Source organism: Somniosus microcephalus, unplaced genomic scaffold (assembly GCF_052327205.1).
Source record: "Somniosus microcephalus isolate GS21.2 unplaced genomic scaffold, FLI_Smic_1.0 unresolved_chr3, whole genome shotgun sequence".
Classification (NCBI taxonomy): domain Eukaryota; kingdom Metazoa; phylum Chordata; class Chondrichthyes; order Squaliformes; family Somniosidae; genus Somniosus; species Somniosus microcephalus.
The window spans coordinates 21,134,617-21,205,372 of record NW_028225181.1 but is presented as its reverse complement, the minus strand read 5'-3'; the positions used below and the strand labels follow the sequence as shown (position 1 = coordinate 21,205,372).

At 53.2% G+C, this 70,756-nt stretch overlaps 6 non-coding genes across 6 annotated transcripts; all 6 read right to left on the bottom strand.

Moving 5' to 3' along the window:
* Positions 1-19,921: 19,921 nt before the first annotated feature.
* Positions 19,922-19,983, bottom strand: LOC147091294 (U7 small nuclear RNA). The gene has a single exon (XR_015075264.1). It is a non-coding gene; the product is annotated as a U7 small nuclear RNA (small nuclear RNA).
* Positions 19,984-31,905: 11,922 nt separating this feature from the next.
* LOC147091293 (U7 small nuclear RNA) lies at positions 31,906-31,967 on the bottom strand. The gene has a single exon (XR_015075262.1). It is a non-coding gene; the product is annotated as a U7 small nuclear RNA (small nuclear RNA).
* A 5,400-nt stretch (positions 31,968-37,367) lies between these two features.
* On the bottom strand, positions 37,368-37,429 carry LOC147091292 (U7 small nuclear RNA). Its single transcript, XR_015075260.1, has one exon. It is a non-coding gene; the product is annotated as a U7 small nuclear RNA (small nuclear RNA).
* Positions 37,430-41,492: 4,063 nt separating this feature from the next.
* On the bottom strand, positions 41,493-41,554 carry LOC147091291 (U7 small nuclear RNA). Its single transcript, XR_015075261.1, has one exon. It is a non-coding gene; the product is annotated as a U7 small nuclear RNA (small nuclear RNA).
* A 3,312-nt stretch (positions 41,555-44,866) lies between these two features.
* On the bottom strand, positions 44,867-44,928 carry LOC147091290 (U7 small nuclear RNA). The gene has a single exon (XR_015075259.1). It is a non-coding gene; the product is annotated as a U7 small nuclear RNA (small nuclear RNA).
* Positions 44,929-48,908: 3,980 nt separating this feature from the next.
* Positions 48,909-48,970, bottom strand: LOC147091289 (U7 small nuclear RNA). The gene has a single exon (XR_015075258.1). It is a non-coding gene; the product is annotated as a U7 small nuclear RNA (small nuclear RNA).
* Between the last annotated feature and the right edge of the window lie 21,786 nt (positions 48,971-70,756).

Sequence of the window (70,756 nt, the reverse complement as noted above, 5' to 3'; positions counted from 1 at the left end):
ATTGAAACATATAAGATTGTGAAGGGGTTGGATCGGGTGGATGCGGGGAAGATGTTCCCGATGATGGGTGAAACTAGAACTAGGGGGCATAGTCTTAGAATAAGGGGCTGCTCTTTCAAAACTGAGATGAGGAGGAACTACTTCACTCAGAGGGTGGTAGGTCCATGGAATATGCTGCCCCAAAAAGCTGTAGAAGCTACATCATTACATAAATTTAAAACAGAAATAGACAGTTTCCTAGAAGTAAAGGGAATTAAGGGAGTGGGCAGGAATTTGGACATGAGTCTAGGTTCGGATTGGTCATGGCCCTGTGGGTAGCGGAGTGGGCCCAGGGGCCGTGTAGCCTGATCCTGCTCCTATTTCGTGTGTCTAATTCTGTTAGATTCAGGAGATGGTTCTGTGATAGTGGATTGGCGGTTAGGATCAGATCAGCCATGATCTTATTGAATGGCGGAGCAGGCTCGAGGGGCCGATTGGCCTACTCCTGCTCCTATTTCTTATGTTCTTATGTTCTTATAGAGCAGTCCACCGCTGTGTCAATATACATATCATTATATTGCTCGTTGATCAAAAGTTTTGGACAGAAGTCTTTCTCACGACTGCTAGCATTGCCTCTAGTGGCATAGATACTGTAGATGCCTAGTTCTTCAACATCAGGTGTGTTCACTTCAATATTGTAAACTCCTCCCTTTTGTTGTCGTTGCTTTGCATTGCCACTAGAATGGTTCTTACTTCCTGCTTTCGATCTAGCTCTGCAAGCTGTTGAAATATGGCAGTGAAAACACTCTGCATTTCTGTATTGGCAGGACTGTGGTGAGTGATTTCCATTGCAGCGATAACAATTCACTGAACTGCTCTCACCGACATGCTTTTGACTCGGTCTCACAGCTTTAGGTTTGGTGGTGGCTTTGTGACTGTAGGCCTCAGCTGCACTAGTCACTTGAGTTGGACGGAGCTCCCTAGCATTCTTAGACGCCATCTCCATAGATAGGGCAATTTTGAATGTTATGTCAAACGTTCAGTTCGAAGTGTTGTAAGATCCGGATCACAGGCCACACACAGATTACCCAAAAGGGTTTTAGAAGTTGCAAGGCTTTTATTAAAGAGCTCGCGTTTCAAAGCATAATCAAATATTACATATGGTTTAAGCTGAGTATAATAGACATGGGGGAAAAATTCAGTTGTTTGCGCCTCTCGTTAGCGCCTTAAGAGGGCGTTAATAGGGCGCAAAGCAACTAGCGCCCGGGCGCGGCGATGTTTGTGCCGCTCGCGAAATTAACTAGACATTTTGCGGCAGCGCTAAACACTACCGCCACGATCTCCTGCGCTGGCAGATCGTGACGTCAGTCGAGTGCGCAACGCCCCGGTAGCGCCCCGGACCGGATATTGAGTGGCGCCCCCTGCCTTACCGCCTGCCGCTAGCAACGACAGGTTGAGGGGAGCGTTATGCTGTCAGGAAGGGACTGGGGGGGCGCTATTTAAAGGCGACCGCTTCCTGCCTTTTTTTGTCCGTGACATTTTTGCACCACGCATTCTGAGAGAGAGAGAGAGAGACTTCTGGAGAGATTCAACGCTGTGTGAAGGAGTTTTGAGTACTGAGCAGCACTTTGCAGGTTTATTTTGATTTGCCCTTCCTTGCTTCGCCAGTGCTCTGAGGTAGCGCCTCGCTCCTCGGCCTTTGTGCCTTAAGACAGGTGTGAAGCGCCTGATTTAGCGCTCCAATCACCTCCAGGTGCGATAAAAGCCAAGTTTGCTGTCGGAGGCGATAATTAGCGCCAGGCGCTAAAGTTTGCGCACGGCCGATAATGGCGCCCCAAGCGGGGCGATACTGAATTTTTCCCCCATACAACCCATGACAGTAGAGAGCGATCTACGACTCCCGAATCGGAATGCCACGACCGGACGGACGGGGAGGCAGTACGGTGGTCTCGGATTGGGTGGATTCCTGCAGTCTGCTGCAGCGGTCACTTCCGTTGGGTCATCTCTCGAGCTGTCGGAGGTGTTAGGCCGTCAGCCACCTCAGGGGCTAAACTTGACCAAGGTGTTAGGCCGTAGCCACCTCGGGGAAGCCTTCGCCCTAACTGCCTGATTTCCTCTCTTGGTCGTCTATATTTATAGTTATTTCGGTGGGTGGGTAATCACCTGGTGTCAATCATTTGATCCCCATCCTATTGTCCAATTGTGAAGCGGGAAGGCATCCCTCGCCGCCTCTTTCTGCATGACTGACGAGGCCTCCCTCTTATCTTTCTGAGGAATGTTTTGTTTTGTTTCTTTAAGGACATTTTATGACTTTTCGGCTCCATTTTTGTCTATTATCCCACCACCCTGTGTTGTTTTGCATTTTACGATTCCCTTATCACTTCTATTTGTCTTTTGACGCTTGATATTTGACCTTGCTGGCATTTCTGCTATCTGTTCCCGGCTGCATGTTGTCGGTCTCTGTTCTAAGAATTAAAACCTATCTTTGAATCTAACAGCTATTTCTTACAGTGTTCAGTAACATGGACTGTGTGCGCTCATCCACCAGTCCACACACAAACTTATCTCGCAACGCACGATCCAAAAATATGCCAAAGACAGGTTCTAAAGAGCTACAATGTACTCACTGCTGGTTTCACTTTGTTTTTGGTTTCTGGTACCAAACTTATAGCTCTCTGCTATTTCTAATGGCTTTGGGTCACAATCGTCCTCGAGTTTCTCGACAATGTCTTTAACAACACATCCTTCGCTTTCCCTGACGCGAGTAGGTTTGTCAACATTCCGTAGCCATCTGGCCCGATCTCTGTTCGAAAAATTGCTTTTTTCCGTTCACTAATTACTTTATTTGGAGCTTGAAGATTCTCATCTGTACCTTTGGTCTCAATAATGTTATTGGCTTTAAAAAACATCTCCATCCGCTCAATGTAAGAAGTGAATGGTTCACGAGCTCGGTCATACAGGCCGAGGCTTCCAATGAATCCCGTAGGTGCGGCCATGATTGTCCCGATCCCGTCAAACAACGACTCAGTACGCTACCCGTGTACCTGTGAGAATCACCGTGGCTGTTGCTGTGTATACATACATGCGAAGGCGAATCACAGACAATTCTGCATCAGAATTAACAGTAAAACATCGCAAAAAATTCAGTTCAGGTGTCATAAATTTACCTTAAACATTTCCACTCGAAGGTTGAACACTGTGTCCTTCGATGATTCCTAAAAGTGGCTTTCCCATCCCATCCTCGCCACCAAACATGTAATATATGTGGGTAGAACAAATGAAGGACAGAGACACGATGAGCGGCCCTGGGTGGAGCCTGAGCGAGGACAGCGAGGAGGATAAGGAGCGGGAGAGAGAACGAGGCCCAGACTCACCGGCAGCAGTGAGAGCGGCCCTGGGTGGAGCCTGAGTGAGGGCAGCGAGGAGGATAAGGAGCGGGAGAGAGAGAGAGCAAGGTCCAGACTCACCGGCAGCAGTGAGAGCGGCCCTGGGTGGAGCCTGAGCGAGGACAGTGAGGAGTATAAGGAGCGGGAGAGAGAGAGCGAGGCCCAGACTCACCGGCAGCAGTGAGAGCGGCCCTGGGTGGAGCCTGAGCGAGGACAGCGAGGAGGATAAGGAGCGGGAGGGAGAGCGAGGTCCAGACTCACCGGCAGCAGTGAGAGCGGCCCTGGGTGGAGCCTGAGCGAGGACAGTGAGGAGTATAAGGAGCAGGAGAGAGAGCGAGGCCCAGACTCACCAGCAGCAGTGAGAGCGGCCCTGGGTGGAGCCTGAGCGAGGACAGTGAGGAGTATAAGGAGCGGGAGAGAGAGCGAGGCCCAGACTCACCGGCAGCAGTGAGAGCGGCCCTGGATGGAGCCTGAGTGAGGACAGCGAGGAGGATAAGCAGCGGGAGAGAGAGAGCGAGGCCCAGACTCACCGGCAGCAGCGAGAGCGGCCCTGGGTGGAGCCTGAGCGAGGACAGTGAGGAGTATAAGGAGCGGGAGAGAGAGCGAGGCCCAGACTCACCGGCAGCAGTGAGAGCGGCCCTGGGTGGAGCCTGAGCGAGGACAGTGAGGAGTATAAGGAGCGGGAGGGAGTGCGAGGCCCAGACTCACCGGCAGCAGTGAGAGCGGCCCTGGGTGGAGCCTGAGCGAGGACAGCGAGGAGTATAAGAAGCGGGAGAGAGAGAGCGAGGCCCAGACTCACCGGCAGCAGTGAGAGCGGCCCTGGGTGGAGCCTGAGCGAGGACAGTGAGGAGTATAAGGAGCGGGAGAGAGAGAGCGAGGCCCAGACTCACCGGCAGCAGTGAGAGCGGCCCTGGGTGGAGCCTGAGAGAGGACAGTGAGGAGTATAAGGAGCGGGAGAGAGAGAGCGAGGCCCAGACTCACCGGCAGCAGTGAGAGCAGCCCTGGGTGGAGCCTGAGCGAGGACAGTGAGGAGTATAAGGAGCGGGAGAGAGAGAGAGCGAGGCCCAGACTCACCAGCAGCAGCGAGAGCGGCCCTGGGTGGAGCCTGAGCGAGGACAGTGAGGAGTATAAGGAGCGGGAGAGAGAGAGCGAGGGCCAGACTCACCGGCAGCAGTGAGAGCGGCCCTGGGTGGAGCCTGAGCGAGGACAGCGAGGAGGATAAGGAGCGGGAGGGAGAGCGAGGTCCAGACTCACCGGCAGCAGTGAGAGCGGCCCTGGGTGGAGCCTGAGCGAGGACAGTGAGGAGTATAAGGAGCAGGAGAGAGAGCGAGGCCCAGACTCACCAGCAGCAGTGAGAGCGGCCCTGGGTGGAGCCTGAGCGAGGACAGTGAGGAGTATAAGGAGCGGGAGAGAGAGCGAGGCCCAGACTCACCGGCAGCAGCGAGAGCAGCCCTGGGTGGAGCCTGAGCGAGGACAGTGAGGAGTATAAGGAGCGGGAGAGAGAGCGAGGCCCAGACTCACCGGCAGCAGCGAGAGCGGCCCTGGGTGGAGCCTGAGCGAGGACAGTGAGGAGTATAAGGAGCGGGAGAGAGAGCGAGGCCCAGACTCACCGGCAGCAGTGAGAGCGGCCCTGGGTGGAGCCTGAGCGAGGACAGTGAGGAGTATAAGGAGCGGGAGGGAGTGCGAGGCCCAGACTCACCGGCAGCAGTGAGAGCGGCCCTGGGTGGAGCCTGAGCGAGGACAGCGAGGAGTATAAGAAGCGGGAGAGAGAGAGCGAGGCCCAGACTCACCGGCAGCAGTGAGAGCGGCCCTGGGTGGAGCCTGAGCGAGGACAGTGAGGAGTATAAGGAGCGGGAGAGAGAGAGCGAGGCCCAGACTCACCGGCAGCAGTGAGAGCGGCCCTGGGTGGAGCCTGAGAGAGGACAGTGAGGAGTATAAGGAGCGGGAGAGAGAGAGCGAGGCCCAGACTCACCGGCAGCAGTGAGAGCGGCCCTGGGTGGAGCCTGAGGAAGGACAGTGAGGAGTATAAGGAGCGGGAGAGAGAGAGAGCGAGGCCCAGACTCACCGGCAGCAGCGAGAGCGGCCCTGGGTGGAGCCTGAGCAAGGACAGTGAGGAGTATAAGGAGCGGGAGAGAGCGAGCGAGGGCCAGACTCACCGGCAGCAGCGAGAGCGGCCCTGGGTGGAGCCTGAGCGAGGACAGTGAGGAGTATAAGGAGCGGGAGAGAGAGCGAGGCCCAGACTCACCGGCAGCAGTGAGAGCGGCCCTGGGGGGAGCCTGAGCGAGGACAGCGAGGAGTATAAGGAGCGGGAGAGAGAGCGAGGCCCAGACTCACCGGCAGTGGCGAGAGCGGCCCTGGGTGGAGCCTGAGCAAGGACAGTGAGGAGTATAAGGAGCGGGAGAGAGAGAGCGAGGCCCAGACTCACCGGCAGCAGTGAGAGCGGCCCTGGGTGGAGCCTGAGCGAGGACAGTGAGGAGGATAAGGATCGGGAGAGAGCGAGGCCCAGACTCACCGGCAGCAGTGAGAGCGGCCCTGGGTGGAGCCTGAGCGAGGACAGTGAGGAGTATAAGGAGCGGGAGAGAGAGCGAGGCCCAGACTCACCGGCAGCAGTGAGAGCGACCCTGGGTGGAGCCTGAGCGAGGACAGTGAGCAGTATAAGGAGCGGGAGAGAGCGCGAGGCCCAGACTCACCGGCAGCAGTGAGAGCGGCCCTGGGTGGAGCCTGAGCGAGGACAGTGAGGAGTATAAGGAGCAGGAGAGAGAGCGAGGCCCAGACTCACCGGCAGCAGTGAGAGCGGCCCTGGGTGGAGCCTGAGCGAGGACAGCGAGGAGTATAAGGAGCGGGAGAGAGAGCGAGGCCCAGACTCACCGGCAGCAGCGAGAGCGGCCCTGGGTGGAGCCTGAGCGAGGACAGTGAGGAGGATAAGGAGCGGGACAGTGAGAGCGAGGCCCAGTCTCACCGGCAGCAGTGAGAGCGACCCTGGGTGGAGCCTGAGCGAGGAGAGCGAGGAGGATAAGGAGCGGGAGAGCGAGCGAGGCCCAGACTCACCGGCAGCAGCGAGAGCGGCCCTGGGTGGAGCCTGAGCGAGGAGAGCGAGGAGGATAAGGAGCAGGAGAGAGAGCGAGGCCCAGACTCACCGGCAGCAGTGAGAGCGGCCCTGGGTGGAGCCTGAGCGAGGAGAGCGAGGAGGATAAGGAGCGGGAGAGAGAGCGAGGCCCAGACTCACCGGCAGCAGTGAGAGCGGCCCTGGGTGGAGCCTGAGCGAGGACAGCGAGGAGGATAAGGAGCGGGAGAGAGAGCGAGGCCCAGACTCACCGGCAGCAGCGAGAGCGGCCCTGGGTGGAGCTTGAGCGAGGACAGCGAGGAGGATAAGGAGCGGGAGAGAGAGCGAGGCCCAGACTCACCGGCAGCAGTGAGAGCGGCCCTGGGTGGAGCCTGAGCGAGGACAGCGAGGAGGATAAGGAGCGGGAGAGAGAGAGCGAGGCCCAGACTCACCGGCAGCAGTGAGAGCGGCCCTGGGTGGAGCCGGAGCGAGGACAGTGAGGAGTATAAGGAGCGGGACAGAGAGAGAGAGCGAGGGCCAGACTCACCGGCGGCAGCGAGAGCGGCCCTGGGTGGAGCCTGAGTGAGTACAGTGAGGAGTATAAGGAGCGGGACAGAGAGAGAGAGCGAGGCCCAGACTCACCGGCAGCAGCGAGAGCGGCCCTGGGTGGAGCCTGAGCGAGGACAGTGAGGAGTATAAGGAGCGGGACAGAGAGAGAGAGCGAGGGCCAGACTCACCGGCAGCAGCGAGAGCGGCCCTGGGTGGAGCCTGAGTGAGGACAGTGAGGAGGATAAGGAGCGGGCGGGAGAGCGAAGCCCAGTCTCACCGGCAGCAGCGAGAGCGGCCCTGGGTGGAGCCTGAGTGAGGACAGCGAGGGGGATAAGGAGCGGGAGAGAGAGCGAGGCCCAGACTCACCGGCAGCAGTGAGAGCGGCCCTGGGTGGAGCCTGAGTGAGGACAGCGAGGAGGGTAAGGAGCGGGAGAGAGAGAGCGAGGCCCAGACTCACCGGCAGTGGCGAGAGCGGCCCTGGGTGGAGCCTGAGTGAGTACAGTGAGGAGTATAAGGAGCGGGAGAGAGAGAGAGAGCGAGGCCCAGACTCACCGGCAGCAGCGAGAGCGGCCCTGGGTGGAGCCTGAGTGAGTACAGTGAGGAGTATAAGGAGCGGGACAGAGAGAGAGAGCGAGGCCCAGACTCACCGGCAGCAGCGAGAGCGGCCCTGGGTGGAGCCTGAGTGAGGACAGCGAGGAGTATAAGGAGCGGGAGAGAGAGCGAGGCCCAGACTCACCGGCAGCAGTGAGAGCGGCCCTGGGTGGAGCCTGAGTGAGGACAGCGAGGAGGGTAAGGAGCGGGAGAGAGAGAGCGAGGCCCAGACTCACCGGCAGTGGCGAGAGCGGCCCTGGGTGGAGCCTGAGTGAGTACAGTGAGGAGTATAAGGAGCGGGAGAGAGAGAGAGAGCGAGGCCCAGACTCACCGGCAGCAGCGAGAGCGGCCCTGGGTGGAGCCTGAGTGAGTACAGTGAGGAGTATAAGGAGCGGGACAGAGAGAGAGAGCGAGGCCCAGACTCACCGGCAGCAGCGAGAGCGGCCCTGGGTGGAGCCTGAGTGAGGACAGCGAGGGGGATAAGGAGCGGGAGGGAGAGCGAGGCCCAGAAACACCGGCAGCAGCGAGAGCGGCCCTGGGTGGAGCCTGAGTGAGGACAGTGAGGAGGGTAAGGAGCGGGAGGGAGAGCGAGACCCAGAAACACCGGCAGCAGCGAGAGGGGGGAAAAACACAAGGAGTGACGTCACAGGATAGCTGGCAACATTGTTTTTCTTTGCTATTCAGATTCGGGGCCGGTGAATATCACTGGTCCTTTTTGGTCTGTTGTCTTTTAGTCTTTAACTAAGGGCAGAGGGGTATACTAAAAACTTTAGTTCATTCATCTAATAACAAAGGCATGGCAGGGCAGCTCAGTCGCGCGATTTGCACATCCTGTGCCATGTGGGAGGCCCTGGACGACCACGTGTGCAGGAAGTGTCACCAGCTACAGCAACTCGAGCTTGGGTTTCGGTTTAACAGTTTTAAAGAGTGTGCAGAGACAGAGGGACCTGGGAGTTAATGTGCATAGGTCCCTGAAGGTGGCAGAACATATTGAGAGAGTGGTTAGCAAAGCAAATGGTATCTTGGGCTTCGTAAAGAGACGGACTGGGTATTATGCAACGAGAAAGGATTAATTAACAATCTTGTTGTACAAGGCCCCTTGGGTCGGAGCGATCATAATATGATAGAATTCTTCATTAAGATGGAGAATGAAGTTGTTGACTCAGAGACTAGGGTCCTGAATTTAAACAAAGGAAACTACGATGGTCTGAGGCGCGAGTTGGGTAGGATTGATTGGGGAATGTCACTCAAAGGCTTATGTAAGAAATCACACAACACCAGGTTATAGTCCAACAGCTTTATTTGAAATCACAAGCTTTCGGAGCGCTGCTCCTTCTTCAGGTGAAGTGGAGAAATGCATAAAGACACAGCTTATATAGTCAGAGAATCATGTCAGATGTTTACAGGTAACCTTTCCAACTGCCATTTATCACACCTCGGCAGAGAGATAATCACAGCAGTCAAAGGTGTGAATGGTGTCCAAACAGGTCAGTCAGGGAAACATTACATCAAAGAACAATGAGGTGGGGTCACAAGGGGTCAAATATTGCAGATGCTGGGGTCTGTATGAAAAACAAAAAAACAGACAAAAAATATTTTTTTTGCCTGGAAATCACAGCAGGTCCGGCCGCATCTGTGTAGAGAGAACAAGCCAATGTCGACTCGAGTCTGGATGACCCTACGTCAGGTGGGGTTACATGTAGCGTGACATGAACCCAAGATCTCAGTTGAGGCCGTCCTCATGAGTGCGGAACTTGGCTATCAGTTTCTGCCCGACGATTTTGCGTTGTCGGAGCATGGTACATCGGCGAGACCATGCAAACACTGCGACAACGGATGAACGGACACCGCGCAACAATCACCAGGCAGGAGTGTTCCCTCCCAGTCGGGGAACACTTCAGCAGTCAAGGACATTCAGCCTCCGATCTTCGGGTAAGCATTCTCCAAGGTGGCCTTCGAGACACACGACAACGCAAAATCGTCGAGCAGAAACTGATAGCCAAGTTCCGCACTCATGAGGACGGCCTCAACCGAGATCTTGGGTTCATGTCACGCTACATGTAACCCCACCTGATGCAGGGTCATCCAGACTCGAGTCGACATTGGCTTGTTCTCTCTGCACAGATGCGGCCGGACCTGCTGTGATTTCCAGCCAAAAAAAATATTTTTTGTCTGTTTTTTTGTTTTTCATACAGACCCCAGCATCTGCAATATTTGACCCCTTGTGACCCCACCGCATTGTTCTTTGATGTAATGTTTCCCTGACTGACCTGTTTGGACACCATTCACACCTTTGACTGCTGTGATTATCTCTCTGCCGAGGTGTGATAAATGGCAGTTGGAAAGGTTACCTGTAAACATCTGACATTATTCTCTGACTATATAAGCTGTGTCTTTATGCATTTCTCCACTTCACCTGACGAAGGAGCAGCGCTCCGAAAGCTTGTGATTTCAAATAAAGCTGTTGGACTATAACCTGGTGTTGTGTGACTTCTTACAGTTGTCCACCCCAGTCCAATTCCGGCATCTCCACACCGTGGCTACTCAAAGGCTTGACGGTGGATAGGAAATGGCAAACATTCAAAGACTGCATGGATGAACTACAGAATTTGTTCATCCCAGTTTTGCATCAAAATAAAACAAAAAAGGTGACTCAACCGTGGCTAACAAGGGAAATTAGGGATAGCATAAGATCCAAGGAGAGGACATATAAATTGGCCAGAAAAAGCAGTAAACCGGAGGATTGGGAGCAGTTTAGGATTCAACAAAGGAGGACAAAGGGATTAATTAAGAAAGGGGAAAATAGAGTATGAGAGTAAGCTTTCAGGGAACATAAAAACTGACTGTAAAAGCTTTTATAGATATGTGAAGAGAAAAAGATTGGTGAAGTCAAGCGTAGGTCCCTTGCAGTCAGAATCAGGGGAATTTATAATGGGGAACAAAGAAATGGCAGACCAATTAAATACATATTTTGGTTCTGTCTTCACAAAGGAGGACACAAATAACCTCCCAGAGATGCCGGGGAACATAGGGTCTGATGAAAGGGAGGAACTGAAAGAAATCAGTATTTGTAGGGAAATGGTGTTAAGGAAATTGATGGGATTGAAGGCCGATAAATCCCCAGGGCCTGATAATCTACATCCTAGGATGCTTAAGGAAGTGGCCCTAGAAATAGTAGATGCATTGCTGATCATCTTCCAACATTCGATGGAATCTGGAACAGTACCCATGGATTGGAGGGTAGCTAATGTTACCCCACTATTCAAAAAAGGTGGTAGAGAGAAAACGGGGAATTACAGACCGGTAAGCCTGACATCGGTAGTGGGGAAAATGCTAGAGTCCATTATAAAAGATGTATAGCAGAGCACTTGGAAAACAGTGACAGGATCGGACAAAGTCAACATGGATTTACAAAAGGTAAATCATGCTTGACTAATCTACTGGAATTTTTTGAGGATGTAACTGGTAGAATAGATAAGGGAGAACCAGTGGATGTGGTGTATTTGGGCTTTCAGAAGGCTTTCAATAAGGTCCCGCATAAGAGATTAGCGTGTAAAGTTAAGGCACATGGGATTGGGGGTAAGGTACTGACTTGGATAGTAAACTGGTTGGCAGACAGGAAGCAAAGAGTTGGAATAAACAGCTCTTTTTCCAAGTGGCAGGCAGTGACTAGTGGGGTACCGCAGGGGTCGGTGCTAGGACCCCAACTTTTCACAATATATATTAATGATCTAGACGAGGGAACTAGATGTAATATCTCCAAATTTGCAGATGACACAAAGCTGGGTGGGCGTGTGTGCTGTGAGGAGGATGCAGAGAAACTCCAGTATGATTTGGACAGGTTGGGTGATTGGGCAGAAGCATGGCAGATGCAATATAATGTGGAAAAATGCGAGGTTATCCACTTTGGTGGCAAAAACAGAAAGATAGATTATTATCTGAACGGCAATAGATTGGGAGAAGGGGAAGTGCAACAAGACCTGGGTGTCCTTCTGCACCAGTCGCTGAAGGTAAGCATGCAGATGCAGCAGGCGGTTAAGAAGGCAAATGGTATGTTGGCCTTCATAGCGAGAGGATTCGAGTACAGGAGCAAGGATGTCTTGCTGCAGTTGTACAGGGCCTTGGTGAGACCACACCTTGAGTATTGTGTGCAGTTTTGGTCGCCTTATCTGAGGAAAGATGTTCTTGCCACGGAGGGAGTGCAGCGAAGATTCACCAGACTGATACCTGGGATGGCAGGAATGACGTATGAAGAGAGATTGGTTCGATTAGGTTTATATTCGCTAGAGTTTAGAAGAATGAGAGGGGGTCTCATTGAAACTTATAAAATTCTAACAGGACTAGACAGACTAGATGCAGGAAGGATGTTCCCGATGGCGGGGGAGTCCAGAACCAGGGATCACAGTCTAAGGATAAGGGGTAGGCCATTTAGGACTGAGATGAGGAGGAATTTCTTCACCCAGAGAGTGGTGAACCTGTGGAATTCTCTACCACAGAAGGCAGTTGAGGCCAATTCATTAAATATATTCAAGAAGAAGTTAGATATATTTCTTAAGGCTAAAGGGATCAAGGGATATGGGGAGAAGGCAGGGACAGGGTACTGAATTTGGATGATCAGCCATTATCTCATTGAATGGCGGAGCAGGCTCGAGGGGCCAAATGGCCTACTCCTGCTCCTATCTTCTATGTTTCTTCTATGTATTGCGTCCAGTTCTGGTCACCACACTTTAGGAAGGATGTGAAGGCCCTTGAGAGGGTGCAGAGGAGATTTACCAGAATGGTTCCGGGGATGGGGGATCTTAGCTACAAACAGGTTGGAGAAGCTGGATTTGTTTTCATTTGCGCAAAGGAGGTTGAGGGGTGATTTGATCGAGGTGTACAAGATTATGATGGGTTTGGATAGGCTAGCCGGGGAAAGGCTGTGCCCATTAGTTGATGGTACAAGGACCAGGGGACACAGATTTAAGGTTTTGGGCAAGAGATACGGGGGGGACGTGAGGAAAAACTTTTTTTACACAGCGAGTGGTGAGGACCTGGAGCTCGCTGCCGACGGAAGTGGTGGAAGCGGAGACACTCAATGTTTTCAAGGGGAGGCTGGATAGGCATTTGAGGGAAATAAACTTGCAGGGCTACGGGGATAGAGCGGGGGAATGGGACTGACTGGATAGCCCTACAGAGAGCCGGCACGGACTCGATGGGCCGAATAGCCTCCTTCTGTGCCATTATGACACAAAACTTGGAAGTATAGTGAACAGTGAGGAGGAGACTGATAGACTTCAGGAAGACATAGACAGGCTGGTGAAATGGGCGGACACGTGGCGGATGGAATTCAATGCAGAAAATTGTGAAGTGATGCATTTTGGTAGAAAGAATGAAGAGAGGACAAATAAACTAAAGGGTACAATCCTAAAGGGGGTGCACGAACAGAGAGACCTGGGGATATGTGTGTAAAAATCGTTGAAGGTGGCAGGGCAGGTTGAGAAAGCAGTTAAAAAGACTTACGGGATCTTGGGCTTCATAAATAGAGGTATAGAGTACAAGTGTGGAAATTATGATGAACTGGTTCGGCCCATGAGGGGGCTGCACATAGTAGATAGAAACATAGAAACATAGAAGATAGGAGCAGGAGTAGGCCATTCGGCCCCTCGAGCCTGCTCCGCCATTCAATGAGATCATGGCTGATCATCCAAATTCAGTACCCTGTCCCTGCCTTCTCCCCAAACCCCTTGATCCCTTTAGTCTTAAGAAATATATCCAACTCCTTCCTGAATATATTTAATGAATTGGCCTCTACTGCCTTCTGTGGTAGAGAATTCCACAGGTTCACCACTCTCTGGGTGAAGAAATTCCTCCTCATTTCTATCCTAAATGGCCTACCCCTTATCCTTAGACTGTGACCCCTGGTTCTGGACTCCCCGACTAGAGAGAAACTGTTCCCGTTGGCGGAAGGGTTGAGAACCAGAGGACACAGATTTAAGGTGATGGGCAAAAGAACCATAGGCGATGTAAGAAATTTTTTATTTACTCAGCGAGTGGCTAGGATCTGGAATGCAGTGGTTGACACGGCCCTTAACCGTGTCCGTTCTATCTCCCGCACTTCTGCCCTCACCCCTGCCCCTCCCTCCCGGAACCAGGACAGAGTTCCCCTTGTCCTCACCTTTCACCCCACCAGCCTCCACATTCAACGGATCATCCTCCGCCATTTCCGCCACCTCCAACGTGATTCCACCACCAAACGCATCTTCCCCTCACCTCCCCTTTCAGCATTCCGCAGGGACTGCTCCCTCTGCGACACCCTAGTCCACTCCTCTATCACCCCCAGCACCCCTTCCCCCGGCACCTTCCCGTGCAAGCGCAGGAGATGTAACACCTGCCCCTATACCTCCCCCCTTCCCACTGTCCAGGGCCCCAAACACCCCTTCCAGGTGAAACAGCGATTTACTTATACTTCTCACAATCTAGTATACTGTATTCGCTGCTCACGATGCGGTCTCCTCTACATTGGGGAGACCAAACGCAGATTGGGTGACCGCTTTGCGGAACACCTCCGTTCAGTCCGTAAGGGGGACCCCGAGCTTCCGGTCGCCTGTCACTTTAATTCACCGCACCATTCCCACTCGGACCTCACCATCCTCGGCCTCTTGTATTGTTCCACGGAAGCTCAACGTAAACTCGAGGAACAGCACCTCATCTTTCGATTAGGCACTTTGCAGCCTTCTGGACTCAACATAGAGTTCAACAATTTCAGATCATAACCTCGGCCCCTATCACATATATATATATATATATTTATCCACACTGTGTGTCTGTGTCTTTTTTTCTTCTCCCACACAGCTGTCTTCCATTCTGCCAGCGCAATTTACACTTCATCTAGAGCCATCCCTTGCTTCTTAACCTGTCCTATTACCATCTCCTTCTGCCTTGAATATCTCTTAACCTCTCCGGCCTTCTATCCTATCACCGACCTTCCCTTTTGTTCTTTCATCCCCTCCTCCCTTTCCCAGCCCCTACACTTGCTTAAAAACCTGTTCCATTTTCTGCTTTGTTCCAGTTCTGACGAAAGGTCATCGCCCTGAAATGTTAACTCTGTTTCTCTCTCTTCACAGATGCTGCCCTGACCTGCTGAGTTTCTGCACCATTTTCTGGACAGACTTGATGCACGAAGGCTGTTCCCGATGGCGGGGGAGTCCAGAACCAGGGGTCACAATCTAAGGATAAGCCATTTAGGACAGAAATGAGGAGGAATTTCTTCACCCAGAGAGTGGTGAACATGTGGAATTCTCGACCACAGAAGGCAGTAGAGGCCAATATATGAAATACTAGCTGGGGGTGCCCGGCGGTGCCGAGGCTTTTTTGAGGGCATGTTGTTGTTGGAACAGAGAGAGAGAGCAACTGGGGGGAAGAGAGAGAGAGAGTGACTGGGGGGAAGAGAGAGAGAGAGCGACTGGGGGGAAGAGAGACAGAGAGCGACTGGGGGGGAAGAGAGTGAGGGAGCGACTGGGGGGAAGAGAGAGAGAGAGCGACTGGGGGAAGAGAGAGAGGGAGCGACTTGGGGGAAGAGAGAGAGGGAGCGACTGGGGGGAAGAGAGAGAGGGAGCGACTGGGGGGAAGAGAGAGAGAGAGCGACTGGGGGGAAGAGAGAGAGGGAGCGACTGGGGGGAAGAGAGAGAGCGACTGGGGGGAAGAGAGAGAGGGAGCGACTTGGGGGAAGAGGGAGAGGGAGCGACTGGGGGGAAGAGAGAGAGGGAGCGACTGGGGGAAGAGAGAGAGGGAGCGACTTGGGGGAAGAGAGAGAGGGAGCGACTGGGGGGAAGAGAGAGAGGGAGCGACTGGGGGGAAGAGAGAGAGGGAGCGACTGGGGGAAGAGAGAGAGGGAGCGACTTGGGGGAAGAGAGAGAGGGAGCGACTGGGGGGAAGAGAGAGAGGGAGCGACTGGGGGGAAGAGAGAGAGGGAGCGACTGGGGGGAAGAGAGAGAGGGAGCGACTGGGGGAAGAGAGAGAGAGAGTGACTGGGGGGAAGAGAGAGGGAGCGACTGGGGGGAAGAGAGAGAGGGAGCGACTGGGGGGAAGAGAGAGAGGGAGCGACTGGGGGGAAGAGAGAGAGAGCGCGACTGGGGGGAAGAGAGAGAGAGCGACTGGGGGGAAGAGAGAGAGAGAGCGACTGGGGGGAAGAGAGAGAGAGAGCGACTGGGGGGAAGAGAGAGAGAGAGCGACTGGGGGGAAGAGAAAGAGAGAGCGACTGGGGGGAAGAGAGAGAGAGAGCGACTGGGGGAAGAGAGAGAGAGAGCGACTGGGGGGAAGAGAGAGAACGAGCGACGGGGGGAAGAGAGAGAGAGAGCGACTGGGGGGAAGAGAGAGAGAGAGCGACTGGGGGGAAGAGAGAGAGAGAGCGACTGGGGGAAGAGAGAGAGAGCGACTGGGGGAAGAGAGAGAGAGAGCGACTGGGGGGAAGAGAGAGACCGAGCGACTGGGGGGAAGAGAGAGAGAGAGCGACTGGGGGGAAGAGAGAGAGAGAGCGACTGGGGGGAAGAGAGAGAGCGAGCGACTGGGGGGAAGAGAGAGCGAGCGACTGGGGGGAAGAAAGAGAGCGACTGGGGGGCAGAGAGAGAGAGAGCGACTGGGGGGAAAAGAGAGAGCGACTGGGGGGAAGAGAGAGAGCGACGGGGAGAAGAGAAAGAGCGACTGGGGGGAAGAGAGAGAGCGACTGGGGGGAAGAGAGCGTGACTGGGGGAAGAGAGAGAGCGACTGGGGGGAAGAGAGCGAGCGACTGGGGGGAAGAGAGAGAGCGACTGGGGGGAAGAGAGAGAGCGACGGGGGGAAGAAAGAGAGCGACTGGGGGGAAGAGAGAGAGCGACTGGGGGGAAGAGAGCGCGACTGGGGGGAAGAGAGAGAGCGACTGGGGGAAGAGAGCGAGCGACTGGGGGGAAGAGAGCGAGCGACTGGGGGGAAGAGAGAGAGCGACTGGGGGGAAGAGAGAGAGCAACTGGGGGGAAGAGAGAGAGTGACTGGGGGAAGAGGGAGAGCGACTCGGGGGAAGAGAGAGAGCGACGGGGGGGAAGAGAGAGAGCGACTCGGGGGAAGAGAGAGAGCGACTGGGGGGAAGAGAGTGAGCGACTGGGGGAAAGAGAGAGAGCGACTGGGGGGAAGAGAGAGAGCGACTGGGGGGAAGAGAGAGAGCGACTGGGGGAAGAGAGAGCGACTGGGGGGAAGAGAGAGAGCGACTGGGGGGAAGAGAGAGAGCGACTGGGGGGAAGAGAGAGCGACTGGGGGGAAGAGAGAGCGACTGGGGGGGAAGAGAGAGAGCAACTGGGGGGGACGAGAGAGAGCGACTGGGGGGGAAGAGAGAGAGCGACGGGGGGAAGAGAGAGAGCGACTGGGGGAAGAGAGAGAGCGACTGGGGGAAGAGAGAGAGCGACTGGGGGGAAGAGAGAGAGCGACTGGGGGGAAGAGAGAGAGCGACTGGGGGGGAAGAGAGAGAGCGACTGGGGGGAAGAGAGAGCGCGACTGGGGGGAAGAGAGAGAGCGACTGGGGGGTAAGAGAGAGAGCGACTGGGGGGGAAGAGAGCGACTGGGGGGAAGAGAGAGAGAGAGCGACTGGGGGGAAGAGAGAGAGAGCGACTGGGGGGAAGAGAGAGAGCGACTGGGGGAAGAGAGAGCTTGACTGGAGGGAAGAGAGAGCGACTGGGGGGAAGAGAGAGCGGCTGGGGGGAAGAGAGAGAGCGACGGGGGGAAGAGAGAGAGCGACTGGGGGGGAAGAGAGAGAGCGACTGAGGTGGAAGAGAGAGAGCGACTGGGGAGAAGAGAGAGAGCGACTGGGGGGGAAGAGAGAGAGCGACTGGGGGGGAAGAGAGAGAGCGACTGGGGGGGAAGAGAGAGAGCGACTGGGGGGGAAGAGAGAGTGACTGGGGGGAAGAGAGAGAGCGACTGGGGGGGATGAGAGTGAGTGACTGGGGGGGACGAGAGAGAGCGACTGGGGGGGAAGAGAGAGAGCGACTGGGGGAAGAGAGAGCACGACTGGGGGGAAGAGAGAGAGCGACTGGGGGGAAGAGAGAGAGCGACTGGGGGGAAGAGAGAGAGCGACTGGGGGAAGAGAGAGAGCGACTGGGGGGGAAGAGAGAGCGACTGGGGGGAAGAGAGAGAGCGACTGGGGGGGATGAGAGAGAGCGACTGGGGGGGACGAGAGAGAGCGACAGGGGGGGAAGAGAGAGAGCGACTGGGGGAAGAGAGAGCGCGACTGGGGGGGAAGAGAGAGCGACTGGGGGGAAGAGAGAGCGACTGGGGGGAAGAGAGAGAGCGACTGGGGGGAAGAGAGAGAGCGACTGGGGTGGAAGAGAGAGAGCGACGGGGGGGAAGAGAGAGAGCGACTGGGGGAAGAGAGAGAGTGACTGGGGGGAAGAGAGAGAGCGACTGGGGGGGAAGAGAGAGAGCGACTGGGGGGACGAGAGAGAGCGACTGGGGGGGAAGAGAGAGAGCGACTGGGGGGGAAGAGAGAGAGCGACTGGGGGGGAAGAGAGAGAGCGACTGGGGGGGAAGAGAGAGAGCGACTGGGGGGAAGAGAGAGCGACTGGGGGGACGAGAGAGAGCGACTGGGGGGAAGAGAGAGAGCGACTGGGGGGAAGAGAGAGAGTGACTGGGGGGACGAGAGAGAGCGACTGGGGGCGAAGAGAGAGATCGACTGGGGGGAATAGAGAGCGACTGGGGGAAGAGAGAGAGCGACTGGGGGGAAGAGAGAGAGCGACTGGGGGGGAAGAGAGAGAGCGAGTGGGGGGGAAGAGAGAGAGCGACTGGGGGGGAAGAGAGAGAGCGACTGGGGGGCAGAGAGAGAGCGACTGGGGGAAGAGAGAGCGACTGGGGGGAAGAGAGAGAGCGACTGGGGGGAAGAGAGAGAGCGACTGGGGGGTAGAGAGAGAGCGACTGGGGGGGAAGAGAGAGAGTGACTGGGGGGGACAAGAGAGAGCGACTGGGGGGGAAGAGAGAGAGCGACTGGGGGGGAAGAGAGAGAGCGACTGGGGGGGACGAGAGAGAGCGACTGGGGGGGAAGAGAGAGAGCGACTGGGGGGAAGAGAGAGAGTGACTGGGGGAAGAGAGAGCGACTGGGGAGGGGGGAAAGGGAAAGGGGGATGGGGGAGGGGGGAAGAGAGGGGGAGTGGGGTGGGGAAAGGGGGGTGGGGGAATAAGTGGGGTGGGGGAAAAGGGGGAAGGGGGGGTGGGGGGGAAATTACAAGTTGAAGGCGCTAGATAAATGCAAGCTGGGTTAACGGCGTTTCTTAGAATCCCTCTGACATCCACTACAATAAAGAGATATTTTGAAAGCATTGGCAGTACAACCTCTCGCAGAGGTCGAGCCGGATACCGACCTGGATGAGCAGAGCCCGGCCACAGAAGCTCAGGAAGCGAGCGCCGGGGCGGCTGCAGAGGAGGAAGAAGCAGCCGAGCGAGAGCAGGGCGGCGGCGGCCAGCGCCATGGTGGTGCGGCCCGAGCGAGTCCGGGCGCCGGTCGGTGCAGCCCCGCAGCGGAGCAGAGGCTCCAGCACCCGGCACCACTCAGGCTCGGAGACGGGCAGCCGGCGCCGGCACTGCCGCTCGAAATGGCCGTCAAAGTAGGCGAGCCTCCGGGCGAAGGGCAACGACCGCGGCCCGAGCAGCAGCTCCTTCCCCGCCGGCCCATCATCGCTGTGACTACTTCCGCGAGGCCGGGGTGACAGCAAGAGAGGGGAAGCACGGTGGCATAGTGGTTAGCACTGTTGCCTCACAGCGCCAGGGACCCGGGTTTGAATCCGGCCTCGGGCGACTGTCTGTGTGGAGTTTGCACATTCTCCCCGTGTTTGCGTGGGTTTCCTCCAGGTGCTTCGGTTTCCTCCCACAGTCCAAAGATGTGCGGGTTAGGTTGATTGACTATGATAAATTGACCCTTAGTGTTAGGGGGGGATTAAATACGTGGGGTTACGGGGATAGGGTGGGATATGTGTTGGTGTAGGGGTTACGGGGATCGGGTGGGATATGTGTCGGTGCAGGCTCGATGGGCCGAAATGGCCTCTATCTGCACTGTGGGGTTTCTGTGATTCTGTGAGGGGAGAAAGCTACTGAATTTGGATGATCAGCCATGATCTCATTGAATGGCGGAGCAGGCTCGAGGGGCCGAATGGCCTACTCCTGCTCCTATCTTCTATGTTTTTAAAGAGTGGTGGAGGCAGACTCAGGACCCTACGGACACCCAGCAGCCAATCAACCCTCTGAGATCACACCACTTGGGGAAGAGGCCATGGCCTGAGACAATTCACAGTCAGCGTCAAATAAAGGGAGAAATTAATCTCCACAACAACAGCCACTCATATGACCATATACTGAACATTTTCTGTCATTCATTAAAGTGGGTGGTTCCAGCTGAAACAGCCGAAACCTGCTGGACAAGTAGTAAAAGAGCTATAACCAACCAGCAACTGGCCGCAGCCCAGTATCCAACCCAGCCACAGACCCCTCACAGTGAGGGTGAGAGAGCTGGGATTGCCCAGACAGCTTTCACACATACAACTAACACCCCCACAGCTTACACATTACCGCTGCCTCCTTCACGTATCAGTTTTGAACTTAAATCTGCTGCATATCCTCGCAGCTCAACTCGGCAGTGCCTTCTGGGAGGTGCATCTCATCAACGAGCAGCTCCCTGATTGGTGGCAATTTCCAAGGCCCGATTTATGTCCTCAACTCTCTCTTTCCACCTTCTGTTTCCTTTAAACATAGAAACATAGAAGATAGGAGCAGGAGTAGGCCATTCGGCCCTTCGAGCCTGCTCCGCCATTCAATGAGATCATGGCTGATCATCCAAATTCAGTACCCTGTCCCTGCCTTCTCCCCATACCCCTTGATCCCTTTAGCCTTAAGAAATATATCTAACTCTTTCTTGAATATATTTAATGAACTGGCCTCCACCGCCCTCTGTGGCAGAGAATTCCACAGGTTCACCACTCTCTGGGTGAAGAAATTCCTCCTCTTTCAGTCCTAAATGTCCTACCCCTTATTCTTAGACTATGACCCCTGGTTCTGGACTCCCCGACCATCGGGAACATCCTTCCAGCATCTAGTCTGTCCAGGCCTGACAGAATTTTATAGGTTTCGATGAGATCCCCTCTCAATCTTCTAAACTCCAGTGAGTAAATGCCCAATCGACACAATCTCTCCTCATACGTCATTCCTGCCATTCCAGGTATCAGCCTGGTGAATCTTCGCTGCACTCCTTCCATGGCAAGAATGTCCTTCCTCAGGTAAGGCGACCAAAACTGCACACAATACTCAAGGTGCGGTCTCACCAAGGCCCTGTACAACTGCAGCAAGACATCCTTGTTCCTGTACTCGAACCCTCTTGCTACGAAGGCCAACATACCATTTGCCTTCTTAACCACCTGCTGCACCTGCATGCTTACCTTCAGCGACTGGTGCACAAGAACACCCAGGTCTCTTTGCACTTCCCCTTCTCCCAATCTATTGCCATTCAAATAATAATCTGCCTTCCTGTTTTTGCCACCAAAGTGGATAACCTCACATTTATCCACATTATAGTGCATTTGCCGTGTTTCTGCCCAATCACCTAACCTGTCCAAATTGTACTGGAGTTTCATGACATCCTCCTCACAGCATACCCTCCCACCCAGCTTTGTGTCGTCTGCAAATTTGGAGGTACTACATCCAATTCCCTCATCCAGATCATTAATATATATTGTGAACAGCTGGGGTCCTAGGACCAATCCTTGCGGTACCCCACTAGTCACTGCCTGCCACTCGGAAAACTACCCGTTTATTCCAACTCTTTGCTTTCTGTCCGCCAACCAGTTCTCTATCCAAGTCAATACCTTGCCCCAATCCCATGTGCCTTAATTTCGCACGCGAATCTCTTATGCGGGGCCTTATCGAAAGCCTTCTGAAAGTCCAAATACACCACATCCACTGGTTCTCCCTTATCTATTTTACCAGTTACATCCTCAAAAAATTCCAGTAGATTAGTCAAGCATGATTTACCTTTTGTAAATCCATGTTGACTTTGTCCGATCCTGTCACTGTTTTCCAAGTGCTCTGCTATTACATCTTTTATAATGGACACTAGCATTTTCCCACTACCGATGTCAGGCTTACCGGTCTATAATTCCCCGCTTTTTCACTGCCACCTTTTTTGAATAGTGGGGTAACATACCCCTTGATCCCTTTAGCCTTAAGAAATATATCCAACTCCTTCTTGAATATATTTAATGAATTGGCCTCTGCTGCCTTCTGTGGTAGAGAATTCCACAGGTTCACCACTCTCTGGGTGAAGAAATTCCTCCTCATTTCTGTCCTAAATGGCTTACCCCTTATCCTTAGACTGTGACCCCTGGTTCTGGAGTCCCCGACTAGAGAGAAACTGTTCCCGTTGGCAGAAGGGTTGAGAACCAGAGGACACAGATTTAAGGTGATGGGCAAAAGAACCATAGGCGATGTAAAAAATTTTTTTTTTACTCAGCGAGTGGCTAGGATCTGGAATGCAGTGGTTGACATGGCCCTTAACCGTGTCCGTTCTATCTCCCGCACTTCTGCCCTCACCCCTGCCCCTCTCTCCCGGAACCACGATAGGGTTCCCCTTGTCCTCACCTTTCACCCCACCAGCCTCCACATTCAACGGATCATCCTCCGCCATTTCCGCCACCTCCAACGTGATCCCACTACCAAACACATCTTCCCCTCACCTCCCCTTTCAGCATTCCGCAGGGACTGCTCCCTCCGCGACACCCTAGTCCACTCCTCTATCACCCCCAGCACCCCTTTCCCTTCGCCCGGCACCTTCCCGTGCAAGCACAGGAGATGCAACACGTGCCCTTATATCTCCCCCCTTCCCACTGTCCAGGGCCCCAAACACCCCTTCCAGGTGAAACAGCGATTTACTTGTACTTCTCGCAATCTAGTATACGGTATTCGCTGCTCACGCTGCGGTCTCCGCTACATTGGGGAGACCAAACGCAGATTGGGTGACCGCTTTGCGGAACACCTCCGTTCAGCCCGTAAGGGGGACCCTGAGCTCCCGGTCGCCTGTCACTTTAATTCTCCACTCCCAATCAGGCCTCACCATCCTCGGCCCCTTGCATTGCTCCACTGAAGCTCAGCATAAGCTCGAGGAACAGCACTTCATCTTTCGATTAGGCACTTTCCAGCCTTCTGAACTCAACATAGAGTTCAACAGAATAACAACAGAGAATGCTGGAAAAACTCAGCAGGTCAGGCAACATCCATGGAGAGAAATTTGAGTTGACGTTTCGGGTTGAAACCCTTCTTCAAAACTGGGAAGAAAATAAAAAGATCGAAGGCAAAGCTGCGATCGAACAAAAGAAGAAAAGGAGACAATAAAAGGTATTAGAAGCCAGATGAGATGGTAATGGGGGGAAGAGGGAGAGCGACTGGGGGGAAGAGAGAGAGCGACTGGGGGGAAGAGAGAGAGCGACTGGGGTGTAGAGAGAGAGCGACTGGGGGGAAGAGAGAGAGAGAGCGACTGGGGGGAAGAGAGAGAGCGACTGGGGGGAAGAGAGAGAGCGACTGGGGGGAAGAGAGAGAGAGAGCGACTGGGGGGAAGAGATAACGACTGGGGGGAAGAAAGAGAGTGACTGGGGGGGAAGAGAGAGAGCAACGGGGGAAGAGAGAGAGCGACTGGGGGGACGAGAGCGAGCGACTGGTGGGGAAGAGAGAGAGCGACTGGGGGGAAGAGAGAGAGCGACTGGGGGGAAGAGAGGCAGCGACTGGGGGGAAGAGAGAGAGCGACTGGGGGGAAGAGAGAGAGCGACTGGGGGGGAAGAGAGAGAGCGACTGGGGGGAAGAGGGAGAGCGACTTTGGGAAAGAGAGAGAGCGACGGGGGGAAGAGAGAGAGCGACTGGGGGGAAGAGAGCGAGCGACTGGGGGGAAGAGAGAGAGCGACTGGGGGGAATAGTGAGAACGACTAGGGGGAAGAGAGAGAGCGACTGGGGGGGAAGAGAGAGAGCGACTGGGGAAGAGAGAGCACGACTGGGGGGGAAGAGAGAGAGCGACTGGGGGAGAAGAGAGAGAGCGACTGGGGGAGAAGAGAGAGAGCGACTGGGGGGGAAGAGAGAGAGCGACTGGGGGGAAGAGAGAGAGCGACTGGGGGGGAAGAGAGAGAGCGACTGGGGGGAAGAGAGAGAGCGACTGGGGGGGGAAGAGAGAGAGCGACTCGGGGGGAAGAGAGAGTGCGACTGGGGGGGAAGAGAGAGAGCGACTGGGGGGAAGAGAGAGAGCGACTGGGGGGGAAGAGAGAGCGACTGGGGGGGAAGAGAGAGAGCGACTTGGGGGGACGAGAGAGAGCGACTGGGGGGGAAGAGAGAGAGCGACGGGGGGAAGAGAGAGAGAGAGCGACTGCGGGGAAGAGAGAGAGTGACTGGGGGAAGAGAGAGCGCGACTGGGGGGAAGAGAGAGCAACTGGGGGGTAGAGAGAGAGCGACTGGGGGGAAGAGAGAGAGAGAGCGACTGCGGGGAAGAGAGAGAGTGACTGGGGGAAGAGAGAGCGCGACTGGGGGGAAGAGAGAGCGACTGGGGGGTAGAGAGAGAGCGACTGGGGGAACAGAGAGCGCGACTGTGGGGAAGAGTGAGAGCGACTGGGGGGGAAGAGAGAGCGACTGGGGGGAAGAGAGAGAGCGACTGGGGGGAATAGAGAGAGCGACTGGGGGGAATAGAGAGAGCGACTGGGGGGGAAGAGAGAGAGCGACTTGGGGGGGACGAGAGAGAGCGACTGGGGGGGAAGAGAGAGAGCGACGGGGGGAAGAGAGAGAGCGACTGGGGGAAGAGAGAGCGACTGGGGGGAAGACAGAGAGCGACTGGGGGGAAGAGAGAGAGCGACTGGGGGGAAGAGAGAGAGCGACTGGGGGGAAGAGAGAGAGAGCGACTGGGGGGAAGAGAGAGAGCGACTGGGGGGGAAGAGAGAGCGACTGGGGGGGAAGAGAGAGAGCGACTGGGGTGGAAGAGAGAGAGCGACTGGGGGGAAGAGAGAGCGACTGGGGGGGAAGAGAGAGAGCGACTTGGGGGGACGAGAGAGAGCGACTGGGGGGAAGAGAGAGAGCGACGGGGGGAAGAGAGAGAGAGGGCGACTGCGGGGAAGAGAGAGAGTGACTGGGGGAAGAGAGAGCGCGACTGGGGGGAAGAGAGAGCGACTGGGGGGTAGAGAGAGAGCGACTGGGGGAAGAGAGAGCGCGACTGTGGGGAAGAGAGAGAGCGACTGGGGGGGAAGAGAGAGCGACTGGGGGGAAGAGAGAGAGCGACTGGGGGGAATAGAGAGAGCGACTGGGGGGGAAGAGAGAGAGCGACTTGGGGGGGACGAGAGAGAGCGACTGGGGGGGAAGAGAGAGAGCGACGGGGGGAAGAGAGAGAGCAACTGGGGGAAGAGAGAGAGTGACTGGGGGGAAGACAGAGAGCGACTGGGGGGAAGAGAGAGAGCGACTGGGGGGAAGAGAGAGAGCGACGGGGGGAAGAGAGAGAGAGCGACTGGGGGAAGAGAGAGAGCGACTGGGGGGGAAGAGAGAGAGCGACTGGGGGGGAAGAGAGAGAGCGACTGGGGTGGAAGAGAGAGAGCGACGGGGGGAAGAGAGAGCGACTGGGGGGGAAGTGAGAGAGCGACGGTGGGGAAGAGAGAGAGCGACTGGGGGGAAGAGAGAGAGCGACTGGGGGGAAGAGAGAGAGCGACTGAGGGGGAAGAGAGAGAGCGACTGAGGGGGAAGGGAGAGAGCGACGGGGGGAAGAGAGAGCGACTGGGGGAAGAGAGAGAGCGACTGCGGGGGGAAGAGAGAGAGCGACTGGGGGGAAGAGAGAGAGCGACGGGGGGAGAGAGAGAGCGACTGGGGGAAGAGAGAGAGCGACTGGCGGGGAAGAGAGAGAGCGACTGGGGGGGAAGAGAGAGAACGGCTGGGGGGGAAGAGAGAGAGCGACTGGGGGGGAAGAGAGAGAGCGACTGGGGGGGAAGAGAGAGAGCGACTCGGGGGGAAGAGAGAGAGCGACTGGGGGAGAAGAGAGAGAGCGACTGGGGGGGAAGAGAGAGAGCTGACTGGGGGAAGAGAGAGAGCGACTGTGGGGGAAGAGAGAGAGCGACTGGGGGAAGAGAGAGAGCAACTGGGGGAAGAGAGAGAGCGACTGGGGGAAGAGAGAGAGCAACTGGGGGGAAGAGAGAGAGCGACTGGGGGGGGACGAGAGAGAGCGACTGGGGGGGAAGAGAGAGAGCGACTGGGGGGAAGAGAGAGAGCGACTGGGGTGGGAAGAGAGAGAGCAGCTGGGGGGAAGAGAGAGAGCGACTGGGGGGAAGAGAGAGAGCGACTGGGGGTAAGAGCGAGAGCGACTGGGGGGGAAGAGAGAGAGCGACTGGGGGGGGACAAGAGAGAGCGACTGGGGGAGAAGAGAGAGAGCGACTGGGGGGGAAGAGAGAGAGCGACTGGGGGGAAGAGAGAGAGCGACTGGGGGGGACGAGAGAGAGCGACTGGGGGGAAGAGAGAGAGCGACTGGGGGGAAGAGAGAAAGTGACTGGGGAGGAAGAGAGAGAGCGACTGGGGGGAAGAGAGCGAGCGACTGGGAGGGAAGAGAGAGAGCGACTTGGGGGAAGAGAGAGAGCGACTGGGGGGGAAGAGAGAGAGTGACTGGGGGGAAGAGGGAGAGCGACTGGGGGAAGAGAGAGAGCGACTGGGGGGAAGAGAGAGAGCGACTGGGGGATAGAGAGAGAGCGACTGGGGGGAAGAGAGAGAGAGAGCGACTGGGGGGGAAGAGAGAGAGCGACTGGGGGGAAGAGAGAGAGTGACTGGGGGGAAGAGAGAGAGCGACTGGGGGGAAGAGAGAGAGCGACTGGGGGGAAGAGAGAGAGTGACTGGGGGAAGAGAGAGCGCGGCTGGGGGGAAGAGAGAGCGACTCGGGGGAAGAGAGAGAGCGACTGTGGGGGGAAGAGAGAGAGAGAGCGACTGGGGGGAAGAGAGAGAGAGAGCGACTGGGGGGAAGAGAGAGAGAGAGCAACTGGGAGGAAGAGAGAGAGAGAGCAACTGGGGGGAAGATAGAGAGAGAGCAACTGGGGGGAAGAGAGAGAGAGAGCGACTGGGGGGAAGAGAGAGAGCGAGCGACTGGGTGGAAGAGAGAGGGAGAGCGACTGGGGGGACGAGAGAGAGAGAGTGACTGGGGGGAAGAGAGAGAGAGAGAGCGAGAGCGACTGGGGGAAAGAGAGAGAGCGAGCGACTGGGGGGAAGAGAGAGAGCGAGCGACTGGGGGGAATAGAGAGAGCGAGCGACTGGGGGGAAGAGAGAGAGAGAGCGACGGGGGGGAAGAGAGAGAGCGACTGGGGGGAAGAGAGAGAGAGAGCGACTGGGGGAAGAGAGAGAGAGAGCGACTGGGGGGAAGAGAGAGAGAGAGCGACTGCGGGGAAGAGAGAGAGAGAGCGACTGGGGGGAAGAGAGAGAGAGAGAGCGAGAGCGACTGGGGGGAAGAGAGAGAGCGAGCGACTGGGGGGAAGAGAGAGCGCGAGCGACTGGGGGGAAGAGAGAGAGAGAGCGACTGGGGGGAAGAGAGAGAGAGAGCGACGGGGTGAAGAGAGAGAGCGACTGGGGGAAGAGAGAGAGCGACTGGGGGGAAGAGAGAGAGCGACTGGGGGGAAGAGAGAGAGCGACTGGGGGGAAGAGAGAGAGCGACTGTGGGAAGAGAGCGCAACTGGGGGGAAGAGAGAGGGCGACTGGGGGGAAGAGAGAGAGCGACTGGGGTGAAGAGAGCGAGCGACTGGGGGGAAGAGAGAGAGCGACTGGAGGGAAGAGAGAGAGCGACTGGGGGGAAGAGAGAGAGCGACTGGGGGGAAGAGAGAGAGCGACTGAGGGGAAGAGAGAGCGACTGGGGGGAAGAGAGAGAGCGACTGGGGGGGTAAGAGAGAGAGCGACTGGGGGGAAGAGAGAGAGCGACTGGGGGGAAGAGAGAGAGCGACTGGGGGGGAAGAGAGAGAGCGACTGGGGGGGGAAGAGAGAGCGCGACTCGGGGGGAAGAGAGAGAGCGACTGGGGGGGAAGAGAGAGAGCGACTGGGTGGGAAGAGATCGAGCGACTGGGTGGAAGAGGGAGAGCGACTGGGGGGAAGAGAGAGAGCGACTGGGGGGAAGAGAGAGAGAGAGCGACTGGGGGGAAGAGAGAGAGCGAGCGACTGGGGGGAAGAGAGAGAGAGAGCGAGTGGGGGGAAGAGAGAGAGAGAGCGACTGGGGGGAAGAGAGAGAGAGAGCGACTGGGGGGAAGAGAGAGAGAGAGAGTGAGAGCGACTGGGGGAAGAGAGAGAGCGAGCGACTGGAGGGAAGAGAGAGAGCGAGCGACTGGGGGGAAGAGAGAGAGCGAGCGACTGGGGGGAAGAGAGAGAGAGTGCGACGGGGGGAAGAGAGAGAGCGACTGGGGGGGAAGAGAGAGAGCGACGGGGGGAAGAGAGAGAGCAACTGGGGGAAGAGAGCGCAACTGGGGGGAAGAGAGAGGGCGACTGGGGGGAAGAGAGAAAGCGACTGGGGGGAAGAGAGCGAGCGACTGGGGGGAGAGAGAGCGACTGGGGGTAAGAGAGAGAGCGAGGGGGGGAAGAGAGAGAGCGACTGGGGGGAAGAGAGAACGACTGGGGGGAAGAGAGAGAGTGACTGGGGGGGAAGAGAGAGAGCGACGGGGGAAGAGAGAGAGCGACTGGGGGGACGAGAGCGAGCGACTGGGGGGGAAGAGAGAGAGCGACTGGGGGGGAAGAGAGAGAGCGACTGGGGGGGAAGAGAGAGAGGGACTGGGGGGGAAGAGAGAGAGCGACTGGGGGGGAAGAGCGAGAGCGACTGGGGGGAAGAGAGAGAGCGACTGGGGGGAAGAGAGAGAGCGACTGGGGGGGAAGAGAGAGAGCGACTGGGGGGGAAGAGAGAGAGCGACTGGGGGGAAGAGAGAGAGCGACTGGGGGGGAAGAGAGAGAGCGACTGGGGGGAAGAGAGACAGCGACTGGGGGGAAGAGAGAGAGCGACTGGGGGGAAGAGAGAGAGCGACTGGGGGGAAGAGAGACAGCGACTGGGGGGAAGAGAGAGAGCGACTGGGGGGAAGAGAGAGAGCGACTGGGGGGGAAGAGAGAGAGCGACTGGGGGGAAGAGAGAGAGCGACTTTGGGAAAGAGAGAGAGCGACTGGGGGGAAGAGAGAGAGCGACTGGGGGGAAGAGAGCGAGCGACTGGGGGGAAGAGAGAGAGCGACTGGGGGGAAGAGTGAGAGCGACTAGGGGGAAGAGAGAGAGCGACTGGGGGGGAAGAGAGAGAGCGACTGGGGGGGAAGAGAGAGCACGACTGGGGGGAAGAGAGAGAGCGACTGGGGGGGAAGAGAGAGAGCGACTGGGGGAAGAGAGAGAGCGACTGGGGGGGAAGAGAGAGAGCGACTGGGGGGAAGAGAGAGAGCGACTGGGGGGAAGAGAGAGAGCGACTGGGGGGAAGAGAGAGAGCGACTGGGGGGGGAAGAGAGAGAGCGACTCGGGGGGAAGAGAGAGAGCGACGGGGGGGAAGAGAGAGAGCGACTGGGGGGAAGAGAGAGAGCGACTGGGGGGAAGAGAGAGAGAGAGCGACTGCGGGGAAGAGAGAGAGTGGCTGGGGGAAGAGAGAGCGCGACTGGGGGGAAGAGAGAGCGACTGGGGGGTAGAGAGAGAGCGACTGGGGGAAGAGAGAGCGCGACTGTGGGGAAGAGAGAGAGCGACTGGGGGGGAAGAGAGAGCGACTGGGGGGAAGAGAGAGAGCGACTGGGGGGAATAGAGAGAGCGACTGGGGGGGAAGAGAGAGAGCGACTTGGGGGGGACGAGAGAGAGCGACTGGGGGGGAAGAGAGAGAGCGACGGGGGGAAGAGAGAGAGCGACTGGGGGAAGAGAGAGAGCGACTGGGGGGAAGACAGAGAGCGACTGGGGGGAAGAGAGAGAGCGACTGGGGGGAAGAGAGAGAGCGACTGGGGGGAAGAGAGAGAGAGCGACTGGGGGGAAGAGAGAGAGCGACTGGGGGGGAAGAGAGAGAGCGACTGGGGGGAAGAGAGAGAGCGACTGGGGTGGAAGAGAGAGAGCGACTGGGGGGAAGAGAGAGCGACTGGGGGGGAAGAGAGAGAGCGACGGGGGGGAAGAGAGAGAGCGACTGGGGGAAGAGAGCGAGCGACTGGGGGGGAAGAGAGAGAGCGACTGAGGGGGAAGGGAGAGAGCGACGGGGGGAAGAGAGAGTGACTGGGGGAAGAGAGAGAGCGACTGCGGGGGGAAGAGAGAGAGTGACTGGGGGGTAGAGAGAGAGCGATGGGGGGAGAGAGAGAACGACTGGGGGAAGAGAGAGAGCGACTGGGGGAAGAGAGAGAGCGACTGGGGGGGAGGAGAGAGAGCGACTGGGGGGGAAGTGAGAGAGCGACTGAGGGGGAAGAGAGAGAGTGACGGGGGGAAGAGAGAGAGCGACTGGGGGAAGAGAGAGAGCGACTGGGGGGGAAGAGAGAGAGCGACTGGGGGGGAAGAGAGAGAACGGCTGGGGGGGAAGAGAGAGAGCGACTGGGGGGGAAGAGAGAGAGCGACTGGGGGGGAAGAGAGAGAGCGACTGGGGGGGAAGAGAGAGAGCGACTGGGGGGGAAGAGAGAGAGCGACTGGGGGGGAAGAGAGAGAGCGACTGGGGGGGAAGAGAGAGAGCGACTGGGGGAAGAGAGAGCGCGACCGGGGGGAAGAGAGAGAGCGACTGGGGGGAAGAGAGAGAGCGACTGGGGGGGAAGAGAGAGAGCGACTGGGGGGGACGAGAGAGAGCGACTGGGGGGGAAGTGAGAGAGCGACTGGGGGGAAGAGAGAGAGCAACTGGGGTGGGAAGAGAGAGAGCAACTGGGGGGAAGAGAGAGAGCGACTGGGGGGAAGAGAGAGAGCGACTGGGGGTAAGAGCGAGAGCGACTGGGGGGGAAGAGAGAGAGCGACTGGGAGGGACGAGAGAGAGCGACTGGGGGGGAAGAGAGAGAGCGACTGGGGGGGAAGAGAGAGAGCGACTGGGGGGAAGAGAGAGAGCGACTGGGGGGAAGAGAGAGAGCGACTGGGGAGGGGGGGAAAGGGAAAGGGGGGAAAGGGGGATGGGGAGGGGGGAAGAGAGGGGGAGTGGGGTGGGGAAAGGGGGGTGGGGGAATAAGTGGGGTGGGGGAAAAGGGGGAAGGGGCTGGGGGGGAAGTTAGAAGTTGAAGGCGCTAGATAAATGCAAGCTGGGTTAACGGCGTTTCTTAGAATCCCTCTGACATCCACTACAATAAAGAGATATTTTGAAAGCATTGGCAGTGCAACCTCTTGCAGAGGTCGAGGCGGATACCGACCTGGATGAGCAGAGCCCGGCCACAGAAGCTCAGGAAGCGAGCGCCGGGGCGGCTGCAGAGGAGGAAGAAGCAGCCGAGCGAGAGCAGGGCGGCGGCGGCCAGCGCCATGGTGGTGCGGCCCGAGCGAGTCCGGGCGCCGGTCAGTGCAGCCCCGCAGCGGAGCAGAGGCTCCAGCACCCGGCACCACTCAGGCTCGGAGACGGGCAGCCTGCGCCGGCACTGCCGCTCGAAATGGCCGTCAAAGTATGCGAGCCTCCGGGCGAAGGGCAGCGACCGCGGCCCCGAGCAGCAGCAGCTCCTTCCCCGCCGGCCCATCATCGCTGTGACTACTTCCGCGAGGCCGGGGTGACAGGAGAGAGGGGAAGCACGGTGGCATAGTGGTTAGCACTGTCGCCTCACAGCGCCAGGGACCCGGGTTCGAATCCGGCCTCGGGTGACTGTCTGTGTGGAGTTTGCACATTCTCCCTGTGTTTGCGTGGGTTTCCTCCGGGTGCTCCGGTTTCCTCCCACAGTCCAAAGATGTGCGGGTTCGGTTGATTGGCTATGATAAATTGACCCTTAGTGTTGGGGGGATTAAATACGTGGGGTTACAGGGATAGGGTGGGATATGTGTTGGTGTAGGGGTTCCGGGAATCGGGTGGGATATGTGTCGGTGCAGGCTCGATGGGCCGAAATGGCCTCTATCTGCACTGTGGAGTTTCTGTGATTCTGTGAGGGGAGAAAGCTACGGAGAAGGCAGAGACAGGGTACTGAATTTGGATGATCAGCCATGATCTCATTGAATGGCGGAGCAGGCTTGAGGGGCCGAATGGCCTACTCCTGCCCCTATCTTTTATGTTTCTAAAGGGTGGTGGAGGCAGACTCAAGTGCCTGCGGACACCCAGCAGCCAATCAACCCTCTGGGGCCCCACCACTTGGGGAGAGAACATGGCCTGCGAGAGTTCACAGTCAGCGTGAATTAAAGGGAGAAATTAACCTCCACAACAACAGCCATTCATATGACCATATACTGAACTTTATCTGTCATTCATTAAAGTGGGTGGTTCCAGCTGAAACAGCCGAAACCTGCTGGACAAGTAGTAAAAGAGCTATAACCAACGAACAGCTGGCCGCAGCCCAGTATCCAACCCAGCCACAGACCCCTCACAGTGAGGGTGTGAGAGCTGGGCTTGCCCAGACAGCTTTCACACATACAACTAACACCCCCACAGCTTACACATTACCGCTGCCTCCTTCACCTATCAGTTTTGAACTTAAATCTGCTGCATATCCTCGCAGCTCAACTCGGCAGTGCCTTCTGGGAGTTGCATCTCATCAACGAGCAGCTCCCTGATTGGTGGCAATTTCCAAGGCCCGTTTTATGTCCTCAACTCTCTCTTTCCACCTTCTGTTTCCTTTAAACATAGAAACATAGAAGATAGGAGCAGGAGTAGGCCATTCGGCCCTTCGAGCCTGCTCCGCCATTCAATGAGATCATGGCTGATCATCCAAATTCAGTACCCTGTCCCTGCCCTCTCCCCATACCCCTTGATCCCTTTAGCCTTAAGAAATATATCTAACTCTTTCTTGAATATATTTAATGAACTGGCCTCCACCGCCCTCTGTGGCAGAGAATTCCACAGGTTCACCACTCTCTGGGTGAAGAAATTCCTCCTCTTTCAGTCCTAAATGTCCTACCCCTTATTCTTAGACTATGACCCCTGGTTCTGGACTCCCCGACCATCGGGAACATCCTTCCAGCATCTAGTCTGTCCAGGCCTGACAGAATTTTATAGGTTTTGATGAGATCCCCTCTCAATCTTCTAAACTCCAGTGAGTAAATGCCCAATCGACACAATCTCTCCTCATACGTCATTCCTGCCATTCCAGGTATCAGCCTGGTGAATCTTCGCTGCACTCCTTCCATGGCAAGAATGTCCTTCCTCAGATAAGGCGACCAAAACTGCACACAATACTCAAGGTGCGGTCTCACCAAGGCCCTGTACAACTGCAGCAAGACATCATTGTTCCTGTACTCGAACCCTCTTGCTACGAAGGCCAACATACCATTTGCCTTCTTAACCACCTGCTGCACCTGCATGCTTACCTTCAGCGACTGGTGCACAAGAACACCCAGGTCTCTTTGCACTTCCCCTTCTCCCAATCTATTGCCATTCAAATAATAATCTGCCTTCCTGTTTTTGCCACCAAAGTGGATAACCTCACATTTATCCACATTATAGTGCATTTGCCGTGTTTCTGCCCAATCACCTAACCTGTCCAAATTGTACTGGAGTTTCATGACATCCTCCTCACAGCATACCCTCCCACCCAGCTTTGTGTCGTCTGCAAATTTGGAGATACTACATCCAATTCCCTCATCCAGATCATTAATATATATTGTGAACAGCTGGGGTCCTAGGACCAATCCTTGCGGTACCCCACTAGTCACTGCCTGCCACTCGGAAAACTACCCGTTTATTCCAACTCTTTGCTTTCTGCCCGCCAACCAGTTCTCTATCCAAGTCAATACCTTGCCCCCAATCCCATGTGCCTTAATTTTGCACGCTAATCTCTTATGCGGGGCCTTATCGAAAGCCTTCCGAAAGTCCAAATACACCACATCCACTGGTTCTCCCTTATCTATTTTACCAGTTACATCCTCAAAAAATTCCAGTAGATTAGTCAAGCATGATTTACCTTTTGTAAATCCATGTTGACTTTGTCCGATCCTGTCACTGTTTTCCAAGTGCTCTGCTATTACATCTTTTATAATGGACTCTCGCATTTTCCCCACTACCGATGTCAGGCTTACCGGTCTATAATTCCCCGCTTTTTCACTGCCACCTTTTTTGAATAGTGGGGTAACATACCCCTTGATCCCTTTAGCCTTAAGAAATATATCCAACTCCTTCTTGAATATATTTAATGAATTGGCCTCTACGGCCTTCTGTGGTAGAGAATTCCACAGGTTCACCACTCTCTGGGTGAAGAAATTCCTCCTCATTTCTGTCCTAAATGGCTTACCCCTTATCCTTAGACTGTGACCCCTGGTTCTGGACTCCCCGACTAGAGAGAAACTGTTCCCGTTGGCAGAAGGGTTGAGAACCAGAGGACACAGATTTAAGGTGATGGGCAAAAGAACCATAGGCGATGTAAAACATTTTTTTTTTACTCAGCGAGTGGCTAGGATCTGGAATGCAGTGGTTGACACGGCCCTTAACCGTGTCCGTTCTATCTCCCGCACTTCTGCCCTCACCCCTGCCCCTCCCTCCCGGAACCACGATAGGGTTCCCCTTGTCCTCACCTTTCACCCCGCCAGCCTCCACATTCAACGGATCATCCTCCGCCATTTCCGCCACCTCCAACGTGATCCCACCACCAAATGCATCTTCCCCTCACCTCCCCTTTCAGCATTCCGCAGGGACTGCTCCCTCCGCGACACCCTAGTCCACTCCTCTATCACCCCCAGCACCCCTTTCCCTTCGCCCGGCACCTTCCCGTGCAAGCACAGGAGATGCAACACGTGCCCTTATATCTCCCCCCTTCCCACTGTCCAAGGCCCCAAACACCCCTTCCAGGTGAAACAGCGATTTACTTGTACTTCTCGCAATCTAGTACACTGTATTCGCTGCTCACGCTGCGGTCTCCGCTACATTGGGGAGACCAAACGCAGATTGGGTGACCGCTTTGCGGAACACCTCCGTTCAGCCCGTAAGGGGGACCCTGAGCTCCCGGTCGCCTGTCACTTTAATTCTCCACTCCCAATCTGACCTCACCATCCTCGGCCTCTTGCATTGCTCCACTGAAGCTCAGCGTAAGCTCGAGGAACAGCACCTCATCTTTCGATTAGGCACTTTCCAGCCTTCTGAACTCAACATAGAGTTCAACAGAATAACAACAGAGAATGCTGGAAAAACTCAGCAGGTCAGGCAACATCCATGGAGAGAAATTTGAGTTGACGTTTCGGGTTGAAACCCTTCTTCAAAGCTGGGAAGAAAATAAAAAGATCGAATGCAAAGCTGCGATCGAACAAAAGTAGAAAAGGAGACAATAAAAGGTATTAGAAGCCAGATGAGATGGTAATGGGCCCGTGGAGACAAAAGGCAGCTGAGATTAGGTGTGAAGTGTACTGGCAGGATAAGGACAGCTGCCAGGTGAGAGAGAGAAACAAAAGGAAAGGAGGGGGGGGGGCGTGTAAAAGGAGGCCCCAAAACAAAGGGATGGAAAAGATTAAAAGGAAAAAAGTAATAGGGGCCGAGGTTATGATCTGAAATTGTTGAACTCGATATTGAGTCCGGAAAGCTGCAGAGTGCCTAATCGGAAGATGAGGTGCTGTTCCTCGAGTTTACGTTGAGCTTGGCACCTTCCCGTGCAAGCGCAGGAGATGTAACACCTGCCCCTATACCTCCCCCCTTCCCACTGTCCAGGGCCCCAAACACCCCTTCCAGGTGAAACAGCGATTTACTTGTACTTCTCGCAATCTAGTATACTGTATTCGCTGCTCACGATGCGGTCTCCTCTACATTGGGGAGACTGAACGCAGATTGGGTGACCGCTTTGCGGAACACCTCCGTTCAGTCCGTAAGGGTGACCCCGAGCTTCCGGTCGCCTGTCACTTTAATTCACCGCCCCATTCCCACTCGGACCTCACCGTCCTTGGCCTCTTGCATTGTTCCACTGAAGCTCAACGTAAACTCGAGGAACAGCACCTCATCTTCCGATTAGGCAGTCTGCAGCCTTCCGGACTCAATATCGAGTTCAACAATTTCAGATCATAACCCCGGCCCCTATCACACATATATATATATATATTATCCACACTGTTTGTCTATGTCTTTTTTTCTTCTCCCACACAGCTGTCTTCCATTCTGCCAGCGCATTTTACACTTCATCTAGAACCATCCCTTGTTTCTTAACCTGTCCCATTACCATCTCCTTCTGCCTTGAATATCTCTTAACCTCTCCTATCACCGACCTTCCCTTTTGTTCTTTCATCCCCTCCCCCATTTCCCAGTTCCCACACTTGCTTAAAAACCTGTTCCATTTCCTGCTTTTTTCCAGTTCTGACGAAAGGTCATCGACCTGAAACATTAACTCTGTTTCTCTCTCTTCACAGATGCTGCCCTGGCCTGCTGAGTTTCTCCAGCATTTTCTGTTTTTATTTCTGGAATGCACTGCCAGGACTGGACAGACTAGATGCAGGAAGGACGTTCCTGATGGTCGGGGAGTCCAGAACCAGGCGTCACAGTCTAAAGATAAGGGGTAAGCCATTTAGGACAGAGATGAGGAGGAATTTTTTCACCCAGAGAGCGGTGAACCTGTGGCATTCTCTTCCACAGAAGGCAGTAGAGGCCAATTCATTAAATATATTCAAGAAGGAGTTGGATATATTTCTTAAGGCTAAAGGGATCAAGGTGCGCCGACAACAACCTGGCCCTTAACACCAAGAAAACAAAGGAAATAATCGTGGACTTCAGGAAGTCCAAAGGCGGAAGTCACACCCCCATCCACATCAATGGGGCGGAGGTGGAAAGGGTGGCCAGCTTTAAGTTCCTCGGAGTCCACATCACGGAAGACCTCTCCTGGTCCCTCAACACCTCCTCTCTGGTGAAGAAGGCCCAGCAGCGCCTATATTTCTTGAGGAGGCTGAAGGGATGTAATCTGTCACCCCCGATCCTCTCTAACTTCTACCGCTGCACTATAGAGAGCATCCTGACAAACTGTATCACGGTATGGTACGGCAGCTGTAGCTCCCATGACCGGAAAGCCCTGCAGCGGGTAGTCAAAACTGCCCAACGCATTACCGGCACCCGGCTACCGACCATAGAACATATATATCAGAAACGCTGCCTACGGAGGGCACGGTCCATCATCAAAGACCCTACCCACCCCAGCCACAGTCTGTTCGCCCTCCTACCATCTGGAAGACGCTACAGGTGCATTCGCACCCGTACGACCAGATTTAGGAACAGCTTCTTTCCCAGGGCTGTCATCCTACTGAACTCCACAAATAAACTCTAAAGCCTGCACATCTGCCGATGCACTTTATTATGGTCATATTTATGCTAATATATATGTACAAATGTATGTTGAAATGTTTGTGTCCTAATCCAAATTGTACACTCTCGGGAGCCGCAAGCCTACATTTCGTTGTACTGCACTTGTGCACTAACAATGACAATAAAAGTTGATTTGATTTGATTGATTTGAAAGAAAGCAGGGACAGGGTACTGAATTTGGATGATCAGCCATGATCGCAATGAATGGCGGAGCAGGCTCGAGGAGCCGAATGGCCGACTCCTGTTCCTATCATCTATGTTTTTAAAGGGTGGTGGAGGCAGACTCAGGGGCCTGTGAACACCCAGCAGCTAATCAACCCTCTGAGGTCACACCACTTGAGGAGAGAACATAGCCTGCGAGAGTTCACAGTCAGCATCAATTAAATGGAACAGTTAACCTCCACAACAACAGCCATTCATATGACCATATACTGAACTTATCTATCATTCATTAAAGTGGGTGGTTCCAGCTGAAACAGCCGAAACCTGCTAGACAAGTAGTAAAAGAGCTATAACCAACGAACAACTGGCCGCAGCCCAGTATCCAGCCCAGCCACAGACCCCTCACAGTGAGGGTGAGAGAGCTGGGATTGCCCAGCCAGCTTTCACACATACACCTTCCACCCCCACAACTTACAAATTACCGCTGCCTCCTTCACATATCAGTTTTGAACTTAAATCTGCTGCATATCCTCGCAGCTCAACTCGGCAGTGCTTTCTGGGAGCTGCATCTCATCAACGAGCAGCTCCCTGATTGGTGGCAATTTCCAAGGCCCGATTTATGTCCTCAACTCTCTCTTTCCACCTTCTGTTTCCTTTAAACATAGAAACATAGAAACAGAGAAGATAGGAGCAGGAGTAGGCCATTCGGCCCCTCGAGCCTGCTCCACCATTCAATGCGATCATGGCTGATCATCCAAATTCAGTACCCTGTCCCTGCCTTCTCCCCATATCCCTTGATCCCTTTAGCCTTAAGAAATATATCCAACTCCTTCCTGAATATATTTAATGAATTGGCCTCTACGGCCTTCTGTGGTCGAGAATTCCACAGGTTCACCACTCTCTGGGTGAAGAAATTCCTCCTCATTTCTGTCCTAAATGGCCTACCCCTTATCCTTAGACTGTGACCCCTGGTTCTGGACTCCCCGACTAGAGAGAAACTGTTCCCGTTGGCAGAAGGGTTGAGAACCAGAGGACACAGATTTAAGGTGATGGGCAAAAGAACCATAGGCGATGTAAAACATTTTTTTTTTACTCAGCGAGTGGCTAGGATCTGGAATGCAGTGGTTGACACGGCCCTTAACCGTGTCCGTTCTATCTCCCGCACTTCTGCCCTCACCCCTGCCCCTCTCTCCCGGAACCACGATAGGGTTCCCCTTGTCCTCACCTTTCACCCCGCCAGCCTCCACATTCAACGGATCATCCTCCGCCATTTCCGCCACCTCCAACGTGATTCCACCACCAAACGCATCTTCCCCTCACCTCCCCTTTCAGCATTCCGCAGGGACCGCTCCCTCCGCGACACCCTGGTCCACTCCTCTATCACCCCCAGCACCCCTTCCCCTTCGCCCGGCACCTTCCCGTGCAAGCACAGGAGATGCAACACAGGCCCTTATATCTCCCCCCTTCCCACTGTCCAGGGCCCCAAACACCCCTTCCAGGTGAAACAGCGATTTACTTGTACTTCTTGCAATTTAGTATACAGTATTCGCTCCTCACGCTGCGGTCTCCGCTACATTGGGGAGATTGGGTGACCGCTTTGCGGAACACCTCCATTCAGCCCGTAAGGGGGACCCTGAGCTCCCGGTCGCCTGTCACTTTAATTCTCCACTCCCAATCTGACCTCACCGTCCTCGGCCTCTTGCATTGCTCCACTGAAGCTCAGCGTAAGCTCGAGGAACAGCACCTCATCTTTCGATTAGGCACTTTCCAGCCTTCTGAACTCAACATAGAGTTCAACAGAATAACAACAGAGAATGCTGGAAAAACTCAGCAGGTCAGGCAACATCCATGGAGAGAAATTTGAGTTGACGTTTCGGGTTGAAACCCTTCTTCAAAACTGGGAAGAAAATAAAAAGATCGAAGGCAAAGCTGCGATCGAACAAAAGAAGTAAAGGAGACAATAAAAGGTATTAGAAGCCAGATGAGATGGTAATGGGCCCGTGGAGACAAAAGGCAGCTGAGATTAGGTGTGAAGTGTACTGGCAGGATAAGGACAGCTGCCAGGTGAGAGAGAGAAACAAAAGGAAAGGAGGGGGGGGGGTGGTGTAAAAGGAGGACCCAAAACAAAGGGATGGAAAAGATTAAAAGGAAAAAAGTAATAGAGGCCGAGGTTATGATCTGAAATTGTTGAACTCGATATTGAGTCCGGAAAGCTGCAAAGTGCCTAATCGGAAGATGAGGTGCTGTTCCTCGAGTTTACGTTGAGCTTGGCACCTTCCCGTGCAAGCACAGGAGATGTAACACCTGCCCCTATACCTCCCCCCTTCCCACTGTCCAGGGCCCCAAACACCCCTTCCAGGTGAAACAGCGATTTACTTGTACTTCTCACAATCTAGTATTACTGTATTCGCTGCTCACGATGCGGTCTCCTCTACATTGGGGAGACTGAACGCAGATTGGGTGACCGCTTTGCTGAACACCTCCGTTCAGTCCGTACGGGTGACCCCGACCTTCCGGTCGCCTGTCACTTTAATTCACCGCCCCATTCCCACTCGGACCTCACCGTCCTTGGCCTCTTGCATTGTTCCACTGAAGCTCAACGTAAACTCGAGGAACAGCACCTCATCTTCCGATTAGGCACTCTGCAGCCTTCCGGACTCAATATCGAGTTCAACAATTTCAGATCATAACCCCGGCCCCTATCACACATATATATATATATATTATCCACACTGTTTGTCTGTGTCTTTTTTCTTCTCCCACACAGCTGTCTTCCATTCTGCCAGCGCATTTTACACTTCATCTAGAACCATCCCTTGTTTCTTAACCTGTCCCATTACCATCTCCTTCTGCCTTGAATATCTCTTAACCTCTCCTATCACCGACCTTCCCTTTTGTTCTTTCATCCCCTCCCCCATTTCCCAGTTCCCACACTTGCTTAAAAACCTGTTCCATTTCCTGCTTTTTTCCAGTTCTGACGAAAGGTCATCGACCTGAAACATTAACTCTGTTTCTCTCTCTTCACAGATGCTGCCCTGGCCTGCTGAGTTTCTCCAGCATTTTCTGTTTTTATTTCTGGAATGCACTGCCAGGACTGGACAGACTAAATGCAGGAAGGACGTTCCTGATGGTCGGGGAGTCCAGAACCAGGCGTCACAGTCTAAAGATAAGGGGTAAGCCATTTAGGACAGAGATGAGTAGGAATTTTTTCACCCAGAGAGTGGTGAACCTGTGGCATTCTCTTCCACAGAAGGCAGTAGAGGCCAATTCATTAAATATATTCAAGAAGGAGTTGGATATATTTCTTAAGGCTAAAGGGATCAAGGTGCGCCGACAACAACCTGGCCCTTAACACCAAGAAAACAAAGGAAATAATCGTGGACTTCAGGAAGTCCAAAGGCGGAAGTCACACCCCCATCCACATCAATGGGGCGGAGGTGGAAAGGGTGGCCAGCTTTAAGTTCCTCGGAGTCCACATCACGGAAGACCTCTCCTGGTCCCTCAACACCTCCTCTCTGGTGAAGAAGGCCCAGCAGCGCCTATATTTCTTGAGGAGGCTGAAGGGATGTAATCTGTCACCCCTGATCCTCTCTAACTTCTACCACTGCACTATAGAGAGCATCCTGACAAACTGTATCACGGTATGGTACGGCAGCTGTAGCTCCCATGACCGGAAAGCCCTGCAGCGGGTAGTCAAAACTGCCCAACGCATTACCGGCACCCGGCTACCGACCATAGAACATATATATCAGAAACGCTGCCTACGGAGGGCACGGTCCATCATCAAAGACCCTACCCACAGTCTGTTCGCCCTCCTACCATCTGGAAGACGCTACAGATGCATTCGCACCCGTACGACCAGATTTAGGAACAGCTTCTTTCCCAGGGCTGTCATCCTACTGAACTCCACAAATAAACACTAAAGCCTGCACATCTGCCGATGCACTTTATTATGGTCATATTTATGCTAATATATATGTACAAATGTATGTTGAATGTTTAAGTGTCCTAATCCAAATTGTACACTCTCGGGAGCCGCAAGCCTACATTTCATTGTACTGCACTTGTGCACTAACAATGACAATAAAAGTTGATTTGATTTGATTGATTTGAAAGAAAGCAGGGACAGGGTACTGAATTTGGATGAGCAGCCATGATCGCAATGAATGGCGGAGCAGGCTCGAGGGGCCGAATGGCCGACTCCTGTTCCTATCATCTATGTTTCTAAAGGGTGGTGGAGGCAGACTCAGGGGCCTGTGAACACCCAGCAGCTAATCAACCCTCTGAGATCACACCACTTGAGGAGAGAACATAGCCTGAGAGAGTTCACAGTCAGCGTCAATTAAAGGGAGAAATTAACCTCCACAACAACAGCCATTCATATGACCATATACTGAACTTCAGCTGTCATTCATTAAAGTGGGTGGTTCCAGCTGAAACAGCCGAAACCTACTAGACAAGTAGTAAAAGAGCTATAACCAACAAGCAACAGGCCGCAGCCCAGTATCCAACCCAGCCACAGACCCCTCACAGTGAGGGTGAGAGAGCTGGGCTTGCCCAGACAGCTTTTACACATACACCTCCCACCCCCACAGCTTACAAATTACCGCTGCCTCCTTCACATATCAGTTTTGAACTTAAATCTGCTGCATATCCTCGCAGCTCAACTCGGCAGTGCTTTCTGGGAGCTACATCTCATCAACGAGCAGCTCCCTGATTGGTGGCAATTTCCAAGGCCCGATTTATGTCCTCAACTCTCTCTTTCCACCTTCTGTTTCCTTTAAACATAGAAACATAGAAGATAGGAGCAGGAGTAGGCCATTCGGCCCCTCGAGCCTGCTCCACCATTCAATGCGATCATGGCTGATCATCCAAATTCAGTACCCTGTCCCTGCCTTCTCCCCATATCCCTTGATCCCTTTAGCCTTAAGAAATATATCCAACTCCTTCCTGAATATATTTAATGAATTGGCCTCAACTGCCTTCTGTGGTCGAGAATTGCACAGGTTCACCACTCTCTGGGTGAAGAAATTCCTCCTCATTTCTGTCCTAAATGGCTTACCCCTTATCCTTAGACTGTGACCCCTGGTTCTGGACTCCCCGACTAGAGAGAAACTGTTCCCGTTGGTGGAAGGGTTGAGAACCAGAGGACACAGATTTAAGGTGATGGGCAAAAGAACCAAAGGCGATGTAAGAATTTTTTTTTTTACTCAGCGAGTGGCTAGGATCTGGAATGCAGTGGTTGACACGGCCCTTAACCGTGTCCGTTCTATCTCCCGCACTTCTGCCCTCACCCCTGCCCCTCCCTCCCGGAACCACGATAGGGTTCCCCTTGTCCTCACCTTTCACCCCACCAGCCTCCACATTCAACGGATCATCCTCCGCCATTTCCGCCACCTCCAACGTGATCCCACTACCAAATGCATCTTCCCCTCACCTCCCCTTTCAGCATTCCGCAGGGACTGCTCCCTCCGCGACACCCTAGTCCACTCCTCTATCACCCCCAGCACCCCCTCCCCTTCGCCCGGCACCTTCCCGTGCAAGCACAGGAGATGCAACACGTGCCCTTATATCTCCCCCCTTCCCACTGTCCAGGGCCCCAAACACCCCTTCCAGGTGAAACAGCGATTTACTTGTACTTCTTGCAATTTAGTATACTGTATTCGCTGCTCACGCTGCGGTCTCCGCTACATTGGGGAGATTGGGTGACCGCTTTGCGGAACACCTCCATTCAGCCCGTAAGGGGGACCCTGAGCTCCCAGTCGCCTGTCACTTTAATTCTCCACTCCCAATCTGACCTCACCATCCTCGGCCTCTTGCATTGCTCCACTGAAGCTCAGCGTAAGCTCGAGGAACAGCACCTCATCTTTCGATTAGGCTCTTTACAGCCTTCTGAACTCAACATAGAGTTCAACAGAATAACAACAGAGAATGCTGGAAAAACTCAGCAGGTCAGGCAACATCCATGGAGAGAAATTTGAGTTGACGTTTCGGGTTGAAACCCTTCTTCAAAACTGGAAAGAAAATAAAAAGATCGAAGGCAAAGCTGCGATCGAACAAAAGAAGAAAAGGAGACAATAAAAGGTATTAGAAGCCAGATGAGATGGTAATGGGCCCGTGGAGACAAAAGGCAGCTGAGATTAGGTGTGAAGTGTACTGGCAGGATAAGGACAGCTGCCAGGTGAGAGAGAGAAACAAAAGGAAAGGAGGGGGGGGGGGGAGGTGGTGTAAAAGGAGGACCCAAAACAAAGGGATGGAAAAGATTAAAAGGAAAAAAGTAATAGAGGCCGAGGTTATGATCTGAAATTGTTGAACTCGATATTGAGTCCGGAAAGCTGCAAAGTGCCTAATCGGAAGATGAGGTGCTGTTCCTCGAGTTTACGTTGAGCTTGGCACCTTCCCGTGCAAGCGCAGGAGATGTAACACCTGCCCCTATACCTCCCCCCTTCCCACTGTCCAGGGCCCCAAACACCCCTTCCAGGTGAAACAGCGATTTACTTGTACTTCTCGCAATCTAGTATACTGTATTCGCTGCTCACGATGCGGTCTCCTCTACATTGGGGAGACCAAACGCAGATTGGGTGACCGCTTTGCGGAACACCTCCGTTCAGTCCGTAAGGGTGACCCCGAGCTTCCGGTCGCCTGTCATTTTAATTCACCGCTCCATTCCCACTCGGACCTCACCGTCCTTGGCCTCTTGTATTGTTCCACTGAAGGTCAATGTAAGCTCGAGGAACAGCACCTCATCTTCCGGTTAGGCACTTTGTAGCCTTCTGGACTCAATATCGAGTTCAACAATTTCAGATCATAACCCCGGCCCCTATCACATATATATATATATATATATTATCCACACTGTTTGTCTGTGTCTTATTTTCTTCTCCCACACAGCTGTCTTCCATTCCGCGAGCGCAATTTACACTTCATCTAGAACCATCCCTTGTTTCTTAACCTGTCCCATTACCATCTCCTTCTGCCTTGAATATCTCTTAGCCTCTCCGGCCTTCTATCCTATCACCGACCTTCCCTTTTGTTCTTTCATCCCCTCCTCCCTTTCCCAGCCCCTACACTTGCTTAAAAACCTGTTCCATTTCCTGCTTTTTTCCAGTTCTGACGAAAGGTCATCGACCTGAACCGTTAACTCTGTTTCTCTCTCTTCACAGATGCTGCCCTGGTCTGCTGAGTTTCTCCAGCATTTTCTGTTTTTATTTCTGGAATGCACTGCCAGGACTGGATAGACTAGATGCAGGAAGGATGTTCCCGATGGCGGGGGAGTCCAGAACCAAGGGTCACAGTCTAAGGATAAGCCATTTAGGACAGAAATGAGGAGGAATTTCTTCACCCAGAGAGTGGTGAACCTGTGGAATTCTCGACCACAGAAGGCAGTAGAGGCCAATTCATTAAATATATTCAAGAAGGAGTTGGATATATTTCTTAAGGCTAAAGGGATCAAGGGGTATGGGGAGAAGGCAGGGACAGGGTACTGAATTTGGATGAGCAGCCATGATCACATTGAATGGCGGAGCAGGCTCGAGGGGCCGAATTGCCTACTCCTGCTCCTATCTTCTATGTTTCTAAAGGGTGGTGGAGGCAGACGCAGGGGCCAGAGGGCACCCAGCAGCCAATCAACCTTCTGAGGTCACACCACTTGTGGAAAGGGCATGGCCTGCATCAGCAACCTATCGATCAACCAAGAGAGTTCACAGTCAGCGTTAACTAAAGGGAGAAGTTACCTCCAAATACAAGTCATATGATATGACCATACTATAAATCATTATCTGTCATTCATTAAAGTGGGTGGTTCCAGCTGAAACAGCCGAAACCTGCTAGACAAGTAGTAAAAGAGCTATAACCAACGAACAACTGGCAGCAGCCCAGTATCCAACCCAGCCACAGACCCCTCACAGTGAGGGTGAGACAGCTGGGCTTGCCCAGACAGCTTTCACACATACACCTCCCACCCCCACAGCTTACAAATTACCGCTGCCTCCTTCACATATCAGTTTTGAACTTAAATCTGCTGCATATCCTCGCAGCTGAACTCGGCAGTGCATTCTGGGAGTTGCATCTCATTAACGAGCAGCTCCCTCATTGCTGGCAATCTCCAAGGCCCGCTTTATGTCCTCAACTCTCTCTTTCCACCTTCTGTTTCCTTTAAACATAGAAACATAGAAGATAGGAGCAGGAGTAGGTCATTCGGCCCCTCGAGCCTGCTCCACCATTCAATGCGATCATGGCTGATCATCCAAATTCAGTACCCTGTCCCTGCTTTCTCCCCATACCCCTTGATCTCTTTAGCCTTAAGAAATATATCTAACTCCTTCCTGAATATATTTAATGAATTGGCCTCAACTGTCTTCTGTGGTCGAGAATTCCACAGGTTCACCACTCTCTGGGTGAAGAAATTCCCCCTCATTTCTGTCCTAAATGGCTTACCCCTTATCCTTAGACTGTGACCCCTGGTTCTGGACTCCCCGACTAGAGAGAAACTGTTCCCGTTGGTGGAAGGGTTGAGAACCAGAGGACACAGATTTAAGGTGATGGGCAAAAGAACCAAAGGCGATGTAAGAATTTTTTTTTTTACTCAGCGAGTGGCTAGGATCTGGAATGCAGTGGTTGGCACGGCCCTTAACCGTGTTCCGTTCTATCTCCCGCACTTCTGCCCTCACCCCTGCCCCTCTCTCCCGGAACCACGATAGGGTTCCCCTTGTCCTCACCTTTCACCCCACCAGCCTCCACATTCAACGGATCATCCTCTGCCATTTCCGCCACATCCAGCGTGATCCCACCACCAAACGCACCTTCCCCTCACCTCCCCTTTCAGCATTCCGCAGGGACTGCTCCCTCCGCGACACCCTAGTCCATTCCTCTATCACCCCCAGCACCCCTTCCCCCGTGTAGAATTCGCAAAATTGAACATTGTCCTATAAGGGTCTATTGGCAGAAAAGGCCTTAATTTCTTTTTAAAGACTGTTTTAAAAGAAGCCCAGAAAAAGGGACACACAAAATGGCCGCCAGACCCCGTGACCAGCTTTTGGGACACTTTAAAATGGTTCCTGCAGTCCCCAGACAGCTTTTGTGGATTCAGCCCACAGGAGGTTCTGGAAGGCAGTTTCAGGGAAACGAAACCAGACAGAGCCCCATACATATAGATTGGATACAGATCCGATCAGGTCGGCCTGTAGATAAAGGCCATCTAAATGTTTACCCAGACAAAGGGGAACAGATTCAAGTTCGAAGAGAGACATTAAAGGCAATACAGGGTCGTTCCAGACCAGAGATGGCAGTTACCGGCCATCCGAAGATACTTTAAAAACAAAGACTACCCCGCTGTGCTACAAGCCTGCCAAAAGTTAAACAAAGACTAACCTTGATTTGGCGGGAGATAAGGGCCTCCATGAAAAAGTATAACTGGAGTCCCGGGGTAGCCATCGGTAGCTTTTAGCTTTTGGAGCTTGTTGGGCAGCTTTAAGCGTGGTCGCTTTGCGAAGAGCCAGTCGTTTTGAGAGATTGCTCGGGGGTCCGAAGAAGGTTTTTTTTCGGACTCAGAAGAAGAAGACGAGACCCGGGGTAGTTATTGGGAGATCGTCGACAAAAACCCCAGGCCGTTGACGAGACGAGGAGAAAGTTGACGAGAAGAAGAGAAGACGAAACGCCCCACAGCGTCGTGTGTAGGAGTACGGAGAAAAATGATGCACGGGTGAAATGATGGTCAGCGCATCTTGCTGAAGAGAAGGAGCCATCAGCTTGAGCAGCCCGCTGTTCCTACAGCCCAACGACCAGGTGGAGACAGGAAACCTGAGAGGACCAAAACGCAGACTTCAAAATCATCTATGTTTCAAATTGGGATTGGTGAGCATGTTTCTGGCCCCTCATAATCTAATCTAGCTAGGTTTAGGGGGTGGGCACTTCGGGGAATAATTAACAATGAGTTGTTGTCCCTCGATGCACCGTGTGCTTCCCTATTTCATGATGAACCTTGGTTAGTACTGTATTATGATTTGTTTTTCCCTCCCATGTACCTTATTGGCTTACATTCAATTTTTCCTTTGTGCAATAAAATTTCATTTCGTTTAATTAAACTTGGTCTATAGAGTATTCTCTGCATTGTAGTTCCTGCCTCAAAGTCCAGTGTATAGAACCTAAGGGGTGAGTGGGTCGAACCAATCGGTGTGTTACTGTGCAAGAGAGAGAGGCCTCGAGAGAGAGAGAGAGAGAGAGGCCTCGTCGATCGAAAACCCCTTACAGAAAATGGCGACCGCGGCAGGACACTGGCAGCAGGATTGCAATGTATTAGACCCAGGTTTAAATGGACGAAATGTTATGGATGAGAGGATAGCGGATTATGTTTTTGGTAATGTAAATCTCACTAAGCAGCACTTACTGGGTGAGCGTCCGGTAGACGCAGCCGTCAGGTGGACAGAGAGCAAAGAACATAAAAAGTCAGTAGAGAAGGCAGTGTGGCTGATGTGCTACAAAAGACAAGTCCAGATTTTGGACAAAGTCGTTGCAGCGCAGGCAGCCAAGATCAAAACCCAGGCTTCAGAAATAGAGGAAAAGGCCATGGGTGGGGAAAAGCTGATCGCAGCGCTTCACGCACTGAATCAGGATCGCCAAACTGTAGCCAGCCAACATCAGGTTAAACTAGAGTACCTGGAATGTCAGGTTACTGAGGCAAAGATACACGAAGCGAGAGTACGGGAGAAAAGCGCCCGCCTCGCACAACAGCTAAGAGCGCAGGAGGAGAGAGTAATAGAGGTCAAGGCAGCTTACAAGCTGGCCATTGAGAACGGGTTTGAGGGCGCAGACCACGGCCCCTGCCAGAAGGCGTTAGAAGACCTAATAACGGCCCTGGCGAAGGCAAAAGGCATGGTATGCCTCGTAAGCCCAAAAGCGAGTCAAATAGACTTCCTGAAAGACCGATGCCACACGAAGTAGTTGTGGCACCAGCCACTGAACCCTCAGGAATGCACTGCCAGGACTGGACAGACTAGATGCAGGAAGGATGTTCCCGATGGTCGGGGAGTCCAGAACCAGGGGTCACAGTCTAAGGATAAGGGGTAAGCCATTTAGGACTGAGATGAGGAGGAATTTCTTCACCCAGAGAGTGGTGAACCTGTGGAATTCTCTACCACAGAAGGCAGTAGAGGCCAATTCATTAAATATATTCAAGAATGAGTTAGATATATTTCTTAAAGGCTAAAGGGATCAAGGGGTATGGGGAGAAGGCAGGGACAGTGTACTGAATTTGGATGATCAGCCATGATCACATTGAATGACGGAGCAGGTTCGAGGGGCCGAATGGCCTACTCCTATGTACTTTTGTTTCTAAAGGGTGCTGGAGGCAGACGCAGGGGCCTGGGGACACCCAGCCGCCAATCAACACTCTAATCACAGAAATCACAGAAACCCCACAGTGCAGATAGAGGCCATTTCGGCCCATCGAGCCTGCACCGACACATATCCCACCCGATCCCCGTAACCCCTACACCAACACATGTCCCACCCTATCCCCTGTAACCCCACGTATTTAATCCCCCCAACACTAAGGGTCAATTTATCATAGTCAATCACCCTAACTCACACATCTTTGGACTGTGGGAGGAAACCGGAGCACCCGGAGGAAACCCACGCAAACACGGGGAGAATGTGCAAACTCCACACAGACAGTTGCCCGAGGCCGGATTTCACACCACTTGGGTAAAGGGCATGGCCTGCATCAACAACCTGTCAATCAACCAAGAAAGTTCACAGTCAGCATTAACTAAATGGAGAAGTTACCTCCAACGACAAGTCATATGACCATATACTGAACTTTATCTGTCATTCATTAAAGTGGGTGGTTCCAGCTGAAACAGCCGAAACCTGCTAGACAAGTAGTAAAAGAGCTATAACCAACGATCAACTCGCCGCAGCCCAGTATCCAACCCAGCCGCAGACCCCTCACAGTGAGGGTGAGAGAGCTGGGCTTGCCCAGCTAGTTTTCACACATACACCTAACATCCCCACAGCTTATAAATTACCGCTGCCTCCTTCACGTATCAGTTTTGAACTTAGATCTGCTGCATATCCTCGCAGCTAAAGTCGGCAGTGCATTCTGGGAGCTGCATCTCATTAACCAGCAGCACCCTGATTGGTGGCAATTTCCAAGGCCCGCTTTACGTCCTCAACTCTCTCTTCCCACCTTCTGTTTCCTTTAAACATAGAAACATAGAAGATAGGAGCAGGAGTAGGCCATTCGGCCCCTGGAGCCTGCTCCGCCATTCAATGCGATCATGGCTGATCGTCCAAATTCAGTACCCTGTCCCTGCCTTCTCCCCATATCCCTTGATCCCTTTAGCCTTAAGAAATATATCCAACTCCTTCTTGAATATATTTAATGAATTGGCCTCTACTGCCTTCTGTGGTAGAGAATTCCACAGGTTCACCACTCTCTGGGTGAAGAAATTCCTCCTCATCTCTGTCCGAAATGGCTTACCCCTTATCCTTAGACTGTGACCCCTGGTTCTGGACTCCCCGGCCATCGGGAACATCCTTCCTGCATCTAGTCTGTCCAGTCCTGTTAGAATTTTATAAGTTTCAATGAGATCCCCACTCATTTTTCTAAACTCCAGTGAGTATAAGCCCAATCGTCCCTGTGATGAAATATGCCATTCATCAGGTACTGTATTCCCTGTGTTTAGTTTAGTTTCAGTTTCATTTCCTTACCTGTATTGTATTGTGTGTAGGGCTCCGCCCATACCTGGCCCCTACTTAAGCAAGCCCCAGCGTGTCTCACAGCGGTACAGCAGATCTCTGGATGAGAGACACTTCTCCAATGTGTATTACTTTCTGAGTTAATAAAAGCCTTGCTTTGCTCCGTTAACGTCGAGTCTCGGATTCATTGAGGCACATCAGCCCCAATCTCTCCTCATACGTCATTCCTGCCATCCCAGGTATCAGTCTGGTGAATCTTCGCTGCACTCCCTCCATGGCAAGAACATCCTTCCTCAGATAAGGCGACCAAAACTGCACACAATACTGAAGGTGCGGTCTCACCAAGTCCCTGTACAACTGCAGCAAGACATCCTTGTTCCTGTACTCAAACCCTCTCGCTACAAAGGCCAACATACCATTTGCCTTCTTAACCGCCTGCTGCACCTGCATGCCTACCTTCAGCGACTGGTGCACAAGGACACCCAGGTCTCGTTGCACTTCTCCTTCTCCCAATCTATTGCCATTCAGATAATAATCTGCCTTCCTGTTTTTGCCACCAAAGTGGACAACCTCACATTTATCCACATTATAGTGCATTTGCCATGTTTCTGCCCAATCACCCAACCTGTCCAAAGAACTGTTCAAGCTCTGAGAGACTCTGAATAAATACTAGCTTCGCAAGGCCAGTGGGCCCATCAGAGTGAGACTGCCCCCCACACTCACACCATTGAGAGCTGAAGCCCAGATGTACAAGGAGCTTGGTCAGCCTACCCGAGAGGGGTTACCGCATCACTTCCAACCGCCCCAACAGGCTAAGGGCCTAGGCTGCTGGTCAAGCTTGACCGCCGGCACGGCCTGTTCTACCCTCACAAGCCTGACCTCTAGTACGGCCTGTTCTACCCTCAAAAGCCTGACCTCCAGTACGGCCTGTTCTACCCTCAAAAGCCTGACCTCCAGTACGGCCTGTTCTACCCTCACAAGCCTGACCACCAGTACGTACTGTTCTACCCTTACAAGCCTGACCTCCAGTACGGCCTGTTCTACCCTCACAAGCCTGACCCCTAGTATGGCCTGTTCTACCCTCACAAGCCTGACCTCCAGTACGGCCTGTTCTACCCTCACAAGACTGACCTAGAGTACAGCCTGTTCTACCCACACAAGCCTGACCTCCAGTACGGCCTGTTCTACCTTCACAAGCCTGACCTCCAGTACGGCCTGTTCTACCCTCACAAGCCTGACCCCCAGAACGGCCTGTTCTACCCACACAAGCCTGACCTCCAGTATGGCCTGTACTACCCTCACAAGCCTGACCCCCAGTACGGCCTGTTCTACCCACACAAGCCTGACCTCCAGTACGGCCTGTACTACCCTCACAAGCCTGACCTCCAGTATGGCCTGTACTACCCTCACAAGCCTGACCTCCAGTACAGCCTGTTCTACCCTCACAAGCCTGACCTCCAGTACAGCCTGTTCTACCCTCACAAGCCTGACCTCCAGTACGGCCTGTTCTACCCTCACAAGCCTGACCTCCAGTACGGCCTGTTCTACCCTCACAAGCCTGACCTCCAGTATGGCCTGTTCTACCCAAACAAGCCTGACCTCCAGTATGGCCTGTACTACCCTCACAAGCCTGACCTCCAGTATGGCCTGTTCTACCCTCACAAGCCTGACCTCCGGTACAACCTGTTCTACCCTCACAAGCCTGACCTCCGGTACAGCCTGTTCTACCCTCACAAGCCTGACCTCCAGTACAGCCTGTTCTACCCTCACAAGCCTGACCTCCAGTACAGCCTGTTTTACCCACACAAGCCTGACATCCAGTACAGCCTGTTCTACCCTCACAAGCCTGACCTCCAGTACGGCCTGTTCTACCCTCACAAGCCTGACCTCCAGTACAGCCTGTTCTACCCCCACAAGCCTGACCTCCAGTACAGCCTGTTCTACCCTCACAAGCCTGACCTCCAGTACGGCCTGTTCTACCCTCACAAGCCTGACCTCCAGTACGGCCTGTTCTACCCTCACAAGACTGACCTCCAGTACGGCCTGTTCTACCCTCACAAGCCTGACCTCCGGTACAGCCTGTTATACCCTCACAAGCCTGACCTCCAGTACAGCCTGTTCTACCCTCACAAGCCTGACCTCCGGTACAGCCTGTTATACCCTCACAAGCCTGACCTCCAGTACAGCCTGTTCTACCCTCACAAGCCTGACCTCCGGTATGGCCTGTTCTACCCTCACAAGCCTGACCGCCAGTACGGCCTGTTCTACCCTCACAAGCCTGACCTCCAGTACGGCCTGTTCTACCCTCACAAGCCTGACCTCCAGTACGGCCTGTTCTACCCTCACAAGCCTGACCTCCGGTACGGCCTGTTCTACCCACACAAGCCTGACCTCCAGTATGGCCTGTTCTACCCTCACAAGCCTGACCTCCAGTACAGCCAGTTCTACCCTCACAAGCCTGACCTCCAGTGCAGCCTGTTCTACCCTCACAATCCTGACCTCCAGTAGAGACTGTTCTACCCTCACAAGCCTGACCTCCAGTACAGCCTGTTCTACCCTCACAAGCCTGACCTCCGGTACAGCCTGTTCTACCCTCACAAGCCTGACCTCCAGTACAGCCTGTTCTACCCTCACAAGCCTGACCTAAAGTACAGCCTGTTCTACCCACACAAGCCTGACCTCCAATAGAGTCTGTTTTACCCTCGCAAGACTGACCTACAGTACGGCCTGTTCTACCCACACAATCCTGACCTCCAGTACAGCCTGTTCTACCCTCACAAGACTGACCTACAGTACGGCCTGTTCTACCCACACAAGCCTGACCTCCAGTACAGCCTGTTCTACCCTCACAAGTGTAATGTATATACCTTTAAGGGAGGAACTACATTTTACAGCTTGTAAAGTCTGTGGGTTGTGCAGTTAATAAATACACAGACTTCAGAAATAACAACAAACAGGTCTTTACTATTCGACGGTCCGGGCGAATCTGCCCCAGTTATCCTGTCACAACACTTATATACTGGTGTGGTCACTGTCGGTATTACAGTATACAGAAGCCAAACAAGTAGTGCCACACTTAAAGTAGTTCCCTTAAAGGTGAACGGTTACATACAATAATTTCCTTAAGGGTAGACGGGTACATACACTACAATCCTCCCTTTTTAGCTTTCAACATACTGAGTCCATAGTGGACATACATTATCACATATATATATACAGATTTATTTAAGACAGTTCATAGATTCAGTCTTTCGGGAGGTTTCCGGATTCTGTCCGGGTAACGCCGCAGTGGTGTCGTCATTCCAAGCGGGCTAGTAGGTGTTTCTGGTAAAGTTGAATCGGCTCGAAGCACAGTGTCAGGTTCCCCTGACTCCAGAACTACCAGATCGGACGTAGGTGTTCTGGGTAACTCAGTCTCAACCTTATCCGGGTAAGGTGGTGAAGTCGGGGGCCCATTTGTGGCGGGCCCTATGATCTGGTCAACATGGCGCCTTATTATATTGTCTCCAATGTCCACAGTGTACATCAACGGGCCTAGCCTTTTTCCAATCGTTCCAGGCTGCCATTTCTCAGTACGATAGTCCCGGGCCAAAACTCGTTGACCGGTCTGGAAGGATCTAGTGGCCCTTTTGTTCATGCCCTGGAATTGCCGGTTCTCTACGTCCCTTCTGACGTTTGGTTTGAGTAAATCCAGCCGACATCGTAGGCGTCTATTACAAAACATCATCGCGGGAGTTTGATTTGTGACCGCATGGGTTGCATTTCGGTATGCCAACAAAAAACTATCCACCTTATGCTGTAAACTTATGTCTTCATTACTCATGGCCTTTACGGCCTTCTTGAAGGTCTGGACAAACCTTTCAGCCAATCCATTGGAGGCGGGATGGTATGGGGCTGACGTGTAATGTTTAACCCCATTGCTCTTTAAGAATTTCTTAAATTCCTCAGATACAAATTGCGGTCCATTGTCAGAACAGATCTGTTCTGGCAGGCCATTCCAGGCAAACATAGTCCTTAACACCGTGATGGTTTTTTCCGTCATGGTGGTGGTCATCTTAATTACTTCTGGCCACTTGGAGTGGGCATCTACCGCTATTAGGAACATCGAGTCCATAAATGGACCAGCAAAGTCGATGTGTACTCTTTGCCAGGGAGATGAGGGCCACTCCCATGGGTGCAGAGGAGCCTGTGGTGGTGCATTCTGAACCCTCTGACATCCTAGGCAGTTCTTCGTGATCTCCTCTATGTCTCCATCAATGCCTGGCCACCACACAAACGCCCTTGCTAGATTCTTCATCTTTACGCCACCCAGGTGTCCTTCGTGCAGCTCCTTGAGTACCTTCTTTTGGAGTTTGGGTGGAATCACCACTCTAGACCCACACATCAGGGTTCCTCGACACACTGACAGTTGTTCTTTCCTCTGTGAGAATGCTTGCAGTGTTGGTTCGCACTGTGCTGGCCATCCCTCCACCGTTAAATCATAGACTCGTGAAAGAGTCGGGTCATTCCTTGTCTCATTCTCAATCATTGAGTTTGTTATCGGCAGACACTCCACTATTGATGAGTGGAACAACTCTACTGGGTCCACTGTCCTCGCTTCTTCTACCATCGGCAATGGCAAGCGTGATAGCCCATCAGCGTTTCCATGCTGTTTGGACCGTTTGTATTCAATATCATACTGGTGTGCCCCAAGTAAAACTGACCATCTTTGTAACCTTTGTGCCGTCATGGTAGAAACGGCCTTGTTTGGGTTGAATATGGACACCAATGGCTGGTGGTCCGTCAGCAATGTGAACCTCTTACACTGCAGGTAATGGTTGAATTTCTTCACGCCCCACACAAGACTGAGGGCCTCCCTATCTATCTGGGCGTAATTTCGTTCCGCTGGTGTCAATGATCGGGACGCGAATGCCACCGGCCTTTCCGAGCCATTTGGTAGTCTGTGCGAAAGTACTGCCCCAATTCCGTACGGGGAAGCATCACAAGCTAGCCGAAGGGGTAATGCTGGGTTGAAATGAGCCAACACTTCTTCAGAGGTAATCAACTCCTTGCTCCTGCGAAAAGCCTTTTTGCATTCTTCACTCCACCTCCATGGTGTTTCTTTCCGCAACAGCTCATTTAGCGGATGCAGCACCGTAGATAAATTTGGCAGAAACTTGTGATAATAATTAATCAACCCCAAGAATGACCTTAGCTGTGACACGTTTCCTGGAGCGGGGGCCTTCACGACCGCTTCTATCTTTTCCGGTGACTTATGTAGTCCCCCTCGGTCAATGACATGACCGCAGTATGAGATCCGTTTTTGGAAGAACTCACACTTCTTGCGATTAACCCGAAGGCCATACTCCTTCAACCTGGTGAGTACCAGTTTCAAATTCGTGAGGTGTTCTTCCTCATCTTTTCCCGTGATTAGAATATCATCTAAGTAGCACTGCGTGCTTGGAATTCCTTGTAACACCTGTTCCATGGCCCTCTGCCAAATTGCTGGCGCCGAAGCTACTCCAAAGACCAGTCTATTATAGCGATACAAGCCTCTGTGAGTGTTGATGGTGAGGTATTGGCGTGACTCTTCCTCAACCTCCATCTGTAAATATGCCTGAGCCAAGTCTATCTTCGTGAAGTGCTTCCCTCCAGCCAATGAAGCAAAAATATCTTCAATCCGCGGAAGCGGGTATTGTACCGTGTGAAGTACCGGATTCACTGTGATCTTGAAATCTCTGCAGATACGGACCTTCCCCGGTCCCCCTGGCTTATTACTTGGTGAGGATTTCATGACGGGAACAATGGGCGTGGCCCACTCACTCCAGTCTACTTTTGACAGAACCCCTGATCGTTCAAGTTCTTCTAGTTCTGCCTCTACTGCTGGTCGTATTGCGTACGGTACCGATCTGGCCTTAAAAAACTTTGGGCTTGCATGTTCTGCAATCTTGACCTTTGCTTTAATACCTCGCAGCGTTCCCAGTCCTTGCTGGAATACCTCTTTAGCTTCGTCTAATATTCTGGACAACCGTTCAGGTTTGGCATCCTCTTTTTCGGACTCCACCGTCATGGTGTTTAGTGCCTGCCAGTCCATCTTTATTTTTCGGATCCACTCTCATCCCAGAAGTGGTGGACCTCCCTCAGGCAACACATACAGATCTAACCGGTGGTGAACCTTATCCTGGTATCTCACCTTAACCTCTAGTTTTCCAATGGGGAATACTTTGTGCCCCGTGTATGTCTGCAGCACTAGATCTGTATTCCGTAGTGGAATATGCTTGAAAAACTTTTTATAGTCATGCTTATTCATGACAGTCAACGCCGATCCAGTGTCTACTTCCATTTTTACTTGGACCTTCTCAATCTGTAATGTTATCCAAATAGTTTGTCGGTCGGCTTCATTGCTCACGTTGTGGATTCTCAGACTGTCCAGTCCTTTGTGTTTGGAGTGTGAGTCCGACTTCTGTTCCTTCAGACTCTTCCTAGTCGCCTCTTGTACCTTTCTGTACCATTTTTGTGAGGACTCGTTATTGTTGTACGTCGTTCCTGACCGGCACACTTTAGCTATGTGCCCGGTCTTGCCACATTTCCGGCATTCTTGGTTTTTACCCCAGCAACGCTTCTGGTCGTGTGTTGTCTTCCCACAACGATAGCATTTCGTAGTCCTCGAGGTGATGTGGTCCACCCCTAGTGCCACCGCCTTCCGCTGCATTACCGCCATTCCTTTTGCTGCGGCTTCGTATGATGCGGCTATAAGGACAGCCCTGTCAAGTGTGAGGTTGTTCTCTTCCAGTAATCGTTTTTGCGTCCCTTCTTTGGACAATCCACATACGAACTTGTCTCGCAGTGCCTCTGTCAGATTCCCTCCGAACTGGCAGTGTTTCGCTAGCCTCCGCAGTTCGAACAAGTATTCCGCGTTGCTTTCGTCTTTCTTCTGCGTTCTCGCATAGAATCTGAATCGTTCAGCCAGCTTCAACGGTGTGGGGTTCAAGTGATCCTTCAGCACTGCTACTATATCCTCGAAAGTCTGATCCGCCGGTTTAGCTGGAGAGAGAAGATGTTTCAACAACCCGAATGTTTTCGCACCCATCACGTTAATTAAGGTTACAGCTTTTTCCTCCTTAGCTATTTTGTTAGCCTTACAATGTATCTCAATACGTTCCACGTACGTGGGCCAGTCTTCTATTTCGGAGTTAAAATCGTTGCTGTCCCCACGCTTAGGCATCTTCCTTTCTTTGGGTACAACACAAATATTTCTTTAAATTCTTATGTATTTTTTTTTTTCTAAGATGGCGGCTTTTCCCACGAATTTGGCGGTTTCCCGCTCTTCCTTTCTCTCCCCGCCCACTTCAATGGCGGTTTCCCGCTTCTGTCGGCTCCTCCGCCTAATGGCGGCTTCCCGCGTTTCTTCCTGGTGGAAGGGGTACGCTTTCCCCGCAGCGGACAGGTTCAGCCGCTGGGCTGGCTCTCGCACAGCTCCCCCTACTCGGCTCTGTCTTCTCCTCCCGCCCGCACGGCTCTACTGGCCCTGGGTACACCCCGTTAACGGAGGACAGTTCAGCCGCTGGACTGGCTCTCGCGCAGTCTCTCACCCCGTTTTCGGCTGTGTTTCTCTCCCACTCCCGCACGTTCGGTTTTGCCGGCTCTGAGTACCCCGTTGGTGGAGAACAGCTCAGCCGCTGGACTGGCTTCTCGCAGTCTCTCTCTCCGCACCCGGCTCTCACCCGCACGGTTCCCGTTCGCCTCCCCAGCCCTCTCGCAGACCGGTGTTTCCCTCCCTGGCTGCGGCTGGGTTTCTCTTCCCGCGCCTACTCGCAGGCTCAGCGCTTCGTGGCTGCGGTCGCTGCCCGGATTTTTCCCGCCGATCGCGGTCCGGCTGTCACCCGACGCCGTTGGACCCGACTTTTGACCGGCTCAGCTCCCCCTCGACCGAGGTCGAGTGCTCTGCCCTTATCCTCCGGATATTCTCTACACCTTCCCCTACTCACAGTCTCTTCGGCCGCCTTGTTCCCTGCTGATTGGCTCACTCCGCACCGTGGTAGAAGGGTAGTCAGTGCCTGTTGCAGACGAAAGCTTTTGTTGTTAGTCTTCCACCTCTCCTGCTGCAGCCTCGTGTTTTCTTCCAGCAGCACGACGAGGCGGTTGCCTCTCTTTGACGCTCTTCTTGCTTTGGTAGTCTTGCCGCAGGGTACGATTGGACTCGTCGCCACTGTAAAGTCTGTGGGTTGTGCAGTTAATAAATACACAGACTTCAGAAATAACAACAAACAGGTCTTTACTATTCGAAGGTCCGGGCGAATCTGCCCCAGTTATCCTGTCACAACACTTATATACTGGTGTGGTCACTGTCGGTATTACAGTATACAGAAGCCAAACAAGTAGTGCCACACTTAAAGTAGTTCCCTTAAAGGTGAACGGTTACATACAATAATTTCCTTAAGGGTAGACGAGTACATACACTACACAGCTCATGTATACTGTAGTACCGGCAGTGACCACACCTCTATATAGCACTGAGTAGTAATCTGTACAGGCAGTTGCAGTGTGAGCCACGTTGAGTAAACACCTGTTGTACCATTCTCCGCAGTCTGTGTCTTATTATACACGGACGCAACATTGGCGCCGAGGCAGGTTCGAACCTACCTGCAACTCTGCATCACCTCCCGGGGATTCGTTCCTGGAGATCAGTGGATTGGAGGTCAAGGCCAGAGACTCGGGCGTCAACCACGGGCAACCACCCAGTCATCCAGCAGAGACTCGAGAATTGCGGGGGAGGCTGTTGAGAGCCAGGCTTGGCTTTCCAGTCGTGGTGGTCCAGTGAAACGGGCTGGCAACAGGCAGTGCGCAGACCTTTCACGGACAGCGGCGGGCTAGAGCCCGACCGAGCGGCACAGCAAAGGGCCGAGCAGCGTCGACAGGGGAAAGAGAGAGAGGGCAGAGCGCACAGGGCACAGCCGGTGTTCAGGGGCCGAGCAGCGTCGGAGAGAGGGAGAGAGAGACGCGCAGAAACCCGCAAGGCGCCGGCATTACCACGAGGACCGCCGAGAGCGGCGTTGGCAGCAGCGCAGGAGAAGCACGTGAAACGTACAGGGCACCGCCATTGCCACGAGAACCGCCGGGAGCGGCGTTGGCAGCAGCGGGGGAGGAAGAAAAGCGCGGGAGACGCCATTTTAAGCCATTGGGAGACGCCATATTAAACCACACCCAAAATGCCGAAGAGTGGCAGTATCACCGCATTTGACAATGAAGTCGAAGATTGGACTACATATGTCGAACGAATAGAGGTGTACTGCAAGGCAAATGGGGTGTCAGATGACAAGAAAGCGTCGGTATTGTTAAATTTAATGGGTGCAAAGATGTATGGTTTATTATGAAATCTAGTAACCCCAACAAAGCCAATGGAAAAGAGTTTTGGAGACATAGTAACGATACTAAAGGAACATTTAAACCCCACACCGCTGCTGATAGCAGAAAGATTCAAGTTTCACAAACGGAACCAGCATAAGGATGAAAGCAATGCTGATTATTTAACAGAACTGCGCAAACTATCGAAACACTGCCAGTTTGGAGCAGGACTGGCAGATACCTTAAGGGACAAGTTTGTGTGTGGGCTTCAAAGTGAAGGAACCCAGAAACGGCTTTTATCTGAAAAGGACCTTACGCTGGAAAAGGCTTTCAGCATTGCGGTATCATATGAAGCAGCAGCACGGGGCGCTGCAGAGATACAACAGAGACCGCAAGAATATGGCACAACCGAAATGTCATATGGAACAGAGAAGTGCTATCGCTGCGGCAGAACAAGACACGACCAGAATGATTGCTGGTTCAAAGACAAAGTGTGCAGACAGTGTGGAAAAGTAGGACACATAGCACGAGTCTGCAGGTCGGGAAAGAAAACCAGCAATAAGAAACCTACCAAAGGAAAGTACAAGAAGGTACATAAGATGATGGAGAATAGTTCAGACGAACAAAAGAGTGATAACGACTCCGAAAGCAGGGAACTGAGTTGTCTGAAACTACATAATGTGATCACAACAGAGGATCACCGAACCATTTGGGTCACTCTCAAGATAGCAGGAGTCCAGGTAAAGATGGAATTGGACACAGGATCAGCCCTAACAGTCATAAACCGACGGGACTACGAGCGGCTATTCTCACACATACCCTTGAGAGACGCAAAAATTATTTTGAAGACGTACAGGTCGCATCTACCCCAGAAACAGTAGCATCGGAAGCTGATGAACCAACCGACGACAGGGGGCCAGAATTGCCTCCGCACCAAGAGCAAGACACTCGGGAAAGGCGGTATCCAGAAAAGATCAGGAAGCCTCCCCAAAGACTGAATATATAAATAGACTATTTTCAGCTAATGTTGCATGTTAAAAGTGTTAATTGTAATTAGTTTGATATTTAATTGTTAAATGAGTGTTATGGTACTGTTAATCTAAAAGGGGAGGAATTGCAATGTATATACCTTTAAGGGAGGAATGACTTTTTACAGCTCATGTATACTGTAGTACCAGCAGTGACCACACCTGTATATAGCACTGAGTAGTAATCTGTACAGGCAGTTGCAGTGTGAGCCACGTTGAGTAAACACCTGTTGTACCGTTCTCCGCAGTCTGTGTCTTATTATACACGGACGCAACAACAAGACTGACCTGCAGTACAACCTGTTCTACCCTCACAAGCCTGAAATCCAGTACAGCCTGTTCTACCCACACAACACTGACCATCAGTACAGCCTGTTCTACCCTCACAAGCCTGACCTCCAGTACGGCCTGTTCTACTCCCACAAGCCTGACCTCCAGTACGGCCTGTTCTATCCCCACAAGTCTGACCTCCAGTATGGCCAGTTGCACCCTCACAAGCCTGACCTCCAGTACGGCCTGTTCTACCCCCACAAGTCTGACCTCCAGTACGGACTGTTGCACCCTCACAAGCCTGACTTCCCGTATAGCCTGTTCTACCCTCACAAGCCTGACATCCAGTACGGCCTGTTCTATCCACACAAGCCTGACCTCCAGTATGGCCTGTTCTACCCCCATAAGCCTGATCTCCAGTACGGTCTGTTCTACCCCCACAAGTCTGACCTCCAGTACGGACTGTTGCACCCTCACAAGCCTGACTTCCCGTATGGCCTGTTCTATCCTCACAAGTCTGACCTCCAGTATGGCCTGTTCTACCCACACAAGCCTGACCTCCAGTACGGCCTGTTCTACCCTCACAAGTCTGACCTCCAGTACAGCCAGTTTTACCCTCACAAGCCTGACCTCCAGTACAGCCTGTTCTACCCTCACAAGCCTGACCTCCAGTACAGCCTGTTCTACCCTCACAAGCCTGACCTCCAGTATGGCCTGTTCTACCCTCACAAGTCTGACCTCCAGTACGGCCTGTTCTACCCTCACAAGCCTGACCTCCAGTACAGCCTGTTCTACCCTCACATGTCTGACCTCCAGTACGGCCTGTTCTACCCTCACAAGCCTGACTTCCAGTACGGCCTGTTCTACCCTCACAAGCCTGACCTCCAGTACAGCCTGTTCTACCCTCACAAGACTGACCTACAGTACGGCCTGTTCTACCCACACAAGCCTGACCTCCAGTACAGCCTGTTCTACCCTCACAAGACTGACCTCCAGTATGGCCTGTTCTACCCACACAAGCCTGACCTCCAGTACAGCCTGTTCTACCCTCACAAGTGTAATGTATATACCTTTAAGGGAGGAACGACTTTTTAAAGCTCATGTATACTGTAGTACCGGCAGTGACCACACCTGTATATAGCACTGAGTAGTAATCTGTACAGGCAGTTGCAGTGTGAGCCACGTTGAGTAAACCCCGTGTTGTACTGTTCTCCGCAGTCTGTGTCTTATTATACACGGACGCAACAACAAGACTGACCTGCAGTACAACCTGTTCTACCCACACAAGCCTGACCTCCAGTACCACCTGTTCTACCCTCACAAGCCTGACCTCCGGTACAGCCTGTTCTACACACACAACACTGACCTTCAGTACAGCCTGTTGTACCCTCACAAGCCTGACCTCCAGTACGGCCTGTTCTACCCACACAAGCCTGACCTCCAGTACAGCCTGTTCTACCCTCACAAGCCTGACCTTCAGTACGGCCTGCTCTTCCCTCACAAGCCTGACCTCCAGTGCGGCCTGTTCTATCCACACAAGCCTGACCTCCAGTACAGCCTGTTCTACCCTCACAAGCCTGACCTCCAGTATGGCCTGTTCTACCCTCACAAGTCTGACCTCCAGTACGGCCTGTTCTACCCTCACAAGCCTGACTTCCCGTATGGCCTGTTCTATCCTCACAAGTCTGACCTCCAGTACAGCCTGTTTTACCCACACAAGTCTGACCTCCAGTACGGCCTGTTCTACCCTCACAAGCCTGACCTCCAGTACGGCCTGTTCTACCCTCACAAGCCTGACCTCCAGTACGGCCTGTTCTACCCACACAAGTCTGACCTCCAGTATGGCCTGTTCTACCCACACAAGCCTGACCTCCAGTACGGCCTGTTCTACCCACACAAGCCTGACCTCCAGTATAGCCTGTTCTACCCTCACAAGCCTGACCTCCAGTACAACATGTTCTACCCACACAAGCCTGACCTCCAGTACGGCCTGTTCTACCGACACAAGCCTGACCTCCAGCACGGCCTGTTCTACCCTCACAAGCCTGACTTCCCGTACGGCCTGTTCTATCCTCACAAGCCTGACCTCCAGTACAGCCTGTTCTACCCTCACAAGCCTGACCTCCAGTACGGCCTGTTCTACCCTCACAAGCCTGACCTCCAGTACGGCCTGTTCTACCCTCACAAGCCTGACCTCCAGTACGGCCTGTTCTACCCACACAAGTCTGACCTCCAGTATGGCCTGTTCTACCCACACAAGCCTGACCTCCAGTACGGCCTGTTCTACCCACACAAGCCTGACCTCCAGTACAGCCTGTTCTACCCTCACAAGCCTGACCTCCAGTACAACCTGTTCTACCCACACAAGCCTGACCTCCAGTACGGCCTGTTCTACCGACACAAGCCTGACCTCCGGTACGGCCTGTTCTACCCTCACAAGCCTGACCTCCAGTACAACCTGTTCTACCCACACAAGCCTGACCTCCAGTACGGCCTGTTCTACCCACACAAGCCTGACCTCCAGTACGGCCTGTTCTACCCTCACAAGCCTGACCTCCAGTACAGCCTGTTCTACCCTCACAAGCCGGACCTCCAGTACAGCCTGCTCTACCCTCACAAGCCTGACCTCCAGTACAACCTGTTCTACCCTCACAAGCCTGACCTCCAGTATGGCCTGTTCTACCCTCACAAGCCTGACCTCCAGTATGGCCTGTTCTACCCTCACAAGCCTGACCTCCAGTACAGCCTGTTCTACCCTCACAAGCCTGACCTCCAGTACGGCCTGTTCTACCCTCACAAGCCTGACCTCCAGTACAGCCTGTTCTACCCTCACAAGCCTGACCTCCGGTACAGCCTGTTCTACCCTCACAAGCCTGACCTCCAGTACGGCCTGTTCTACCCTCACAAGCCTGACCTGCAGTACAACCTGTTCTACCCTCACAAGCCTGACCTCCAGTACAGCCGGTTCTACCCTCACAATCCTGACCTCCAGTACAGCCTGTTCTACCCTCACAAGCCTGACCTCCAGTACGGCCTGTTCTACCCACACAAGCTTGACCTCCAGTACGGCCTGTTCTACCCACACAAGCCTGACCTCCAGTACGGCCTGTTCTACTCACACAAGCCTGACCTCCAGTACAACCTGTTCTACCCTCACAAGCTTGACCTCCAGTACAGCCTGTTCTACCCACACAAGCCTGGCCTTCAGTACAGCCTGTTCTACCCTCACAAGCCTGACCTCCAGTACGGCCTGTTCCACCCTCACAAGCCTGACCTCTGGTACAGCCTGTTCTAACCTCAGAAGCCTGGCCTCCAGTATGGCCAGTTCTACCCTCACAAGCCTTGTTGGATCCGTGGTTCAGTGGATATGCTGTTATTAAATAATTACACGGATGCTGTACATTAACAATAAACAGGTCTTTACTGGAGGAGGGTAGTCTCAAGACTGGGTGTACAGAGGGATGCGCAAAGCTTATATACATGTGTGGTCACTGCCGGTACTACAGCATACAGGAGCTGTAAAAGTAGTTCTGACTTAAAGGCACATACACTACAATTCCTCCCCTTTTAGATTAGTAGTACCCCTAATATTCAAATAACAATTAACACTTTAACATGTACATTAAACAACAAAAGTCCATTTATAGATTCAGTCTTTGGGGCGGCTTCCTGACCCTTTCGGGATAGCGCCTTTCCGGAGGTTCTTGTTCTTGGTGCAGAGGCGATTCTGACCCCTTTTCATCGGGTAGTTCATCGGGTTCCACTGTTACTGGGTCTGAGGTAGATGCTACCGGTATGTCGGGTTCATCCCCAGGTACTCGAGACATGGGGTTGACGCGTTCCTGTGACGCTAAGATCTGATCGACGTGGCGTCTCACAATGTTCTCCCCGACATCCACTGTGTACATTAATGGCCCCTGCCTTGTACATATCGTTCCGGGTTGCCATTTCTCTGTTCGATAGTCACGGGCCAAGACTGGTTGCCCTACATTGAAGCTCCTTGTCGGCTTCTCATTGATGTGCTGGAATTGTTTGTCCTCAACATTTCTTCGCACATTTGGTCTGAGCAAGTCCAGACGAGATCTCAACCTTCGGTTAAAGAACATCATGGCCGGGATCTGGTTGGTAACTGCATGTGTCGCGTTTCGGTAGGCTAATAAGAAATTGTCCATCTTATGCTGTAGTGGAATTTCATCATCGCACATGGCCTTTATCGCCTTCTTAAAGGTTTGTACGAACCTCTCAGCCAATCCATTGGTGGCTGGATGATACGGGGCGGATGTGTAATGCCTTATCCCATTCCTTCTCATAAATTTTTTGAACTCGTCGGACACAAACTGTGGTCCATTATCAGAGCAAATCTGCTCTGGCAACCCGTTTCTGGCAAATATGGTCCGTAGGACTGCAATCATTTTCTCTGTAGTGGTTGAAGACATTTTTATCACCTCAGGCCACTTTGAATGAGCATCCACTGCTATTAAGAACATCGAGTCCATGAATGGACCAGCGAAATCAATATGCACCCGTTGCCATGGAGAGGAGGGCCACTCCCATGGGTGTAGAGGGGCATGTGGTGGTGCATTTTGGACCTTCTGGCATCCTAAGCAGCTCTTAGTTAGGTCTTCGATTTGTTGATCGATTCCCGGCCACCACACATAAGCCCTAGCAAGGCTTTTCATTTTCACTCCCCCCAGATGACCTTCATGTAGCTCATTTAGCACTCTCTCCCTTAACTTGGGTGGAATCACCACTCTGGATCCACACATCACTGTCCCCTGGCATACTGACAGCTGTTCTCTTCTGGATGAGAATGCTGGCAACAGTGAGTCGCCATGAGTTGGCCATCCCCTCACCGTCAATTCATATACCTGAGACAGCGTCGGATCATTGCGGGTCTCCTTCTCTATATCCGCGTTCGTTACTGGTAATCGTTCAATTATTGACGAATAAAATATCTCGATAGGGTCCACTGCTGGTGCTTCCTCCACAGTAGGCACTGGCAGGCGTGATAGCCCATCAGCGTTCCCATGCTGTTTCATGCCTTTATATTCTATTTCATATTGATTCGCCCCTAGAAACAGGGACCATCTTTGTAACCGTTGTGCAGTCATCCCTGGAATGCCCTTCTTAGGATTAAAGATGGAGACAAGTGGTTGGTGGTCAGTCAGCAAGGTGAACTTCTGCCCATGCAGATAGTGGTTGAATTTTTTTACTCCCCATACTAGGCTGAGGGCCTCCCTGTCAATCTGGGCGTAGTTGAGCTCGGCTGAGGTTAGTGACCGAGACGCAAAGGCTACTGGCCTCTCCAACCCGTCAGGGAATTTGTGCGACAGCATCGCTCCAATACCATAGGGTGATGCACCACATGCCAAACGAATTGGTAGTGCTGGGTTGAAATGGGCCAACACCTCTTTTGATGTGATCAATTCTTTACACTCCTGGAAAGCTCGTCTACGTTCGTCATCCCACTTCCATGGTACCCCTGTTTGCAGTAGGGTGTTCAGTGGGTGTAATACCGTAGACAAATTTGGTAAGAATTTGTGGTAGTAGTTCACCAGTCCGAGGAATGACCTTAGTTGTGACACATTTTCTGGTGCTGGAGCCTTGATTACAGCCTCAATCTTGTCAGGGGACTTATGTAACCCCTCTTCATCGATGACGTGGCCACAATATGAGATCTGTTTCTGGAAAAACTCGCACTTGTGGCGATTAGCTCGTAGCCCATACTCCTTTAATCTGGTGAGCACCTTCTCCAAGTTGGCGAGGTGATCACCGTCATTTTCGCCCGTGACCAAGGTGTCGTCCAAATAACACTGGGTCCCTGGAATCCCTTGCAGGACCTGATCCATCGCCCTTTGCCAGATAGCCGGAGCCGCGGCTACTCCAAACACCAGCCGATTGTATTGATAGAGGCCTTTATGAGTGTTGATCGTAGGGTATTGTTTCGAAGCTTCTTCTACCTCCATTTGCAAGTACGCCTGGGCTAGATCAATTTTGGTGAAGCGTTTACCTCCAGATAGCGAGGCGAAAATATCCTCAATTCGTGGAAGCGGATATTGTACCGTGTGAAGGACTGGGTTCACTGTCACCTTAAAACCCCCACAGATGCGGACCTTCTTTGGTTCCCCAGGCGTATTACTCAGTGACCTCTTCATTACAGGAACGATGGGTGTAGCCCACTCGCTCCAGTCCACTTTGGATAGTACTCCTGAACGTTCCAACCCTTCCAGCTCTGCTTCAACAGCTGGTCTGATCGCATAAGGCACTGGTCTGGCCTTCAGAAACTTTGGGCTTGCATTTTCCTCTATTTTAATCATTGCTGTTATTCCTTTTAGTGTTCCTAGTCCCTCCTGGAACACTTCTTTTGCGTCAGTTAGCATTTTTGACAGTCGTCCAGGTGTGACGTCATCATCCTTTTTGGCCTCAACCTTCAGTGCCTGTATGGAATGCCAATCTAATTGTATCTTCCGGATCCATTCATGTCCTAGCAGTGGTGGTCCTCCATCTGGCGATACATATATATCCATTTTAGGTATTTCCTGGCCTTTATATGTCACTTTCACCCTTATATTTCCTTTGGGGTAGACTTTTTGCCCCGTATACGTCTTCAAGACAATCTCTGTAGCTTTCAAGGGTATGTGTGAAAATAGCCGCTTGTAGTCTCTTTGATTTATGACTGTTAGAGCTGACCCTGTGTCCAATTCCATTTTCACTTGGACTCCGTCTATCTTGAGTGTAACCCAGATAGTCTGGTGATCCTCCATTTCTGTTACCTTATGTAGTTTCAGACAACCCAGCTCCTTGATTCCGGAGTCTGTGTCACTTTTCTGTTCGTCTGAACCACTGTCCATCACCTGGTGTACCTTTTTGTACTTCTCCTGTGGAGATTTCTTACTGTTGGTTTTCTTCCCAGACCTGCAGACTCTTGCTACGTGTCCTGCTTTCCCACACTGTCTGCACACTTGGTCCTTGAGCCAACAATCTTTCTGGTCATGTGTTGTTCTGCCGCAGTGATAGCACTTCCCTGTTCCATAGGACATTTCATTGGTGCCATATTCTTGCAGTCTCCGTTGTATCTCTGCAGCGCCCCTTGCGGCTGCTTCGTGTGATACTGCCATACTGAAAGCTTTGTCCAGCGTAAGGTCCTTTTCTGATAGAAGCCGTTTCTGGGTTCCTTCACTTTGTAGCCCACACACAAACTTGTCCCTTAATGTGTCTGCTAGTCCCGCTCCAAACTGGCAGTGTTTCGATAGCTTGCGCAGTTCCGTTAGGAACTCAGCATTGCTTTCGTCTTTGTGTTGGTTCCTTTTATGGAACTTAAATCGTTCTGCTATCAGCAGCGGTGTGGGGTTTAAGTGGTCCTGTAGGATTTCTACTATGCTTTCAAAATTCTTGTTTACCGGCTTCTCTGGGGTTATTAGATTTCGCAGTAACCCATAAGTTTTTGCACCCATGGAATTGAACAGAACCAGTGCTTTATTAGCATCTGGCACTTCATTCGCCCTGCAGTACACCTCAATACGTTCCACATATGTCGACCAATCTTCGACTTCATTGTCGAACGTAGAGATACTGCCACTCTTCGGCATCCTTGGGTGTGAGTTAACTGTCAAAAATGGCACCTCCCGCGCTTCCCCTTCTTCTCCGCTGGCACAAAATGGTGTCTCCCGCGCTTTCCTTCCTTCCCACGCTCGCCCTTCTTCTCCGCTGCGGCTTCTAAAAATGGCGTCTCCCGCGCTCTTTCTTCTTCTCCACGGCTCAATGGCGTCTCCCACGCTCCCCTTTCTTCGCCCCGTGGACCGTGTTCAGCCCGTGAGCCCTGGCTGTGCTCTGTGCGTTCTTCTTTTTATATTTTTCGACGCCGCTCAGTCTAGAACCCGGCTTTTTCTTTACCCTCTCTCTCTCCGGTTTGTTTTCTTTTTCTCGACGCCGCTCGGTGTTCAACCCCCGGCTGCGCCCTGCGCTCTTCACCCTCTGTCTTACCCTGTCGATGCTGCTCGGCTTTCTCCCCGCCGTCGGTCGGCTCCAGCCGCCGCTGCTCGGGAAGGGTCTGCTCTGGACCTGTCGTCGGTCTCTTGCTGCTCGTCGTGGCTGGGGAACCAAGCCCGGCTCTCCACAGCCTCCCCTGCGAAGTTCAATCTCTGCCTGACTGCTGGGCAGTTGCTCGTGGTCAACGCCCGTGTTCCAGGCCTCGACTATTTATTTATTTATTAATTTTTTTAATGTTGCAGGTGGATTCGAATCGACACTTGTCGCCACTGTTGGATCCGTGGTTCAGTGGCTATGCTGTTATTAAATAATCACACGGATGCTGTACATTAACAATAAACAGGTCTTTACTGGAGGAGGGTAGTCTCAAGACTGGGGGTACAGAGGCATGCGCAAAGCTTATATACAGGTGTGGTCACTGCCGGTACTACAGTATACAGGGGCTGTAAAAGTGGTTCTGACTTAAAGGCACATACACTACAAGCCTGACCTCCAGTGCAGCCTGTTCTACCCTCACAAGCCTGATCTCCAGTACGGCCTATTCTACCCTCACAAGCCTGACCTCCAGTACAGCCTGTTCTACCCTCACAAGCCTGACCTCCAGTACAACCTGTTCTACCCTCACAAGCCTGACCTCCAGTACAACCTGTTCTACCCACATAAGCCTGACCTCCAGTACAACCTGTTCTACCCACACAAGCCTGACCTCCAGTACAGTCTGTTCTACCCTCACAAGCCTGACCTCCAGTACAGTCTGTTCTACCCTCACAAGCCTGACCTCCAGTACAACCTGTTCTACCCACACAAGCCTGACCTCCAGTACAGTCTGTTCTACCCACACAAGCCTGACCTCCAGTACAGTCTGTTCTACCCTCACAAGTCTGACCTCCAGTACAACCTGTTCTACCCTCACAAGCCTGACCTCCAGTACAACCTGTTCTACCCACACAAGCCTGACCTCCAGTGCAGTCTGTTCTACCCACACAAGCCTGACCTCCAGTACAACCTGTTCTACCCACATAAGCCTGACCTCCAGTACGGCCTGTTCTACCCTCACAAGCCTGACCTCCAGTAGAACCTGTTCTACCCACACAAGCCTGACCTCCAGTACAGCCTGTTCTACCCACACAAGCCTGACCTCCAGTATGACCTGTTCTACCCTCACAAGCCTGACCTCCAGTACAGCCTGTTCTACCCACACAAGCCTGTCCTCCAGTACAGCCTGTTCTACCCTCACAAGCCTGACCTCCAGTACAGCCTGTTCTACCCTCACAAGTCTGATCTCCAGTACAGCCTGTTCTACCCTCACAAGTCTGACCTCCAGTACAGCCTGTTCTACCCACACAAGCCTGACCTCCAGTACGGCCTGTTCTACCCTCACAAGCCTGACCTCCAGTACGGCCTGTTCTGCCCTCACAAGCCTGACCTCCAGTACAGCCTGTTCTACCCTCACAAGTCTGATCTCCAGTACAGCCTGTTCTACCCTCACAAGTCTGACCTCCAGTACGGCGTGTTCTACCCACACAAGCCTGACCTCCAGTACGGCCTGTTCTACCCACACAAGCCTGACCTCCAGTATGGCCTGTTCTACCCACACAAACCTGACCTCCAGTACGGCCTGTTCTACCCTCACAAGCCTGACCTCCAGTACGGCCTGTTCTACCCTCACAAGCCTGACCTCCGGTACAGCCTGTTCTACCCACACAAGCCTGACCTCCAGTACAGCCTGTTCTACCCTCACAAGCCTGACCTCTAGCACGGCCTGTGCTACCCTCACAAGCCTGACCTCCAGTACAGCCTGTTCTACCCTCACAAGCCTGACCTCCAGTACGGCCTGTTCTACCCTCACAAGCCTGACCTCCAGTACGGCCTGTTCTACCCTCACAAGCCTGACCTCCAGTATGGCCTGTTCTACCCTCACAAGTCTGACCTCCAGTACAGCCTGTTCTACCCTCACAAGCCTGACCTCCAGTATGGCCTGTTCTACCCTCACAAGCCTGACCTCCAGTACGGCCTGTTCTACCCTCACAAGTCTGACCTCCAGTGTGGCCTGTTCTACCCTCACAAGCCTGACTTCCAGTACAGCCTGTTCTACCCTCACAAGCCTGATCCGGTACAGCCTGTTCTACCCTCACAAGCCTGACCTCCAGTACGGCCTGTTCTACCCTCACAAGCCTGACCTCCAGTACAGCCTGTTCTACCCTCACAAGCCTGACCTCCAGTACAGCCTGTTCTGCCCTCACAAGCCTGACCTCCAGTACAGCCTGTTCTACCCTCACAAGCCTGACCTCCAGTATGATCTGTTCTACCCTCACAAGCCTGACCTCCAGTACGGCCTGTTCCACCCTCACAAGCCTGACCTCCAGTACAGCCTCTTCT